A 60,948-nucleotide genomic window follows, 5' to 3' on the forward strand; every position below is an offset into this window, starting at 1 on the left:
TAGCAGTAAAACTTAGGTGACAGTTTGGATCCAACTCCTATGTTCAAAATGAAAAAAAAAAAAAAAAAAAAAAAAAAAAAAAGTAATAATTATATTTTTTTTGGGGTAAAATGCACTTTACCTATAAAATCTGAAGTGCTACAAAATAACACTAAAAACATTAACAAACAAGAAAATAATAAAAGCTAGAGTTAAAATATCAATCAAAAAACTTAACCTGCAAATAAACTTAAAAGACTTGGCAGTCTGTGGCACCCTCAAATAATTGGGAAGCTAATTCCACAAACCAGGGACAAATGAGGAGAACACCCTGTCTCCCATGGAGGTCAGTGTTCTAAGAGTGTGGAGAGGAAAAGACCTAGTGAACCGAATGGAGCGTCCTGTGGTGTGCATGGACAACATGAAAGCACTTGGATACCAGTTAGGTTGCTCTATATCAAGTTGCTGGAGCATCCTCATTAACATTATCTTTCTAAATATAATATACATTATTTTAAAAAAACAAAAACAAAAACCTACCCTGTTTTATACACATCACCTCTGCCATTGAAAAGATAAAAAATACATTGAAAGTGATTAACAGATGATGAGATCTTTTATGTCGACTGATTGGTGAGACTGTAGGATCAGTCCCTAAAAGAAACTCAACTTCCAGTCAGGGCCTTTGAGGAAGGAGACATGCTCCCTGATAGTTTTTAAAACTTAGGACAATCTCCACATTTGCTCTCATTAAGCCAAAAATAACAACAACTGCTTAATAGCAACATTAATTAAATTATGTTAATTGATTATTTGCTATATTTGAAGTTTCTGCTTTTTTATTAAATATTAACTTACCAAATGAATGTAAAAATGAGAATGCAGTCATATTTTATATATTTGTTTTGTATTCACACAGCTTTGGTTTTTAGCACCGTTTAGAACCATAGATGCAAATTAGCCAATGGCTGTGCATCTCCTCTCTTCTGAGACGAATGTTCCAGCACATAGTCCTCAATAAAGACACTGAAACTCAACAAGCGTAAAGGAAAGTGCTTCCCGAGTCGTTGTCTCGTACTGATGGGAACACCACATGTTATTGCTGTCCAGCTGCTGTTTAACAGCCCGGGTGACACAGTAACACACTGTTATTTCCTTTGTCGTGTTGAATCAGACAGAAAGCCTCTTCATGTGGAAATGTAATGTCCCTAAATGGCAGTGCACCCCAATCCAACCGTGTTATGACAGCGTCATCCGTGTGTCCACTAGAGACGTTTACAGCTCTGCAAGGTGGCAACCGGACAGGATGGTGTGATGTGCAGGAAATGTGGAACAGGAGCCTAAATGTGTTTGCTTGTTTTATTGGCTTAGTGGCAGGGAAACAGCCCGGATCATGTGGATTGTGGTACCAGTGACAGATATGCTCTGTTCCTAATTTGATTTTATTAAATTAGCGACAGCATGACAGACCATACGAGGTTCAGCCAGCAGATTGGAGAGGCCACAGCAGGATAAAACAGTAACGAACAAAAATTAAGAGACAAACAGAAAGGAATCAAAGAGCAAGGGGAAACCAGTGAGACACAATAACAGTGGCAAACTGAACAGAAAACTAATAAAAGTAATAAAACTAATATTGGAAATATCACCCCTATTCCTAGTAACTGTAACTGTAAGGATCCACAGGGGTGTGATTACTAATGTCAGCTCCCTGGGGATCCTGCAGTCTGTTTATGCTTTTGAACTTTTGTATTGTTCACCCCTAGATGCTGTTTTTGTCACCTGTTAAGTTTTCTGTTCAGCATGTTCAAAATATTCTGGTATATGTCAGATTCACTTCCTGTCTAGTAAGCTTATGCCCTTTATTATTTTGGTAGTTCTGTTAGATGTTCACTGCGATAGACTGGCGACCTGTCCAGGTTGTACCCCGCCTCTCTCCCATTGACAGCTGGAGATAGGCACCAGCACCCCTCACGACACCAACAGGGACAGACGTGTTAGAAAATGGATGGATGGATGGATGGATGTTAGATGTTCATTTTGTGCTTGCCTTTCTTTAGTTTAGTTTCTGTTCTGTATCAATGCTATTAGTGTATTTGTGTACTGTTAGATCTAGTTCATGTTTTAGTTGGCTTCTGTTCTTTATTATTGCTGTAGTTCTGTCAGATCTGATCCTTCCTAGTTTAGTTAGACTCATGTCTGGTCGTTCTTCTGTTCCCTGGTAGATGTTGTTATTACCATGCACCTGCTTATTCATTGTTCCCGCTTCTCCCACAGCCTAATTGTCTCACTCCATTCTCCTGTGTCTCGTTGCTTCACCTATTGTCTCCTACCCTTTAAGTTCAGCCAGCTCTGTCACACACATTGTCAGGTGCTCCGTCTTCATCCGGGTTGCAACTCCGCTCGGGTCTCATTGTTGCCGTGTTCCTGATTCCTGTTTTCCTGTCACTTTGTAAGCCGTGTTCCTTTGTTTAATAAATCACTATCATTCAACATGCGACTCCCGAGTTCTTGTCTGCACTTTGATTCGATACCATGAAACAGTAATAGCCGCAATAATATGTCAGGATCCCCAGGTGTTTAAATTAGATTTGGGTTCCTGTGGATCATGCAGTCTGTTCAGTTTTTCTCCTTTTTAGATTAGATTAGATTAGATTAGATTAGATTCAACTTTGTCATTACACAGGTACAGGTACAAGGCAACGAAATGCAGTTTAAGTCTAACCAGAAGTGCAATAGCAGCAAGTGCAGGATAAACAATGGTTCCATAAGTACAGGACATGGGTTATTACTGAATAAATATAGAGATGGATACTTTAGTACTGTTTAGATTCTGTTCCTTCCTTCTCCTTTCCGACTTTCAGGTAGTCGTTGGTCCTGTTTGCCATGGAGTCTGTTTATTCATTGTGGTATTGTATTCTTACTCTGTGGGTAAGCTGCTGTTTACCCACAGGATTTAAAGCTCAACACTCCAAACACAGTGACAGAGTGATCCCATATGGTCAAATATTTCTTACTGAAAGGATAAAAAAGTAGGTCAGGCCACCACCAGTTGCAGCCACTAAACTTCTCACTGCAAACAGAGCATCTGCATAGTGTGACATGAGATCATAGCTGTTTTTTTTTTTTTTTTTTGATTAGCTTGATTGTGAATTCTGTTTAAAACAGACGTCACATCCCTGACTCACAACACACAGACCCAAACAGACAGTGGAATCAGGGGAAACAGCAGTGGAACAAACTTATTTTTTTAAAGACAACGTAATTTATATATAATATAGAAACGTATATTCAGAATTGTTAGATCAGAGTCTCTATGGTTATGATCATAATGCTGCATCATACCACATAAATGTGACACTTTTGAAAATTGTAATACTAAGCCTTATGGGGCTGTAACCGGATCAGAAAAGCTATAAACATAGAAAGAAACTTTTTAAGAGCTTATTTTTGAAAACAAATGTCTCTGCCTGTTTCAACACACGTAACTTTAGCAAAAGGAAGTATTTTGAGGCATAATCCAATAATGACTGTGGCCCGTTACAACATTAAGCACAGATTTGATTGGAGTATATCTGATTGGGTAAGAACAGACTTTTTGTTTTTTTTAAAAATGTGGTCACAATGGTTTACGAGCAGACTTTTATCATCTAAATCCACCTTGCTTTTATAGCTGACAATATTTATCTGCTTGGCTTTTATGAGCCTCCGGTGACCTTTGGCCCTTTCACCATGAAAGGTTTCCTCTGCTTCTTCATAAAAATAACCTGAAGAGAAAATGGGGCATTGTGGTAGAAACCAGACGAATAAGTGGCTCGCATATCTACTGTTTTCTGCCATGCTTACTGGAGTGCTGTTTTTATGAAGTGAATACCCTGCAGCAGATTGCCATATTATCTTATACACAGGTGAGCAACATCCTATTTATTAAGATCACTTACAAATAATGTGATGCGGTTCAAAGGCTGATAATCTTCTCGGCTTGTGGTTTTTGTATATGGGATGTTTGTCCAGATGGAGTGTGGGAGATTTTTTTCATGTGCTCCCCTCCCTCTCGGCTGTGCACTGACTGTCACCTTGCAGTTGTTCATTAACCCATATAAGACAAGCAGACCAGTCTGAATCAAGGCGGAGGGAGACTGGTCTTAGACTCCAGCTAAAGAAACCCAAGACATACAGGTGTCAGCATTTTATTTCTGCAATCCCGTTCTCATTTTGCTGTTGGGGTCTTGAAGAAAAGCCTGTTTTACCATATTGCTTTGATGCTAGATAGTAAATCAAGAGACGGCGTAACTTCTGCTTAGTCACTCAGGTGGTTTCTCACTTCTGTTTTCGGATATATGCCACAAGTGGAGAGGTCAGACCTGACACGTGTGAAGACCTGCTTCTTTCGCCTTCAATTCATCTGAACCGACTTTTATCCATCAGACATGTAGAAGCTGGAGGTGAGGCTGGTTCATGAGGAATTAAGAAAAATCTCCAGGATCGATAATGCACTGCTTGGACTGTTTACTCTACCTGGGAGTGCTGGTAATGGTGGTGGCTGGCAAGAGCATGCTGGACGACTGCTTGGAAACCGACCGTAAATACAAAATGAACGTCGTGCTGCTGGAGGACAACACCTACGAATGGAGTCTGCCGTTTGTGCAGAGGGCTGTGGAGCAAGCTATAGAGAAGGACAGGCAGGAGAACATCAACATGGGTATGGACAGAGGTCGACGCATAAAAAAATTGGCTTCATGATAGGAGCCTAAAACCAAGAGTACTGAAATGTATTTATTAAGTATTTGATAAATACAAGTTAGTCCTGTGAGATGAGCCAGAACTGATATACAAACTGCCTTGTTGCACACTGTTAAACATGAAACTGTAAAATCAAGATGGCTGATAATGGGTTTGATCAGAATCAGCTTTAATCATGAAGTTTGTGTACACAAACAGATAATTTTAGTTCCCCCCTCCACACACATTTTCTATCATTGAAGACATTTAAATACAAATATATAAAGTCATTCGTTGTAAATGTTTTTTGTACATACTGGGTTTTTACAAAAGAGGAAGATTGAGATTTTTGGCTGTAATGTCACAAAAATGTTTAAAAATACAAGGTGCAAACACCTTTACAAGGCAGTGGAGGTTTGAAAACATAATTGCTAGCACAATCTGTCTTTTTCCCTGAAATGTCCTTGTATGTTTCGGAAATCAGATGAATAATGCTTTCACTGTGTTAATGATTAAAACTTTGCAAAATTAGGCCAAGGACCCTGGAAACTGAAGTTATATACAGTCATATGCAATATATTTTAATATTATTAAATGCTTATTTATTTCAGTAACTCAATACATTAAGTCAAATAAATATAGATTCATCACACTGTTGTTTCTAAGGTTTAATTTCTATTAATAATGATGAATTAGTAATTATGACTAATGAAATCAGAAAATTTAAGATAAGTATATTACATTAAATCAATAAAAAAAACATTTTAATCGAAAAATGGCCTTAATGAAAAGTATGTTCAATACCTCCTTAAAGGTTCTCAATTTTCAAGAAGGTACTTTTAATCTGCCAAAATAGCCCCATCGGCGCACATATTCTAATTTACTGAATATGACAGTATAAACAAATAGCCAATCTATACTAAGTGCAATTAATCCAGCCTACTGCTTGTCTATCATTTACCACGTGAATCTTCTATAAAGTTAAGCTTTTCTTTTACTTTTACTTAAGACTAATCAGTGGCACACATTTAGGGAGAAACCAAACGCAAATGTTTCATCACTGGGTGGTAAAAGGTAGTCTAATCTAATCTTAATAACCCATGGCGATCAATAAATAAAATTTAATATTAATGTGTCTTATCTTTTTTCCATGACTCAAGGCGTAAACATCAGTTTGACGGCTAACTACAACGGGTTCAACACCAGCGTGTACAACAGGCAGGGCTGCGGGAGCAGCACCTGTGGAGGAGTGTCAATACTCAAGAGGCTGGATGTAAGTTAGATGAATTTGTACAGAGGACATTTGTTGGAGCAATGCACTTTTTGGGGTCGAGTTATTCATGACTGGTGATGTAGATATGGGAGACCACTGCGCAGTGAGTGTATTAGTTTATCAAAACATCAATAGTGGCAGAATCTGAAGGGGCACATTGCACTGCAACAACAAGTTCCCCTTTTTGAGTTTTAATTTTATTATACCAAGATTTCCTTTTGGCTGGCACAGCTGTATATCTGCTGTTGCCAGAGCTGATGGTTTTTTGGCACACATGGTGTATAGTCAAAGATCAGCTTTCTACTCCTAATGCAGGCAGGTGGTGCATGCTCAACTTCTAGAAGCCTGATAAAATAACCCCGCCTCCTTTATAAATGACCGCTGGGACTGGAAGAATATAAGAAATATGGAGTACCTGGTTCAGACTTCCATGAGTGTCAGGTTTTGAGTTGGAATCGGGTCGAAGCGCAGACAAGAACTCAGCACCTGCATATTGTAGATGAAGAGTATTTATTCAGACACTGGCTTCAGGGTACAGGTACCAGAAACACGGCAGGGACTAGTTTAGAACAGAGAAACACCACGGATGAAGATGGAGGACATCCCAATGTGTTACTCAGAGTGGGCTGAACTTAAAGGGATAGGAAACAGTAAAACACAGGTGAACTGAGTGATACAATCAGACTGCAGGAAAGGAGGGCAAAGAACTGGCAGGTGCAGGGAATAAACAGAACCTAACAGGAAACAAGATAATGGAGCAGACATGGGGAAGAACGTAACTAAACTAAAAAGGAACAGATATAACAAAACCACTGAAATATAGCTTCATAAGCTAACTAAATCTAACAGGACACTAGAATAAACACAGCACATAAACTGAACTTAAGAAAGGCAAGCATAAATAAGGACCGAATACAACACTAAAATAATAACATAAGCTAACAGAAACTGGATCTAACAGATATCAGAATATAATTAATCTACACCCCGAACAGAAAACTAAACAGGTAACACAAAAGAGGATCTAGGGATGGGCAACACAAAAGTACAGAAGAACAGACTTCGGGGATCCTGACAGTGAGGGCTCATAGGGGCAGGACCATAGGACATTGATCTTTTGGGGACCCACAGTCTTCTATATGTGACCCTGAACTGAACAGAAAGTGTAACACGAAAAAGACCACAACCCTTGTGGATCTTGTTAGATTCTAATCACATGTTGTGTTGTATTTTGTTGGGATTTTGTGTGAAAGACCAATGTAAAATACTACAGAAATGTAGAAGTAAAGGAAATATGCTACGCAGTGTTCTACATTTTTATAAATACTCTTGATCCTTTTACAGGATTCTATTTAGGATGGATGGATCTGAATAATAATGTTCATTATAAGCCTGTTCAATGATAGTAATAGTAAGTGATGGATATGCTGAATGACACTCTTTCAAACCCATTTGTGACCAATATTTAATTGTTTGTGCTGTAATGTTGTGTTGCAGCGCAGCGGTGAAGTAGGATGTGTTATGCTGGGACCTTCATGTACATATGCCACTTTCCAATTAGTGGAGTAAGTATGAATATAAGTTCTCTCTACCCAACAACACCTAATTAGCCCGTTTAATTTTTTACCCTCTTTACCTATCCCAGTGAAGAGATCGGCTTGACCCTGAGCATTCCCATCATCTCTGCTGGGAGCTTCGGCCTCTCATGTGACAACAAGCCCAAACTGACTCGTCTTTTGCCTCCAGCTCGAAAAATCATTGATTTGTTACTGAAATTTAAGGCTGAGGACCTGGGATTTAAGCCTGTATGGAATAAATTCTATGTGTACAAGGAGGGGAGCGCTGCACCTGAAGACTGTTTCTGGTGAGCTTTAGCGAGCACATGAGAAAAAAAACCCAACATCTCTGCTTTAATTTTGCACTCTGTCACCTTCAGCTTTTTGCTTTTCCAAAAAAGGTACATCAATGCACTGGAAGCGCCGTCTGCAAGTTTTGCCTCTCAAGCAAAAAGGGAGATGCTGCGCAGTGAGACCGAGCTGAAGCAGGTCTTGGTGACTTCAGAACGGCACAGCAACAGTGAGTGTTTTCCAACTGGATATAGGTTTTAAATGCAAAACTGTTGTGGTGTCCCTAGGAAAAGCGGTGAAAAAGCTAAAACAAACAAAAATTAAAAAATTAAAATGGAAGGTTTAGAAAGGTTTTTAAAGACTTTACTTACCTTCACAACATGATCTGAACCATTTTCTTTAAAATTCCTTTTGAAATGTGGAAGTATCTGTTATGGCATAAAGGGTCCACATGTAACAATTGACTGCTGAATACCTTACTAATAGCCTAGCTGTCATTTCAGGATAACTTGGGTTTTTATTTTGGAGTGTGTATTTTTATAAATAGGAAAGTCAGACAGATGAATGAGGAACAGATCAATGAAAATGTGACATAACAAAAAAATCTCAAACACTGCTGGTGCAAAGCTTTCAGACACTGCTCATGGACATCATGAGAACCATCCTGTTCCAGCTCTACATAGCCTCAAACAGGGTTCATGCTACCATTGTTTGGTATTCAGCTCCATCCGTTTTTCCACCAATACATTTATTTTGGTCTCATCCAACCAGAGCTGCTTTTCCCAAATTTGATTTGCTGCTTACAGGAATGTGTACCTGAGTATTTAGATTTAGCTTTTTTTTTTTTTTTTTTACCACACTGGCACTCTTCAATGAAAGTCAGATTTGTCTCCCAGCAGAGCTTTGTAGGTCCTCCAGAGTTACCATGGCTAGTGACATCTTGGCTTCTCAAATGAGGTTGTAGGTTTGATCCTAGCACTACCCACTACATATTTCAATGTGCAATTTGGCAACTTGCTTAACTTAGCAACTGATCAGCGCACCAGTGCATGAACGCCTGCATGTTTGTGAGTCCAGCTGAGTGACTGTGGTGCTAACTTCAAGCACTTTGAGTAGGCAGTAAAACCACTCCCTTTACCTAGACAGGGTTCTTAGGTTAACATGTCATGTCTTGGTAGTTAAACGTTTTATAACCAAACCCTGCTTTAAACTTCTCCATAATCTTCTCCCTGACTGGTCTGCTGCGTTCTTTGGTCCTCATGATGCTGTTTGTTCACTAATGCTCTCTAAGAAACCAAGAAGATTTGAAAAGCATTATAAAGTTTTCTTCTGCTTCACAGTTGTGCTCTAGTGATGGCTGATCCAATAAAATCCCAATAAAAGGAATTGAAAATTGCTGTCGTTGCATGACAAAACTTGAAAAAGTTCAACCTTTCCACATGCCAGTGGTTGAAACTAAAACAAAATTGGTTGCGGTAATTCATTTACCCTAAAAAAGGAGACAGTTCTAATGCTGTGTTAAAGAGGAGACATCATGCTTTTTAATGGATTATTTTTCCCTTTGAAATTATTCAGTTGTGATCTATATAAAGTAGAACTGCAATGCTTTCTCGTTATTGTTGCCCCACAGGCCCCTTCCCCCCCCCTGTTCTGATGTTTGTCTGAGAGCAACAGGTTTCTTGCTGTCTCTTTAAATACAAATGAGACACTTGACACCTTTTCCCCCAGCAAATCACAGAGAGTTGCATGCTGTAGCACTTATCCACTTGTAGCTTTGGCATCTTTGAGCTTGGACTGCAAAAATGCTGCAAGAAACAAAAATGGCGGATTCATAAAACTGGTTAGCAGGAAGTCGATTGTCTTATTTTGCAGCTCTGCAGCAAATACATACATAATACTGTGACTGAACAGCTTGAAAAATATGACCCAGAAACAATATAAATATATCCACGCAGCACTTGAAGAGGCTACATTCATTTTTTCTGCATGGCTAGAAACTCCAAGTACAGAATAAAATGTATTTAATGGCTAAAAAATAAGATTTCATATGATATATCATTTTTAAAGGTTGAAAATTAAAATGTCTGTCATGGTCACGGTGAGTGTGTGTAGATTTAACTGTGCCTTCTTTTTCTTCTGAAACCTTTTATTTTTCAGTATTTATTTTATGTGGGGGCCCCGGTGACATTCGTTCAATAAAACACAATATAAAGATTCATCCAGACACCTTGTTCCTTCTTCTTGATGTTTACAAGTAAGTTCAGACTAACTTTTGCTTTTTTCCCCCCTCACACACCGTCATCACATGTCAATAAGAAACATTGAAATTACCAAAAAACAATATGCAGTGCCGGACATTTAATCCAGGGTGTCGTCTTTTTCTCTTACCTAGCCCTGATTATTATGTCAATGAAACGGCCCCTGACTGGATGCAAGACGTAGTCATAGTCACTCTGCCACAAAGGAACTACACATACGGATCAAACTCGTCATACAATGACACGGTAAGCCGCCCCGAATATTCAAATAAGACCAGAAAGTACAACCTGTTTTGAAATAGTGTTGAAGTGATTCTTTCTTTCATTAAATGCAATGGGCAGATAAATGACTACGTGGCTGGATATCATGATGGAGCTCTGCTCTTTGGGCGAGCGCTCAGAGAAAGGAAGCTCGGCAATCGACTCAGCGAGGACCATAACCCACTTGGAAATGTCACCTTTGATGGTAAGCATGATCTGTACAATCACCATTGTAGGAGATCCAATTGAAATCAAAAATATTTTTAATAAACAACAAGAAACATCAAGATACGATGGCAAGAAAACACTAAATCTTAACCTGTACGCTATGGATTAAAGAAATACTTAATAACAAACAGTCAAAACAGCCATAATTAGAGCTCATAAAAATCTAAGAATAATCAGGAACTTATCAGTTTTTAGTTTTTAATGACCTACTTATGAATGCTACACTTTGATCTAAGAGGCCAGAGTGGAAGGAATGTGGAGTCAAAAGTGGGATAACCATTATGATCAGAGTTCTTCACCAGACAACAGGTACAGTAGAACTTGGAGAACGCCCATTCCTGTTTCAGCTCTCTCAGAACCGACCTGGTTCTCTTCAGACGACTGGGCTGTGACACCCGTCTCTCCCGTTTCCTGAATGACGGTTGAGTTTTGGCCCAGCTTTGAGTGACCGTGCACATTACCCCACATGCCCAATCAAACATAGATTACACTATCTATTTATATGTCAGTAAACTTTGTGGAATGAAGGACCTGAATGCAAGCTGGCTAGTAGGAAAAAGGGCAGACTCTGAAAGAAGGTGGCAGAAACTGAGAACGACACAGAGACAGGAAGTGGAATGTGATTAGATGACAACTGAAGGACCTTACAAAGAGACAAAAGAGAAGGGAATGTAGACTAAAGAGAGCGATCGCCTGAGCTGCACAGACACACAGGAGAACATAACCCAATATTAGAATGACACAAAATATTAAGACAAAGACAGAAATAGAAGTGGCAGCGAAATAAGGAAGCAAATATAACACAGAGGAAAACATGCTACCAAAACGAAACAGCAACCAAGAATTCAGTAAAGACTCCAACTAAAAATAAAACCCTGACTGATCCATTACACTTAAAGTATGGAAGGTAAATAAAAAATTACAATTTCAAATCAACCATTACATTATTATATTATTTTAGCCATGATAACAGCCATGATAACTAGATAATGACTGATGTGTTTTCAAGGTTGAGGTGGTAGGACTGAAACGCAGACAAGAGCTAAAGAGTTGCATGTTGCAGATGATGGTTGGATGAAAACACAGGCTAACGGAGTCACAGTAACCAGGAACACGATAAGGATAATACCAGAACAGTATCACTACGGGTGAAGACGGAAGACCTAACAAGGAATCTGACAGAGTGAGCTGAAATTAAAGGGGAAGCGACGGAGGGAAACGATAGGTGGATAATGAGGCACAGGTGAACAGAGGGAAACAATCAGCTGCAGGACAGAAAAGGCATGAGCTGGCAGGAGCAGAGGAAGAACAGAATCTAAATGGAGAATGAGGTAATGGGCCACGCAGGGTAAAAACCTTAACTTAACTACAGAAATAATAGAGGACATAAGCTAACTAAATCTATCATGCCCAGAACACATTAGTAATATAAACAACAGAATGGAAACCAAGCTAAAGAAAGGCAAGCTTAAAATAAGGGTCTAACAGAACTACTAATGTACCATAACAAAACATAACTACACAGAGAACAATCTAACAAATACCAGAAAATATAATTAACATGTTTGTGGAACAGAAAACTAAGCAAATCATAACAAGAGGATGAAGGGATGAACAGAATCGGGGTGAGACAGACAGACTGCAGGATCCCCCAGGGAGCTTTAAATAATCACACTCCTGAGGATCCTGACATGTTTCCACATTCACTCTACATCTTTTAACCGCAACCGTGTAATCGGTTTATTTAATAAAACAGCATTAGCATTTAAAGGTGACACTCTTTGGAGAAGTCCATTTCAACAGAATTGCAAGCAATTTGTACATAAATGCAGTTATTGAGCTATTCAGATCGATGAAAAGTTAAAGTGGGCTTAGCTAATGAATGAATTAAAACTGGAACAGCCTTATTTTCATTCTGTGACAAATACTGAAATCACCAATGCAACTCCCATTAATATACAATCAACAATTAAAGTAAAACAAGCTAAAAGAGGAACAAAATCACTGATCTTATAAGATCAGCAGCATTGTGGAATCCTGGCAGAGGCAGCAAGGAATGATAGTAGCAGGAGACAAATATTACACTGATCTGAAGACAGATTCCCAATACTAGATAATAGTAGATAGTATTATCATATTTGTGCTTACAACAGCAGTCAGCAGGATTTTACATGGCACAGTTGACAGCTCTGAGAGCCTATGAGAAGAAACTATTTTTTTGTAACGCTGGCCTGAAGGCATCAGTGTGAACAGATGATGAGCTGGGTGGGAGGAGCCTTCGTGGATTTTCTTGGCTCCTCTAATACATCCTGGAATGGCCAATCTCCTCCAGGGAGGGCAGAGGCCATCTGGAGACCTTCTGTACTGTGTTAATAACTCTCTGCGAGGCCATTTTATTTGCTACTGTGCACGCAGCATGTCCCGCTGAAATGCAGTAAGTAATAACACTCTTGATGCTGGAACGATAGAAGGACGCAAGCAGCCTCTGGATCAGTCTGTTTCTACTGTGAACCCAGACGCTGCCGGGCCCTCGCTATCGTCGCTAGACTATGAAAGGCCACTAGAGACGATACCCCCAAGTAATTGGAAGGACCTCCTTGGTGTTTGTGGTGTTCAGAAGCAGGTTGATGGCTGAGAACAACTCTATCAGCAGCAGCATCTCCACTCTGTAGTCAGCCTCATGCCCTTCTGTGATAAGGCCCACCAGGGTGGTGTTGTCTCTGTGAAAACGTAATCGTCCTCTAAACCTATTACCAGGTGGCAACAGCTGTAATAGGTACAATATAACTTCCAGTGGGTTTTTTGTATTGCTGTGGACATCAACGGCCCATGAATGTTTATTTTCATTCAGCCACACTGGAGGGTTTCCAAGTATAAATAGGCTGTTTGAGGTCATTTCATAACATCTTAATGTGCAGACTTTGACTAGGCCGCTACAAAACCTTGATTTTGTCATTTGTTTAGTTGTGTTTGTTTTTATATATAAGTTGTTGAAGTCTGACAATGTATTTGAATGTGAATGTGCATGTATTGTTGGATGCAGGCATGGGAGGACACTATGTGCTTGATGAGCACGGGGACCGGGATGTGAACTTCACTTTCATTTACACATCAGTCAAAACTGGGAAGGTGAGGATACTGTTCATGTAACAGTCAGCACAGCCAGAACCAAAGGGAACAGATGTTCTAATCGTTTTTTCTTCTTCTCACCCACAGTATGAAACTCTGCTAGTGTTTGATACGTCACAGAAGAGAATCATCGAAACGCACCCAGACCCTGCCCTGGGCTGGAAAGGTCAACTTCCTAGTGACGAACCTGACAATTCAGACGGTAATAAATGTTAAATTAAAAAAAAATCTAACATAGTGTTTTAGTCATGAGTCTGAGAAATTTAAAGCGATAGTTCTCCTCTGTTGGATTTGGGAATGTGTAGGAACATTATGAGCACTCAGTGTCTTAGGTACAGACAGCTTTTATTTTTATTTATTTTTTAACCAGGGATCCAAGCTAGACAGAACAGAGTCTATTTAAACGTTTTGTCCGTCATGTTCCAAGACAACAATTCACCCTCAATTGATGAAATGATGACAAAAGTGAAGACAGCATTCTTTCGGTGTTGTAGGTTATGAGGGTATCTGCATGAGGCAGTCTTTACAGAGGAAGAACTGATGCTTAGACTGAAAAAATGTCAGTGTGCAGCAGGATTGTTTTTAACCTGACTCTCGCCAGCTGTATGTCGCTCCGCCTAGCTTCACTCACATCCATCTGGGACCTCTCCCATAGAGAGTGATTTCTCTCCAACCAATTTTATTGTCTGGCCAATCAGGACGCAGGACTGGAGTTTCATAGATGTGACGTAGTGGAGAAGCGACCGTGACGTGAGACTGTTTTGATTCAGACAGCAATGGCGGCTTGCATCGAGGAAGCAAGCATTAACATTGATGCTGCTATTTCTTCCGTGTTCTCCAATCTACCTAATATTGTTTCATTAAAAGAACATCAGAGAACGGCTCTGAAGGCTTTTGTTGGTGGAAACCATGTTTTCGCCCTTCTCCCGACCGGATTTGGTAAGTTTTGTTTTCCGCAGCGCATCCTTGGCGGAGCGGTTAGCGCGAACCATGTTAGGAGGCCTTTAGTCCTCAACGCGGTCGGCCCGGGATCGACTCCGACCCGCGGCGCTTTGCCGCCTGTTTTCCCCCCTCTTCCTGTCAGCTCACTGTCAATAAAATGCGTTTTATTTTTTATTTTTTTCTGCGTCGCTCTCATCAGCGTCACAGGTTAGCTTCAGTGTGAGTGGTTGAAATAGCACGTCAATAAAGATGACAGACAAGTGGCTTATCCAATCATATGCAAGGAGTTTTGATAAGGCCCAGCCTTCAATAAAGGCAATTCCTATGGAGATGTCCCAGATAGATGTGAGTGGAGCTAGGCGGAGCGACATACAGCTGGCGAGAGTCAGGTTAGGATTGTTTAGCATCCACAGGTGGAAATAAAAATTTCGGCATTTCTGCTTGTCAAAATGCCGAATTTAGCTACAGGTAACAAAAGGGCAAAATTGACAACTGTAGTTAATTTGGTGTTCCTTTGCACTACTAACGAACTTTGAGTTTGAGGTGGTAGAAATGTGTGAAATTGTCCCTGCTAGCTTGACAACTCCATGACAATGACTGATTCTCTGAAATTATGTAACGTTTACTGCTCTTCAATGCAGATATTGACTGCTTATAGTTAGTCCTCACAGCCCCAATACAAAACGTAGCAACAAGTCAATATGGTTTTTATTATTGTACCATCTTCATGTAATTCTTTTTGAAAAACAAAACAGTTCATCTGACAAGCGATTTGAAACAAATGTAAGCTTTTTAACAGATAGATTGCAAACTGTTAGAAAGAGTAAATCACAAGTAAGTCTGACAGAAAGTGTCTTGACTCACGTGAAGAGGGCTGTGGGCAAGAAATGCCCTCATAATCTGATGGATTTTGGGAACTTTTAAAATTTAGAGCAGACAAATATCACAACGTCCCCATATGGGTTACTGAGAGACTTATAAAAGAAGACTGGACAATAAAAGCAATTAAAAGATGCTTCAACAATTCATTAGTAAAAGCGAAGGGCTCATTTATGCAACCAGGTTAGTGCTGTTTTTTATTTATTGTCCCTATATATTTGTCCTTCTAAAACATGCATTCCCTCTTATATTCTACAGGATAAATGTGAGGTTATATAAGGAAAGCTTGGCAATGATTATCTAATTTTTTACACCATAAAACCTTGCATTTCAACAGGGATGTGGAAACCTTTGAAGATCAGTGTACAGCATTAGTTCAGCAGCTGCATGTTTTGTAACCAATGGGTTGTGTTTTCAGCGTTGAATCCACAGGACGTGGTTGTGATCGTTTTGGGTGTCAGTGTTGTGGTGGTGACGGCCATCGCTCTCATCTTCTACAGGTAAACACAGGAAAGTTTCCCGGAAAAAATGCAGTGCTCTTCCGCTCAAAGTCCATGAAATAGTCTCCCTATTCTCGGAAGCGTGCAGCAGCGCACACTCCCTATTGACAGCACACGCATAAAAGCAATAGAAAACTTGTTCCAGGGCCAAGTGACAATTAAGTTATATTTAGAATTAAATATAACTTAATTGCGCTCTCCTTTTTTGATGCCTGTATGGCATAGGTTGTTCAGGCAACCGTCTATAAGGCTGACCGAAGAGGCGGAAACTTCACAGCTACTGTTTTGGATTTTGTGTTTCAAAATGAAAAAAACTTGAAAAATAATTAAAAAAGACACTTTGTGATTGTGTGTCACCTGAATTACTCCTTTTCAAGTCCACTGTTTGTGTTTAATGTCTGTGACTATTGCCAGGCAGAACAGGAAGGAGCGTCTAATGCAGAAGAAGTGGTCCCACATCAGTCCACACATGATTGGTCCCCTTGATGAGAAGGAGGTCTCTCTGAAGGTCAGAATTGTCATTAAATAACACGCAGTGTCCCTTAGCTGCCATTAATAGTTTTTAATAAGATTAAAAGAGACAACATCAAATCTGCAGAATGTATAGCAGGAGAAAGCGAGTGAAGGTTTTAGTAGTGGTAAACATTATTTATAAAGCACCCTTCATGGGATAAAAACCCGAAAGTGCTTTGCATTAAAACAAGCATAGAACTCAAGAAAAGAAAAAGTTTGTCACAACTGCAAACCTACAAAAACTGAGAGGCCAGGCAAGGAAGGCGTTCAGTATAGAAGCAGCCAAGAGGGCCGTGGTAACTCTAGATGAGCTCCACGCATCCACTGCTCGGGTGGGAGGATCCGTCGACGCGACAACTATGAGCTGCATCGCACGAACCTGGACGCAGCAAACGAGTGGAAGAAGGTTCCCTGCAATATGAGACCACTACCTAGATTTATGGCCTGCATCGGTAGCAGAAAACCTCCACCATGAACACACCATGGGGTGTTCATGGTGGTGGCAGTCTCATGCTGTGGGATAGCTTTGCCTCAGTCTAAACATATTTGATAAGAAGTTGGATGGAGAGATACACTGTAATCCAAGAGTTTTTCCTGCTAGAGACAGAAAAAGCAATGTGACCGGTTCTAAGGTTGGAATGACTCTGATCTAAGCATATTCATGTGTTATAATGGTCTCGTCAGTCCAGAGAGTAATCCAGTTGGTCATTTGTGGCAAGACTTGAATGGATAAATATGAATTGACCCAATCCTTATAGTTTTTTCTTTCTTTCTTGATGTCTATATTTTATTAGTGAAAGCGGGTGTCTTATGCAATGATGTGTCTGGGCGTCTGTATGTTTATGGAACAGATCGATGAAGATAAGAGGAAGGATAGCACCTACTTCAGACAGCGAGGATGCTATGACAAGAAGGTATTTCTGCTTCTGAACCGCAATGACTAGATATTGACACAACCAAGTTCAACTGTTTTACCCCCCCCCCCCTCCCCAGCCTGTAATCCTGAAGGAGCTGAAACATGTAGATGGGGATTTTACTGAAGAACAGAAAATTGAGCTCAACACTGTGAGATGCTTTGTGTTTTATTCTGAACTTTCTAATAAATTCGCATATAGTATACATATAAATGAATGAGCTATAATTTGCTCTTTAATTCTGCAGCTGTTACGGATCGATTACTACAACCTAACCAAGTTTTACGGCACTGTGAAGTTCGAGTATGGTGTCTTTGGGGTGTTTGAGCTGTGTCAGAGGGGCTCCCTCAGGGTAAGATTAAAACCCAGAGTGTCTTTGTTTCGGCTTTTTCTAGCATGTTGAGTCCAGCTGCTGTCTGTTGTCCATTTGCTGTGTTTTGTTGCTCTGCAGATTTTCTATTTGTGTTTCAAAAATGCAATCAAAGTCTTTAATTCTGAATTTTAGGTCTACAAGATGATGTAAAAGATAGATGTCAAATGCTTTCAACTAAATTAATCTTTTATTGTAGATACATGGTCTCACACCGAATGTTATAGAAGTCCAACCTTAATATGAGCACGTTTATTAAGTGGAAAAAAATCACATTAAGAAATCATTGTTATAAACTATATCAGAAACCATCCTTTTTTGTGACTAAGCCGTTTTTGATATGTATTTTATGATCAGTTTCATATACTTCTATTCAGTAATCTATTAATTTATGTTTCTTAGCGGTATAAATATGACTTGACATAGAAACCTATTTATTCCAGGCACCAGGCAGGACCCATGTTTATCTTGCCAACCACACAAGATAAAGGATTGTATAGGGTTAAAACCGTTGGAGAGCTTCAGCAAAGAGATATATCTTGGGGTCTCCATAACCACTATCATACACTAGCTACATGGCAAGCAGCTGTTTGGGAGTGACGCTAGAAAAAAAAATTCTGTACTACCATCCTGTATAGGGCTCATTAAACCCTACTTGGATTTTTGCTCAGATGAGCCTAAGGCCAATCTTTTTAGCAACAAACCCTATTGGTTTGGTTTGGTTTGATGCCAAGGAAAATATGTGGAAAAGATGCTCATGCCCTCTGATTAAGTATGGTATGGTTTATTGGGCATCTTTTACCCGGGGTGCCAATAAATGGGGCCTGTATTGTGCATGTTTGTATCACAGCCACCCAGGAACCAAACTATGCCCTCCTGTTAATGTTGGGATGGTTTAGTAAGCATTCTTTGCAATTTATGCAGAATTTATGCAGTTCAGATCCTTATTTTTATCCAAATGTTGCTCTGAAACCTGGAACATATGCCATTTATGACAAAACCCCGTGACCTTCGTTCCACACTTCCCTTAATTACTCTTCTGTCTTCTTGGTGATTTATGAAACACTGTTTACAGAGCCCTAACAGGGTGTGCGTGAATGCACATAATCTCATGTTTGCACACACGAACACACACATAAAGAGTGCCTGTTAAGTGTTCCACTTTTCCATTCACCTAATACAGGTGTGAACCGAGTGATAAAAGGCATGACACATAAACACTACGTGCATTAGTTTTTCTTTTTTCTTTTTCAGTACATTCTCAGTGACCGGATATCCTATCCAGATGAAACCTTCATGGACATGGAGTTTAAGATATCAGTCATGTATGACATAGCAAAGGTACCATTCTTATTCTTTTGTGTAACTTTCTGATACATAGAATTTAGCAGTCTTATCATGCACTTGATGCATGTTTGTAGCTTTCTATTTAAGATGATTTCTGAATGTTGGAAACCGATTTCCTGATAAAGAGTTAATGTGCAAAAATAAAATAAAATAAAATCCACCCTGCAGGAACTGTGTTCTAGTATCACTAATTTAAAACTAGTATTTTCCGAATATTAATGAGAAGTGCCCCTTGGAGGCAAAGCAATACTTTGCACTTTGAACTTTTTCACATTTTGTCCCGCTTCAAGCAATGTAACTTATTGGGATTTTGTGTGATACACAAAGACAAAACCATGTTTCCCTGTGGGGATGTTGCGTTAAGGCAAGGCAAGTTTATTTATGAAGCATTTTTCAGTAATAAGACAAATCAAAGTGCTGTAAAGGTGATTTGCAGTTCCTGTTTTAGTATCTGCTTCATACCCTGGTCTTCATGATGCTGTTTGTTCTCTAATGTTCTCTACTAAATAGTCGAGGGCTTTAGAGAAAAGCTCCATTTGTACTGAGATTTAATTACACACAGCTGGACTCTGATTACTAATTTGGTGATTTCTAAAAGGAATTGGTTGGGTTTTATTTAGGGGTATCAAAGTAGAAGGGACCGAATAAAACATGCCACACTTTCTTTTAAATTTTTATTGGTAAACTTTATATACTGCAAAGCTCTTTCATTTAACTTCATAATTATACATCACCTTGTGGTGGTCTATCCTGTAAAAAGCCAAATAAAACACAATGATTTTTGTGGTTCTGAGGGGTCAAATATGAAAAGAGTTTATTAATGTTTGCTGCAAAGTTCTGTAATATGACAAATGGCATCTTTTCCTTTTTTAACCACCCTTGCTTGGCACTATCTCTTCAGGGCATGTCATACCTCCACTCGAGCAACATTGCAGTCCACGGTCGCCTCAAGTCCACCAACTGTGTGGTCGATAACCGTATGGTCGTCAAGATCACCGACTTTGGCTGCCACACCATCCTGATGCCGGGCAGAGGTGATCATTGCTGACGCTGATCATGGATCCTAAAAGTGAGAAAGCTGGACACTCACCTTCTTTTTATCTCTGCTTTCCAGATCTGTGGACAGCTCCAGAGCATCTGCGTAAAGAGGGCGTGTCACAGAAAGGCGACGTTTACAGCTACGGCATCATCGCACATGAGATTGTTCTGAGGCAAACCCCGTTCTACACCCAGTGCTGCTCTAATAATGCAGGTATAGCATCATAAAAGTGTCACTAATTGTTTGTTTTTGTGAAAAGATTTAATTTGACTCTTTAGGTAATCTAGCTTCTGTTATCATTGATTTTCCTGTTCTGTAATCTGTCAGAGAAAATGCACAGAGTGCAGTATCCCAGGGGTAACTTCTTCTTCAGACCTGACCTCTACTTCGAGGGAGTATCAGAGAGAGAAATTGAGGTAAACACAATAAACACCTCACAATAACAATCTGTTATTTCAAAACAGAGGAATTATCCATGACTTTTTAAGAATATAAGTACCCCTTTAACCTTCTTTATATTTATTTCCACATTTTATGTGATAGACCAACCAAAATTAGTGCATAACCATCAAGTGAAGTTTAAAAAAAAAAAAAAAAAAAAATTGATATTTGTATTCAGCCCCCCAGAGTACAGACTCTGGGGGGCTGAATGTAGAACCACCCTTCTGCATTCACAGCTCTAGGTGTGTTATCATTGATACAAATCTAGAAGCTGAAGGTTTTGCCCAAATCTTCTTTGTTACTAAAAAACTGATTCTCATCAGATAAAAAGAGAATATTTATCAAGAGTAAATTTTGGGTAATGTTTAAGAAAACTCCACATCACTGGAGGGTAATTGTTACCATCTTAATAAGGATTGGCAAATATCTGATCAAGTTATTCAGCCAAAGTCAAAATTAGTTTAGATATTTTGTTTGCTTTTGCTGCTTTTTGATCTCTTTCTTTCTCTTTCTGCTCTTACTTGCTTTGTTCTCTCCTTCCTCTCCTCTCAGTCTCAATGCTGCCCAGCCACTCAAAATGCTCAAACCTGTTTCAAATGCTTGTTAAAAACTTCAGAGATTTTAAAAACGCATTGCGTTGAGGGTTATCTATTAAAGACATATTTGTTACTATCAACAAAAAAAGGTTAAAAATGTAGCTAGTGTTCCAAAAAAAGGTAAAAAACAAAGCAACTGGACTTGTTTTCCGTAGTTGAAGACGTTTCGCTTCCTCTCCCGGAAGCTTTCTCAATTCAAAAAGTCTGGAGTAATGATGAGTAACAAGCTTTATACCATTACCAAACAAAGGCCTGTAATGGCTTAGATAACATGCAAATTCAATCGAAACAGGTCCACCCCTTAGTAATGGGCGGTCGTTAAAAGCCATTAAGCCAGCAGAATGGACCGAAACTGGTCCACTCCTCTGTAACGAGGAGTCGTTAGAGTTGTTATTGGCTTGGCTTAGTAGCTAGTGTTGATTTCCATGGCATTACACGGCAGGAAGATTCAACCAAAGTAATGAGGTAAACAAATGTGGTTCAGTTCCAAATGTTAATATGTGTCATTTGATTAAGACGCGGTACGAAATAAAATATGTGACAAGTCTAAATCTTTTCGAATTGGTGTAGACTGTCTCTGTGGGGAACATTTGTTAAGGGTGATTAGCACCGAGGTATTTCAACACACATAAGAACTTTGTTGTAAATGTTTGATGACATGGTTTGTGTCAAATTTCAAATGTTCAAATTCTTGGCTTTTTCCTTATAATGACTTTGTTCTAAAATTAATGTTATTCTGATGAATGCTCTTCAGAGAGGAGCCTTTCTAGAACAGCTATATTTATACTGTATTTAGATTGAGACAGTTTTTCCTAATTCAGTTCAATTAAATTTTATGTATATAGCACCAATTCACAACATATGTCATCTGCAGGCACTTTACAAAGTCAAATTCAATCAAATCATACAGACAGATTGGTCGAAAGGTTTTCTAACCAAGGAAACCCAGCATATTGCATCAAGTCTCGACAAGCAGCATTCACTCCTGTAAGACCGTAGAGCCACAGGGAGAGTCGTCTGCATTGTCCATGGCTTTGCAGTAATCCCTCATACTGAGAATGCATGAAGCGACAGTGGAGAGGAAAACTCCCCTTTAACAGGAACGAAAAACTTCCAGCAGAACCAGGCTTAGTATGAACGGTCATCTGCCTTGACCAACTGGGGGTTAGAGAAGACAGAGCAGAGACACAACAAGCACAGAAGCACGCATTGATCCAGCAATCTTTCTATGTTGTATGGTAATAACGCATGATCTGTCTACCCTGGATGATGTCACAGCTACCAGAACACCAGACCAGGTGTACCTACTATGAAGAAAAAAATGACAGAGAAAAAAAAGTTAAGAGTTGAAATAACAACAAACAATGGAAATTGGAGAACAGTAGGAGAAGTCAGCAGAGTGAAAAAAAATAGGCCCTGATGTCCTCCCGCTGCCTAAGCCTATCAGCATAACTATAGAGGTAGCTCAGGGTAACATGAGCCACTCTAACTATAAGCTTTGTCAAAAAGGAAAGTTTTAAGTCTAGTCTTAAAAGTAGACAGGGTGTCTGCCTCACAGACCAAAACTAGGAGTTGATAGCTAAAGGATCTGCCTCCCATTCTACTTTTAGAGACTCTAGGAACTGTCAGTGTTTGTTTATCGATGAACTCAGGACGCACACACGGGACTAAAAGTTTAAGTTTTTATTGAAGGAAGTATGCTGGGTGGTGAGCGATGAAGACCGGCGGTTCAGGACGGCAGAAGGTCAGGGATGTAGGTGATGGCAGGAGCTGACGGCCCGGAGAGAGAGAGTCCACACTCAAAGTGCTGCTCGGCTAGCAGGCCTCATAGCAACACCAGGACCCTGAGTAGAACTTCTTCTGGGTGGCTAGTCAGGTTAGCAGTTCTCAGGAGACACCAGGGCACAGAGCAGAGCCTTTCCGGAGCAGCTAGTCAGGTTAGCAATTCGACAAAGAGCAGAGCTTCTCCAGGAACGAACAGCAGAATAAAAAGACTTACAAAGGGACTGGCATTAGGACCATACGGGGTAATCAGAGCTCTGATATATGATGGAGCTTGATTATTAAGGGCTTTATAGGTGAGAAGGAGCATTTTAAATTCTATTCTTGATTTAACATGAAGCCAATGAAGGAAAGCTAAAATTGGAGAAATATGATCTCTTGCAGCAGGATTTTGGGTTAGTTGAAGGCTCTGAACTGCATTTTGTGGACTTCCTAATAGTAAATAATTACAATAGTCTAGCCTTGAAGTAACAAATGAATGTACTAGTTTTTCAGCATCACTCCTGGACAGAATATTTAAAATTTTGGCAATATTGTAGAGGTGAAAAAAAGAAACTCTGGAAACCTGTTTAATATGGGATTTAAATGACATGCCCTGGTTCAAAAACAACACCAAGGTTTTACTTTATTCCAAGAGGCCAGTTTAATACTATTTACATTAATTGACTGATTAAGAAGTTTATCTTTTAAGGACTTTGGTCCAAAAACAGAATTGTCAGAATTTAAAAGCAAAAAAATCTAATGTCATCCAGGTTTTGATGTCATCAAGGCATGCCTATAGTTGAAGTAACTGATTTAATTCCTCAGGATTTTTATTGGAGTGTCATCTATATATATATATATATATATATATATATATATATATATATATATATATATATATATATATATATATATATATACACATATACATCCAGGATATATATTTCCAGGAGAATATTGTGATCAAGTGTGCCAATCTAATAGGATAAGTACTGACACAGGTCCATTATCTGAGGCCATGAGAATATCATTAGTGACTTTCACCAGAGCTGTTTCAGTACTATGATGAGCTCTGAAGCCTGACTGAAACTCTTCAAATACGTCATTACTTTGTAAATGTTCACATAGTTGATTAGCAACTACTTTCTCAAGAATTTGAGATAAGAAAAGAAGATTAGATATAAGTCTGTAATTTATTAAGTATTGATCAAGAGAGGGTTTCTTAAGTAAAGGTTTAATGACAGCTACAGACTAGTTAAAGCGATGTACAAGTACAAACCATTTACCATAAATAACTTGGTTTAAATCGGGTCTAACATACAAGTTGAAAATTCAGATGAGGCTAAAATTTTAGATAACTCAGAAAGCGTTACTGCCTCTAAATAGTCCAAGCACCCATCAGGTACTAAAGATGCCTCCAATGTTGCTTCACTTACTGAGGATGAGGTAATCATGTTTGGGAGGATACCAATGATTTTATTTTTTAATAGAATCAATTTTATTTATGAAGAATCCCATAAAGTCCTTACTGCTGAGAGCTGAGGGAATGGATGGATCAACAGAGCTATGACTCTGAATAAATTAAGTAATCTCTGAAGACATTTAGTTCCACTGGAGTTTATTTAGGGGTATCTAAGTCAAATAAATCCCATTAATCTTCCTTTCACTTCATAGCTGTGCTACTCTGTACTGGTCTATCAAATAAAATACCAGTGAAGTACATAGAGGTCTGTGGTTGTAACATGACGAATTGTAAAAAGTTCATGCGGTATTTATGATCTTGCCAGGCACTGTAAATGTGATAAAAGTGGACTTCCTCGATCAGTCACAGCTAAATGAATAACCCAACCCTTACTTTTGGCTCTTTTTTTGGCTCCTATGTGTGTGTGAGTGCAGCTTTACATGCTGATAAAGAACTGCTGGGATGAAGACCCTGAACGAAGGCCAGATTTCAAGAAGATAGAGTTAACGCTGGGAAAGATTTTCAGGTACATCGACTCGTCTTTCCAGGGCAACTTGACATAGTAAACAGATGTTTATTTTAACTTCAATAAACGTATAATTTTGCGTTTTTCTCAACAGTAACTTGCACAACCAAGCCACCGAGACATACATGGACAACCTGATCCGTCGTCTGCAAATGTACTCCAGGACGCTGGAGTGTTTGGTTGAGGAAAGGACGGCTTTGTACAAAGCTGAGAGGGATAGAGCGGATCGCCTGAACTTCATGCTGCTACCTGGGTACGTTCATTTATTGAAAAACACCTTGGAATAGACAAGCAAAAGATGCAAAAAACTGTTTTTGTAACTTTTTCCTTTTTTTTCTTGTCTCAGAAGAAAAAAGTTTTACTCCTAAGACACAAATATATTCATATAATATTATTTTTTGAGATTATTAAGAATAATTAAAAATTAACAGCTGGTCCTTGACCAGACCTTTCAACTTCTGGTCCCAGGCCAAATAACTAAGTCAATTCTTACAGCCCTAGATTTGATACCTTCAAGTGGCTCTTGAAGGTATCCGGTTTTGACGGTTCTGCAGACTACACGCCAAAGTATATGCATTAAAAAAAGAAAGAAATACAGTGTGCATAACAAGACATGGTCACAAAATGCCCCTCCCTCACCCAGGGGCAGTCCCTAGGATCGGGTACAATTCTAGTCACATAGCAACAAGCTTATCTGCCCGGCAACGAAGTGAAAAACGGTGTGTTGTAAACCTTGTAAATGTTAGGGTCACTGTGAAATAAAAATGCAACGAGAATAATGGATTTCAACAAATCAGTTTTCCCTCTCAATTACCAATCCCGACTACTGACTCTGTCTTTGTTCACTGATGACAAGTCTGCAAAAGAACCAAGCAAGTTTGCATTTGAATCTGTGTCATATAAATGTCACAAATCTTCACATAAATTAAAGTCATACTTTCCGCTCTCTGTGCTTCTGCAGTCCTGTGGTGCGCTCTCTAAAGGAGACAGGAAGAGTGGAGCCCGAGTTGTTTGAGGAGGTTACCATCTATTTCAGCGACATAGTGGGCTTCACCACCCTCTGCCACTACAGCACCCCCATGGAGGTGGTAGACATGCTGAATGAGATCTATAAGAACTTTGATAGCATTCTGGATCACCATGATGTCTACAAGGTACTTTGGTGTAATTTAAGGAGCATTGTAAGAAATTACAACACAGGGATGGGAGCTAAAGGATTCTTGGGTATATGTTTCTGCTCTATTGTTGGTTATGTTTTTTCTTTATTAATAAATCCAAATTTGTAGGATAAAGGGGTCAAGATGAAATTAGTATTGGATCCTAATTTATTATGTCACATGTCGTGTTAGATGAGTGAATTTTTATTTCTCCCTCAGGTTGAGACCATTGGAGATGCCTACATGGTTGCATCAGGGTTACCCAAGCGAAATGGCAACAGGCATGCGGTGTACATCGCCCACATGGCCCTCGATATTTTATCATTTGTGGGGACTTTCGAGCTACAGCACCTGCCAGAGATTCCTCTGTGGATCCGTATTGGAGTGCATTCAGGTACCAAATATCCCTTTTTCTACAAGCTAGCTAGCGGCCTACCCACCTAGCTAAGTACCAGAGTTTCTTCTGACCTTTTAAAGAGATCTTGGTCAATAGTTTTGTAGGGCTTCAAAAATACTTTGAAGTTGTTATTTGGACTAAGGCCACTTTTCTACTGATTTACAGAAAGTGGCTATTTTCAAAGGAGCATAATTACATATTTTGACCATAAAAAGAAAACACACACCTCTGCTGGACGTTGCTGACTCGCTCGGCTCCATTGCTTCTCCTTGTTTACTCATTGTGCACGAGCGCAATGTACTTCTGGTCATGTGGTCTTGGTACCGTACATATATACTGTATGTGTGTGTATATATATTATATATTTATATATATATATATATATATATATATATATATATATATATATATATATATATATATATATATATATATATATACTTTTTTTAACTAACAAATACAGGAAGACAAAGTGTAAAACAGAAATGAAATACAGTGTGCAATAATTTAATCAGAAAAACATTTTGTTCAACCACAGTGAACTACTAGTGTCAAAATTCGTAAGGTCATAGGATGTGACCCCTTCAAATGTTTTTTGATATTGTTTATTTCCACATATTTTACTGGGAGCTAGAAATCATTTGGTCTTTAAATCATTCCTAAATTCAAGCGAGGATCCAGTACTGTGTTGACACATCAAGGACACCTCAGCAAAGAGCCGTTTTCACATAGGATCTTTTCTGAGTTGTCGTTTTTACTATGGTGGGTAATGGGCTACATCTGACTTGAGTAATATATGTATGTCTTCATAATCTTCATAATGTACTGGATTTTTAACTGTTGGATGAATTCTTCACCCAAGAGTACAATCAATTTTACAAATTTAAAGAGACAGAGAGATTATGTATATTTCTCAGAATTAAAATGTATTTACCTTCAATCAAATTGATTTTATGTAACAAAAAATATACATATATATATATTATTAACTTTGATGTCCAGCTCAAGAAGACTTGAGTTAAATGAGACAAAAAACAAATGAGATAAAACAATGAAATTAACACTAATTATTTAATCTACTCTTACTGGAAAAAAGGAGAGTCATGAGTTAATTAAAGGTTTTACTTTTATCAGACATTTACTGCTCTCTCTGGAGTTACAAGAAATGCTTTCATGGCTTATTCTGACTTCTTATGCCCAAAAATGTGAGTTTGGGATAGAAAAACAGAAGTGAGGAAGTCAAAGGTGTCAAACCACTAGGATCCTATTAGTTTCTGTCACAAAAACTGCAGAAAAAAGAGTTCCCACATTGTGGGTCCAGCATCAGATTTTTGTTTCACTAACAGAACTATCTGTATCATTTCAGTGTGTGGCTCTCATAGTCCTCGCTCTCAGCAGAGCTGATGGGGAAACCGCAACACAACCACTGTTGTTCTGGCAGAAATGGTTACTTGTGAGAACTCCGTTGCCTCAGCAGCTTCTGCAGAAGGACTAATCACGAGGACGTGATCAGCCAATCTCCGATTGGCCGATTAGTTAAACTGTAATGTAAATGAATGATCCGTGTAGATAAAACTACTATATCTCCTGAAGCTGTTTCCAATTCACAGTTTAAAACATTTAATAATTCTATCAAATAAAAAGACTATTCCGACTCAGGGTTTAACACAAACATGAAAAACATGAAATAATTGTGGGAATTTCAAAATGAACAAAAATTTCTATATAAACAAAATATGATCATTCATAAATTAAATACTTGAGAAGATATGGACAGACATCTTTAAGGCTTTAGGGTCACAACAACATTCATTTGCTGAGGTTTCAGGACGGCCATAATGATTGTGGCTAAATCTAATAGTCCAGCAATGGTATTTTAAAGTACAAAAGATAATGCAGTTTGACAGGCATAAAATGATAGTTTAGCAAAAATGATAGGGTTCCTAATTACCTATTACCTAATAATTCCTATCAGCTGAGCACTTGGCATACAGAAGATGATGATGATGATGATGATGATGATGATGATGATGATGATGATGATGATGATGATGATGATGATGATGATGATGATGATGATGATGATTTTGTTGGATTGTTCCATGTCTCTCAAAAACTTTCAGATACCGTTGATCTGTTGAAGATAGTTGTTTTCCTTATGGCACTTATTTTGTCCTTCACATGGTCAACACGCACGCACGCACGCATGCATGCAAAAAGGTTCAGAAACTAGTGCCCTATTCAGAAATAATAATCCTTTCACGCAGTATTATATTAGTCTTATTAATATTATTGTGCTTTGGTTTTCCATTATCTTTGTTTGCCTGAGAATTTGCTGACATCTGGTTGCTGAATCAAACTGGCTGCAAAATCACAACTGATATGAATAGAAAAAGAAAGCAGAAGTAAAGGTTTCATGAATCCAACACAGAAAAAAAAGTTGTTTTGTACTTCGGGAGAGCTGTAGCATTAAAACCACACTGAAACCTGACACTGAGTACAAATATTCACACGAGGCTATTCTGCTGTAAGGCCTTCCTCAGGTGATATTAGAAAACAATCTGTGTGCACCCCATATTGTTTAGATAGAATATTTATGTCTATTAAGCAGTTTTCTTAAGCTGTCAGTTTACCTTTATACATGTCAAAGTATTTCTCTTGAACATTTCTCTTGAACAACTTTTGAACATGGATGAATTACTTGGTTAGTAGACCTTACATAAACTGGCTCCAGTCAGGGATTTCCTTATTTCGGCTTTTTAAGAAACTTCCCATGCAAAAACGTGTGTGGGGGTGGGGTGTGTGGTGGGGAGGTGGAGGGGGTTGGGGGGTTTGAAAGAATAATAGATTGGGTCTGGCCTTGGAATGATGATATGCCCTTAACACACATCCGAAAACACTTGAAGAAGAGAGATAAGGTGAGACAATGATAGACTGACCAACCAACCAAGAAGCCGTGTACCACCAAGTCTACCTTCGAGCTTGAATCATCTTTAAATGCAGACAGCAGCTGTGAGCTAGGCTGACGATCCTTCTGGCTGAGAGAGACGGAGGCGAGAGAGCTGACTGGACACGGGGCAGGGAACCAAGATGGAATGCTCTTTTTCCTCTCCTTTGATTAAAGTTGTTTTCTGGCATCGGAAACAGGCCAGCCCTCGAATCCTTCTTCTGTTGAATTCCTCACTGTGACCACTGCCTCGCTGTCTACTTGACAGAGAGAGACAGAGGCAGAGAGAGAGAGGGAGAGAGAGAAAGAACCATCAAACCTCAGTGATAAATCAGATCTCATTTAATTAATTTGCTTCCCTGCGTCCAGGTCCATGTGCAGCCGGAGTGGTTGGAAACAAAATGCCTCGCTACTGTCTTTTTGGAGACACGGTGAACACGGCCTCTCGCATGGAGTCTACAGGCCTGCGTAAGACCGACACACGTGATAACGTTCAGCGGAGCGGCATTCCGGATGAAGTTGTTCTGGTCGTAGAAAGGAACAGAGCTGCCCACCTGAAGAGCGCTTTCTGCTTTCTCTTCCAGCTCTTAGGATTCATGTGAGCCAGTCCACAATCAACATCCTGCAGAGGACAGACTGCAAGTTTGAGTTTGAAAAAAGAGGAGAGACATACCTGAAGGTGAGATGGACTTTTTTTGTCTTTTATAGTACATCCATGCAGGCACCAAAACATTGCACGCGAGCTGGGTGCTTGTCTGTGTTTTCCTGACTCACAGGGTAAAGGCAAGGAGATGACCTACTGGTTAACGGGTATAACAGGAAGACAATACAACCTGCCCACACCACCAACAGCGTGAGTCAAGTCTCAGCTAAAAGCAGTCCAAATGTTTACGTATGTTACATATGAGGATCATGATCCACAAGGATGTCCAATGTTTCTGTCTCAGGGAGAACTTCCAGCGGCTCCAGCAGGACCTTGCAGAGATGATCGTGTCCAGCCTGGAGAAGCACCGAGCCGGGAAGGAGGGCTTCGAAAAGAGGAAGACCTTGTCCACGAGGATCCGTTGGAGAGATGCCAACGACGGCCTGCAGAAGGAAAGCCCGCCCGAGTACTTCCACCTGGCCGTCACCGACAATCCCAGCACGTTCCTGTGACAGCAACATGGAGGAGCTTTCTGTGAAAGACTTTTAAGGACAGTGTTTGTTAGGACCGCTCTGTTGAGTCAGCATGATGGTGCAGCAGAAGCAGCAGGCTGGTTAAAGGTGAGATAATCTCTTTATGATGTGAGTGCGCTCTCCCCAGGTCACAGTCCTCCATAGTTTGATTCGGCTAAAAGAGCAGCAGGTTCCTTATGTAACATCTTCCAAGCTAGAAGATGAGTTTGTCAAATTGATTTGTAACATGTTGCGATCTTTACTATTTTCTGCTGTTGTGCCAGCACTTTGCACGTGATTACTATTAGAAACATGTAGACTTTGGTTTGAGCCTGTTGTAATCGGAAACGAAAGTCATTTTTCTGCTAAAAAAGTTGTGAGAAGAGAAAAGTGAAGGTACTCAATGTAGCTTTTTTGTTTACTTTTATGACGCGTCTCCTTGTTGCCTGCAGGAAGCTCGTACATTGCAAAATCTGACAAGTTATTTACTGTGTAAATAAGCTTTATTTGCAACAAATGGCAATGGAACTACATTGCCATGCTAATTTAGTAGCTACACTTCCAGCAGGCCTAGTTTCAGTTAGATGTTTACGTACTCGTCATTGGCATTGATGTCGTATCCTTTTTGTAGAAATCAAAAAGCTACTGGCATAATTCTCAGACTCGATCATTGAACACACCTTTTAGCAGAACTGACAGGTTACATTTAAACTGCTTGGTTTTTGGCACTGAGCCGGCTTTCAAGCAAACCTCACAAATTTCCAAAAAGGTTCAAGTCGGGGCCATACCAGGGGCTTAAAGAAGCAATATGTAAGAAATTGAATGTAAAATGAACCAAAATCATTGTCATTTATCAATGATGGAAGTATCATTCCCTTTGAACAATCGGTCCTCTCTATTAGGGGTGGGTATTGCCAAAGAAGTCACGATTCGATTCGTATCACGATTCACATGCCACGATCCGATTCTATCACGATGCATCACGATACTTGAATTATCGTGATGCATTGCGATATTTTCACTGAACACTGTTATAATAAAAAAAAAAAAAAATGCAGCCATTACCAGTGGCTGACTGGCTGTGTATGATCTGGATAGTATCTTCAATTGATACATAACTGAAAGCAACTGAATTCACACATAGCTGCATTTATTGAAACGACTTTTGGAGGTATTGCCATGAAAACAAATATTACTATTACTGGACTGGACACACTGACAAAAAGTGCTCAGGATTTATAAAACTTAAAATAACAAAATAAGGCTAATCAGTGCCGTTTAGATGGCCTCAGCGGTCCTTTAAACCAATGAAGTTGTATTCCACTTGTTTTTTCCAGATGTGCGCCAACCATTCATGCAATAGCGTACTGCGAGCGAGCTATTTTTAGAAACGTAACGTCACATTACGTGGTACGCAGTAGGGCAAACTTGCATAGTCCGCCGCTGTTTCGCTGTAAAAGAGACGTGCGTTAGCCTTGGTTTTAATCAGTAAAACGACTGCTTTTTCCAAATCTAAGACCATGGTTTTTAAACATTGTTGCTATGGAACGTGCAACAGCGACTCGAGGTACGCTGATTGTCCGCATATGAAAGATGTTTTCTTCAAGACTGCCAAGGAGAAATGTGTGCGCTGGGACCGGGGCGGTCGGCCTACACAACAGTTCAACCCGGAAAAAGTTACCAAATTCACGTACATATGTAGCAAGCATTTTGTCGGAGGAAAGGGCCCAACCGAAGAACATCCTGACCCAATTCCAGCGACATCAAGTAGTGAACAGGTAAGAGTATTTTGGTGGCCGACATGTTAATATTGAAGCGCCTGCTACCATGATAGCATATAGGCTATCATGGTAGCAGGCGCTAACATGATAGCCTGCTACCAGGATAGCTTACTCAAAAACATTTCAAATAAGACAAAAATTAAACACCGATTCCTGGACGGTGATTACAAACAAAAAAAAAAAACGGCTGACGATGCCATGACCGCCGCGCAGGAAAAAAAACAAACAAAGCTTACCGTTCGATCAACTCGGCCCGTTTTCCAGTCTTTTTAGCCCTCGACACTCAAGCCATCGTTTGAGCTGAAGGTTGGTGTGTTCTTCGACAGTGCGACCAGTAATCCGTGCGCCTGGGACATCGTCTTGGGAAAGTTTAATGGCTGCAAAGTCGGTCATATCGCTGTTTCTGTTGCGCGTGTAATAGCTGGTTGCTACGGGCGCTCTCTACCTGTATGCTCTACCAAAGCGGCAAAAGGGGCGTTGCTCTTGAGACGGTGACGTCACGTGCGCGGTACGCTATTGTATTTATTCATTTTTTTAAATTAATAATCGATACTTGCCGTCAAGAATCGATGCAGTAGATCGCGAAAATTAGAATCGCGATGCATCGTCATGACGATTATTTTGCACACCCCTACTCTCTATCAACAATGTCTTAGTCAAGTTTTTCTCCTTTCAAAATACGAGTTATGGTGTGGAACCACTTCGGTGCAGTGTGTGGCCCGTGTTCACTTCCTGGTTCCTGAGCCAATCACACGAGAGTTCCCAGGGTTCCCCAAACAGAGTGCAGCATTTCATATTCAATTTTGGCGAAAGAGCAGCAGTAAGTAAAACTTCAGGGGAGTTTCACAGCCGCAACGGACCATTGAGTAAACAGCAGGCTGTTGTCAGTGGCAGGCTGTTGTGAATGTGTTGCTCCGATTTGAAACACTAGGTGTCATTATTGCTTGTTGCTCCTTTAATGTCAGTCTGCTTTACACATGCTAAAACCATTTTTTTTGTGTGTTTGGGATCATTGTCTCGACTGTGATTAACAATTCAACGGTCTAGCGGTCGACTTCACATGAAAGTTGAGAATCTCGAGGCAGACTTACATATTTATTATTGCATGGACTATGTGCAATCAAACAGTCCCAAAACATAGTGCTGACACCACCATGCTTGAGTACAGTGCTTAAAAGCCTCACTTTGATTCCTCCGCATGTATTTCTTGTCACTGAGACCAAATTTCTGTCTCGTCTGACCATAAAGCTTTTCCTCGTCAAGGTATTTGGCTTGTCAGCGTTGGCGAACCTTGAAGGTTGAAAGTGTCTTTCTCGGAGCACATTTTGGTGGTCATCCTCTCAGCCCACGTGGTTGTTAACCTTGCTTCTCCATGGAACAGGCACACTTGGGTTCTGGCTCATAGAAAGTACACACACAAAGAAATTTCTTCTTTGTAAAAATCATTGAAGATGGATGCATCCACTGGATCTTTGAAGGCATCACTGAAGGCCCAAGATAAAAATGACATCATATGGAGGGTATGTAAATGTCTGGTTGGAACTATAAATAATGTAATAATAAAAACACAGCCCAACAAAACCGCTCACTCTCCTCAAAATAATATGAAATTAAAGGAATCGGGAGCAAATATTGACACCAGGTGTTATCATTGCGTTGTAACAATAGCCATGTGTGTCTTATTAAATACCAAATGAGTGCATGTCCATTTTCTGTCATGGCACAACAATGCTACCTTGTTTTTAAAACATCGACATTCATTTTGTGGTTTAATAAAATTGTTTCAATGTGGCTCAAAATCTGAAGTAGTTTGTGTTTTATGTTCCGTGAATATTTTAATAAGCAGGTTTTACACAGGCTGCAGCGGTTTTGACACACTGAAATACAAGCATTACAGAAATATAGAAAGTGATAAACGATTCAGATTATTAAAACAAAAAGCATGAAATTATGACGAATAACATAAAATCTCAAGAGACTTTAAAACATGACTAACACATATTCAGAGTTTGATCGTTTGGGGAAACCCAAGGGCATCCTTACCTCTACAATTACACCCCCTAAAGCTTCAGATGCTACACAAATTCTTGCTTTTCGTCGAGGAATTGAGTCTAAATTATGTGACACTAAATACATGTCTCCCACAACATTTGAAAAACAAGGCACAGATGCGGCTTACACAAATCTACACAGTTTTAGTTGTAACTAACGCAGTGCCTCCCAGCTCTGTGGCAGGAAGTGGGACTCTGTGGTCTGCCACGGTGCTGCACGCAGGCAGCCCTCCGTTTTCCTCTTCAGCGCCATGCTTTGCGGGGTCGCTGCAAACGCTGAAGCCGTCCTCCCACTTTGGATCCATTTGGGCTCCCTGGTGCATCTGATGGCAGGATGTGGGGCCATTTTCTGCTCTCTGAGGGACCTTTCTGTCTGGCAGGTAAAACGTGGCTTTTGCTTCTGCTTTCTGAAGAACCTCTTGTTCAGGGCCTGGACACAAATATGAATAAAGTTGGAGTATTTATACACGCCTTGCAACCAAAAACCATGCGAGGTTTTCTTATTTTGTCAAGCTGCAGCCACAAAGATCGGTGCATTTTATTGGAAAAACATAACAGGTTTTCAACTCCTGACCTCAAATACGTTGCCCACTCCTTCACCTCCGCCAGCCATTCAAACAATGTTGCATTTATAGCAGCGGAATGAGGTAACGCAGTTTTCTGCATTCCTGCTTGTCTCGTGCGCAGAGGTGTACACAGACAACTTATTCAGTGATGACAAAAGTGATCTTTGTTGTCACAGGAATCTCCTCCACCTACTCTCCTGATGTCTCTGGGTTATTAAATAAGGACCAGAATTATATTGTCATATTCATGACATGAAGAACAAAACCTTCATGCCGGATTTAGACCTTAGAAAGTTGCTGCATCTGCTGAGCTTTGGTCACATGAGAGATGCTTTTGGTCCTGGACTCTGACATCTTGCAGGCAAGATGGTCTTTCTTTGCTGTCTTCTTCACGTCATGGAAAACCAACTTATCGTATGCATAGTGAGGGGAGCTAATTTAGCCTACCCCGCCAACTGATGCATGTTGAAACCAGAATAGAGGTTTATGACAGCACAGCTGACCCATGGGAGGCCTGAGACGGAGAGAATAGAAACTGAGGAGTTTCAGGAGTTTCTACAGTGATGAGCGTCACACTTCATCACCTGCCTGCTTGCCATCTTACTTCCTCCAGAAGGCTCTCTCTCGGATGTCTGCTCAGCGTGTCAGCCCCGCCCCCCCTCGAATAATATCTCAAAAATAAAGATATAAAGATATTCTACTCTGACAGCTTTCTTTGTTGCCATACCCGGTCTCTGAGCACAATTTAAACAATGTTTTTGAATAGTTTATATCTGTGTGATTTAAAAACAACTATTCAAGCAATTTTGCCTCTGCCGCTCTTTAACAAATTAGGCGAACTATTAACATTAGAGCTTACCAAGGTCTTTGTGGGCTTTGGTCTGCCGTCTGAATATGACAAACCAAAGGGTCAGAGCCAAGACGGACCCCAGAGTGACCAGGATCACGGAGATCCACAGAGTCTGACTCAGCACCAGCCCATCTGGTGGACCGGTTGACCTGGCGGGGCTGAGTCTCGCTGTGATCGGGTCCACGACGGTCAGAATGGGCTCTGAGGAGATAACGGACACTGAATTTAACTCGCCTCACCTTGAAGAGGGAGATAGGTACAGACAAAGCAGCAAAAGGTTCAATGTGACTCACCTGTCGGTGGGTGAAGCTTACGGTTGGCTATCGACTTCATTTTGAAACAGTCCCTGAGGAGGATGTCCCACGTTTTCCCCTCAGGACACTTCTGCTCGGCCATGGCTGCAGCAGGGTAAACGGAGACGGGCTGTGCTGTCCTCCTGTGAACTCGTTTGTGACAGTAAAATGAAAAAGCATCAGAAGAAAAGCATTTAGATCCAGTGGGGGGATGTGATGAGAGAATTTGTGAAATGAGCCTAGCTGTCCTAAAAGGTTTCAGTTCCTCTATTCGAAAGGAAAGACTGAATCATTTCATGTATCCCTCGGGGGCACAGACACACACACACACAGACAGCATGTTGTTAAATATCTATATAAACTGTGTTCTCCCTGTGAATTATTTGACTGAACTTTGTCACCTTGGTTTTCACTTTTGGGTTATGTTTTTACAGTTTGGTAGCTTCGGTATTAAGTCATGTTCTGTTCAGTCATTGATGTCGTGTCCTTGAGTTTTACATTTAGTGTGTTTTTCTTCAGCCTTGCATAGTTATTGAATTTATGTTTGCTTTGTGTGTTGGCCATTCTTTTTACGCTCTCTGTGATCTTTGGATGACCTTTACACTTTATTATTTCTATAACTGTGGTGACTCAAAGTGGATTTTTTGCAGCACACAGCAGAGTTTGGTGTTATTAAGAGGCCAGGTTAAACTTTGGTGACCTTTTGGCCAACATTTACTGATATCTTAAAAAATGTTGGGTTGCAAGTTGGTAGTAACTCGGGTACTGTTGATCCCAGAATGGCTGAACTAGTTGGTGGACAGTTGGGTGGTGGTGAGTGAATGAATAACGTCTCCTCCAGTTAGTTATCTGACCTCTGGGTAATTCTGTTGAGGGCAGTGAGGCAGGTGAGTTAAGTCAGGTGGAGGTAGGCTGCTTGATGAGTAATGTCCTCCTCTGCAGAGAGCCGAGTGCCTGAGATATGCATTGAGATGGTGGTCTGAACCAGGAAGTAGCTTGAAGGTATGACTGTGGTGGAAGAATGATTCACATATGCGTGAACAATACAAAGAAACCAAAGCAGCAGATGGACAATATATATCCCACAGTCTTCAAATCTAATATATATATATTAGTGCTGTCAAACGATGAAAAAGTTTAATGCAGATTATTCGCATAATGTCAATAGTTAACTCAAGATTAATCGCAACTTAATTGCATATTTTATCTTTTTATTTTTGAAAGTGTAAAAGCCTATTTGGGCATTAATTTGCAATTTTGCAGTAAATGACAAGTTAAAAAAAACATGCTTGTACAATTTTTGTTTTTATTGTTTATTTTTCAAGGACTTTTCAGAATTGGAGTGATAACATCTCGGTGCCATAAAATGTTAAACTCTGGCCAATAATGGCTAAATCACTAAATCATAACACCCTGATGTTTACACAATGTTAAATGTGTAAATAAATACCTGCTTTCATGCCGAAATTTTTTTCCGCCTCTTAAACAAAGATAGACATGGCATTACGCATATAGTACATATAAATGAATACATTAGAACAAAGTCGCAAGTTTTATTGTTAATTTTTTCACTATCACACACATATGTAATTCTGAGCTTTAACACCACCAACAATAATTTCTTCGTATATTTTTGCTTGCTGTTTATATCCATGTTCATACAGTTTAAAGCCTTTAAAATTTCCAGGTCATTCCAGAGTCTTAAACTTTTCTTGCAACTGGGGCAGGAGCTTAATACCCTTGAAATAGTAATAGTAATAATGTATAATAGAGAAATGTTTTGCGCAGCTTCGTGTGCTGACACTGTAACTCCAAGCATACTTTATTTGGCAACGTAATTCAGTCTTAGTTTGTCAAATGCAGAGACAACAAATTAATAAGCATTAAAATACAGTTTATGGGTTGGGATACTGCAATATTATCAGCATGTAAAAACTCATCTTCAGAACCAATCTCTGCTTAAAATGGTGATCTGCACCAAGTAATCTACTTTCAGCTGTTATCATTGGTTATTGCACCGTAAACTGCAGAAAATATGTGCAGAGTTGCTCTCTCTGCCTTTACTCCCTCGGCTCCCATGTCAGCCAAGAGCAGAAAACATGGATGCGCTCCAGCGCCCAATGAGGCGGAGGGATATTTCAGCTGGTTATACGGTGTGTGTGTGGTGCAGGCGGGTCTCTTTATAACTCCTGTTTATCGTCACTTATTTTAGAGCCCAAATAAGCGACTTCACTTTCAGAAACAAGCCCAAAAAACACAACCCGCGGGTCTGTTATGATATAGTCTCTACCAAACACTTCGCATTCTTGGATCTACGGAAAGCACAGAGGGTAAAACACAGTCCGGGCAAAAATACTAAAGGTAAGTTCTTACAACAGAAGGGGAGAGGAGGCCATCGGGTGTTTAAACCTAAGGAAGACACATTTATTGTAGGTAATGTGAGCATACTGTCAGATAAACCCAACCAAGTCTGTAGTCTGACAAAGCAGCATTTGGTTTGGAAGAATCTGAAAATGAGATCCCAAAGCAGACCTTCCGCATAGATTTTATTTCTAAATAATACGGTGGAAAACCTAAGAGTCCTTTCTTTAACCGGTGGGTTGCCGGTTCAAACCCCCGCTCCAACTGTCTCAGTTGTTATTTCCTTGGGCAAGACACTTTGGTGACCAGAGGGCCCAATGGCACGGAATGGCAGCCTCACTTCTGTCACTCTGCCCCATAGACATGTATCACAACTAATATGATCAAAATTGCAAGATTTAATCCATATTAAACTCAGTACTAACCTCCATCACAAGATTTTCTAATTTCATGCATCCCCAGAACACATCCTAATCAAGATGGAGGCCCTGCAGAGATTTACTGAGCTGACAAACAATAAACATCAAAACAAACCGATGCTGGTAAAAGTGTAAACATTTAATAAAAAAGACACATGAAAAGATAATGATACACAGTTTACAGCGAAACACAGACTAAGAGGAAAACACAAATCTGAGATTTGGCTTTTTCTGCAAAGTAAAAGATTTAAAGTGAACAAATCACATCAGCAGTAAGAATCAGCACCTATTTGCACGGTCCAATTAATGACTGTAGATAGTGTTTGCATGCATGCATTAAGACATTCAAGAGTTTAAAAAGTGAGAGTGCATTGATTTGGCACTTTTTTTTGGGATAAATCATTAGGGTTGCTGTCAGTGTTCAAGGCACCAAAAGAAACACGACCCTGCGATCATAAATAAATCATTCCTTACAGCCTGAGAGAAGAAACGAGAGAGCGTTCTTGATACGTGAGCTTTGCTCATCAGCAACAAGTTGTACCTGTAGCCCCGGGGATTCATCACACAGAAAGCCTCAGGGAGGAAGACTTTCTTTGTCTCTCTAAAAACACTCATACAGCTCATGGCTTAAAGTAACGAGGCTGCATCCTGACAAATGTGAAGTTGTAGTACTGCGGCAGGCCCTGGTGGCTGATGCTGCCGAACTTGTCCCAGGCGAACGGAGGGAGCCCGTCCTGCGTCGTGGGCCCATTCACCGCCTCTGCCACGAAGTCACCCGCCATGTTGAAGTCTGTTACCTGGATGGAAGGCAAGACGAGTTAAAGTCTCAGCGTCGCTAAAGAGCACTTAAAGCTATTCCTGTGCATGTTTATCTTGGTGATGAGGTCGTACTTTAGTGTCATAGCAGCCTCCTGGTGAGGGCTTCTCTGATCTCAGGTCATTACGGCAGCAGATGGTTTTGCAGGGGTTGCCCGCAGAGTATGGGTCTTCCTTGTAGTCTGAAAAAACAACAGAACATTACTTTACACGTACGGCTGCTGATTAATAACATGTTGAGCCTTCTGGATGAACAACTGGACCGTTACAGCAATATTTCACAGTTAAATGCAAAGATATTCACACCCCTTAAACTTTTTTAACATTTCCTCACTTCACAACAACAAACTTCTACGTGTTCTTTGGGATTTTACAAAACTACGACATTCATTAGAAGCAGCCTTGGTTATGACTATGACCCGGTTCTCCGATTAGCACCAATGGCTGCCGCTGATGCGACAAAGTGACATCACGTTCCTCACCATTGAACCTCATGATGTGTTTCAAAGAGTCCAGGTCTTTCACGGCAGCCTGGTCGCGTCTGAAGATCTTTGCCCTTGGACAGAGGTCGTAGGAGAAGTCCTCACCATACTCCTGCCACATTTCCCCGTACCCACTCAGGATGTAGATGTTGCGGTGGAAGGGAATGTTGTAGGACGGCCAGTGCCCTGCGTCAAGCAAAGCGCGGAGACAACCATAAGCTGGACGGTTCCCAACGAGACGAATGGCGTCAAAGACAGGAACGGGGGGGGGTGAGTTACCTCTGCGCAGCGCTTGTGTCTGGTCAGAGTGCTCCACCAGGCCGGGGATCTGCTCCACCACGGTCAGAGCACCATCATCGATGCTGTGACCCAGCTTAACTTTGCTCCTGTCCAGCACCATGTACTGGTTGTTGTAGGTGCCTGAAATGTTGGTTGACAGAAGACAGGCAGTGGAAGGTAAAATTAGCTTTGCAAGCTTAGAAGCTTTTAATCTCTATTGTACTCCTGAGGGGGGGAAAAATAAAAGGAGAGTATTTTCACTGTGATCCACTGACCAGAGTTGTACTTGGAGAAGGTTTTGGCCCATTCCTCTCCTGTGTGAGCCAAGCTGTGAGCCAGCCTGACTCTCTGCCATGACAGGAGGCTGTTTGGAGTGATTTTGTCAAATAGGGAGGAATTGAAGACGTTGTTGGTGGTCTGGGTCATCATCAAACCACTGCCCAAGAGGTAGAAATCATCCAGCGAGACAAGGAAACCTGGAGAGACAAGGTAAGAACCAATTTGTCAGACAGCAGATCATGAGAGACGAACAGAGAGCGACCTGGGGCGTTATTTACCCGGGTAGCTGCTGAAGGAAAGCTTCCCAGTGGCTGTGTGGGGCTCAGAGATGTGGAAATCCCAGTGTTTGTAGATGCGCATGGTGGCAGCGTATGTGTACCAGCTGGAATGGGCAAACAGGAGGTTCTCATAGCCTGGAAGCATCTATGGAGGAGGATGTCAAATGGTTAAGCTTTTTCATTCAAAAACACATTTCTGTACCAGATTTATTTGTTTCTGTAACTCATACTATTATATTATATTATATTATATTATATTATATTATATTATATTATATTATATTATATTATTATGTGAGGACATCAGGGTTAGGGAGAAGTCCTTGCACTTAAGCCAGTTTATTGGCATTAAAGCATAAATACAGGGCACGTAAACTATAATTGCATCCATGCAGTCCTTTGCAGCTGTAATATTGTACATACTGATATTACCAATATTGTTATGCTGATTTTGATTAGGTATGTCGTGCAGCTCTCTGCAAAATATGATACAGTTGGAAAGAAACAACTGAAGATATAACTGATCTGAATGTTCAGAATTTTAGCTTTGTTGCATTTAATTGGTTTAAACGTGTTTTTAATTTGTCTTATTAAGTAACAGTACTTAAAAAACAACTAGAAGATCCTTAACTTATAATTTGCAACAAAATTCAAACTGCACTGGATTGCTAAAAGCTTTCAAATGCGACAATTGTTTCAGACACAACAACTTTCATTTAAATCCAACAATGCAGCAACACATTAGCTTATACAAAAATCTTTTATTTATTTATTTTATTTTGCATGTAAGAGCCATCTTGAAGTCCCAGAGGAAAGAAAGTACACCCTCTGTCAGTTCAAGGGTTCTTTACATTTACATAACCTGGTCTTTACCAGGTTTTAAATCTAACCTCAAGCATAGAAACCAACACTCCACAGATTCAACCATTTTGTCAAGACATAGTGCAAAAATCTGTGAGAAATTAGGTATGCAGAATTCTTTAAATATAAGTTTTTAGACTCAGACATACTATCTTAGGGGGAAATTGTTGAATATATTAGTCAATGGAATATAACAAATTGAACTGGTACATTTTATCCAACTCCAAATAATAAATACAAAATAGATTGTCTTAATTTAAGACAGAAAATATAATAATAATAATAATAATAATAATAATAATAATAATAATAAAAAAAATATATATATATATATATATATATATATATATATATATATATATATATATATATATATATATATATATATATATATATATATATATATATATATATATATATATTTTTTTTTTTTTTTTTTGTAATGGCCAGCAGATCACTGATCACAGCTGATCGGACAAATTTGTCCGATTCCAATGTCTGGTTGATTGGTGCAGCTAAGACAAAAATAAATACAAGTCTAGAACTTTATGTAGTTGCACTTCCTTTTTAGTATGACACATAGCTGGTGTGTTCTGCAGAAATTCTGAGTGTGTGTGACCTTTTATGACATTTAACTGACAATGTCCTTTTGAAGGATGCATCAAAGAGGCAGTGGAGCCTGAATCAGGTTAGTTATCCCACCTTAATGAGTGCCGAGCAGTGCCCCATCCCTGGAAGTTTGAAGTCTCTGAGCGGGGAGTTGGAGCTCGGAACCAAGGCTGGGATCAGATCCAGCAGGTCTCCCACTCCGTTTAGGAACTGGACATCAAACATCGACAGTGGCTGTGGGAAGGACAGCAGATTAACAGCTGGTCAGGAAACGAAAACTAACAGCGCTGCTGCCTTCACTGAGAAAAAACAACTGCACCTACATGTGTTGTGGTAAAACAATATGCTGATGTTCCTTTTCATTTCAAACTTTACAGGGAGAAGTTTGGTCGGCTTTGAGCTTCCTCATTCTAAATCTGAGTGTCTTTTATCAATAGGGTGGCAAACAGAAAACATGTCATTTTACAAGCTAGGTTACTAATGCACTTCAACATGAGACACGTCTCACGCTTGGAGACTTTACATTGTGTTTGATGCATTCTATGATTATAGATTTTCTTTCAGGGGTAAATCTGGCCAAACCTTGATTTGTTAGATAACCGTTTAAAGTATGGATTATTGACCTTCTTTCCTTGCTTCTTGGCCCAGTCTGCCACTCCGGCTTGCAGGCCGTCCATCTGGGCCAGGATGAAGCCCGCGTGCTTCCACAGAGGATCAGAGCTCTTGTTGAGCTTCACCTGCTCTCTGACCCACGAGTCCTGCTTCCTACGAGGGGCGACACTTCCTGTTTATTTACTATTCACAGTCACCTGCAACAAAGACTGAACGCGTAGTAAGACGTTCCACAGACGGACCAGAGCTGTCACATGCTAAAAATAAACACCCGTTGAGCCCCACCCAGACATCTGTAAACACGCGTCTACAACGCTCGCGGGTTAAAGTCAAGCAGATGCATTGATCTTCTGTGTGTACAGTGCAGCCGAGGACTGCGGCTGGAGAGTAAATACCAGACCCCTCACATGACTGAACCAGGAGCTGAACTGAGAAGAGGATATGAAAGACGACGGCTATGTGTATCTCGGACCGGGTACTGTAGGCTGGGGCAGTTCTGTTACGGCTGCGGCTTTAGTTTCTCACAGGGAAAACAGAACGTACTCACGCCATGAAAGTCTTGACTGGACCCAGGATCTTGGGGTCGGTGATCAGCTGTGGATACATGTTGGTGTAGTGGTCCATCATCTGCCTCAGGAAGGAGAGGAACAGTTAATACTAGACAACGGTGTTAGGAAACATGGAACATGGTGTGTTCAGGGTGATGTGCAGTGTTAGTTTTCTGAAGCAGACTGTAAGACGTTCGAAGCTTTCGATACGTTTCATAACCTAGCCCTACTTTAAACTTCTCCATAGCTTCTCTCTTTGACCTGTCTGCTTCGTTTTTTTTTGACTTTGGGATGCCTTTTGCTCCCTAATTTTCTCTAAACAACCTCTAAAGGCTTCGCAGGTTGTTCTTAAAAGCAGCATGATGCTGCCATCGCCACGTTTGACGGTGGGAATGGTGTACAAAGAACAGCTGCACATTTATATTGATTTTACGTTACACACAAGTGGCCTCTATTTCCTAAACACGTGACTTTTAAAGGCAATTAGTTGCACTGAATTTTATTTAGAGGTATCAAGAGTAAAGGAGGGTGACCATAGATGGATGCCACCCTTTTTTTGATTTTCAACAACCGTGTGTTATTTTCCTTGCTTCAAATTAATGCAAACTATTATGTGTTGTCTATTATGTAAAATTTGAATAAAATACATTAAAGATTTTGGTTGCAAAGTGACAATATGTGCAAAAGGTGAAGAATTATGAACACTTCTGTAAGGCGTGGGTCTCATCTCATAGGAGGCTTTTAGCTTACATACATGCTTAATATCATTAAAAAAAAAGATGCAGAAAGATAATGTGTGCTTCTTACTGGGCAGTGAGGAATCCCTCAAGGTAGCCAGCCAGAAAAAAGGTGACCTCGTCTGTTTCAGGGGTCTTCCCATATCCTGCACGGATCTCCAGGATGCTCCAGCCTGTACTGGACAGGGTGTCATTCAGATACCCGTATGCATCGCCATCAGTCTCCGTCACCCCCTCCTTCAGCACCACAAGCTTTTGTTCAGGGTCCCAGTACACAGTGGCAGTGGTCACCTCTGGGCAGAGATCATCATTGTCAAACATTAATGAACATTAATCAAAAAAATAAAATAAAAAACACACACCAAACTTTCAATAGTAAAACTGCACTTTTCATAAAACATCAGTCCTTTATTTGTAACTTGTAGTTAAGAGTTAAGTTGCATCCAAAAATGTTAATGTCAGTTTAGCTGAATATAAATAGATGTTCTAGCAAGCGTAACTAATAATAACCACTCATGTCACAAGATGCCTTAATAACTAAATGAAGTATCACAGTCGTCACCAAGAGTCCAGATAAACTTATTTAAACTTGGTTTAGAGTAGCTTTTAGCCAGCCGCCGTCTGCAGGTAAAATCCCTAAAAAAATAAAGCCAGGTGGTTCTCACACTTGAACAACCACTCGAAGTCGTCCTCACTTACTGTCAGCAGCGAAGGTCGTCACCATATAGACGGAAAGGAAGACATACAGCTTCGTTATTAGCAGCATGTTTGCACAAATGCAGTGAAAGGCTAAGAGCGGAGCAGCATGAAGGAGCAAATGAACTAACTAAAGTGGAAGCAACGAAGAAATCAATGGTATGAGACGGAGGGAAAGTCCAGGGTAGTCGGAGAGTCACGGGAGCGGAGCGCTTCCTGGTTGGCTGGGAGCCCATGGGAAAACAGGAAACAGTAATCGGCAATTGAAAAAAGCCGTGCAGTTTGACAAATTGGAAATATTAAAATTCTCAGCGTGAATTGTGCGACACATATGTTAAAAGTACTTTCACCCCAGATGGGACTCGAACCCACAATCCCTGGCTTAGGAGGCCAGTGCCTTATCCATTAGGCCACTGGGGCATGCACAGCAGCTGAAAGCAGAGCTTCAGATTCAAAGAGTTGTGGATCATTGGTATATATTATCATATAAAATTGCAAAATTATAATATGAAATTAAATATCCGGTTATCAAGTAAGTGCGAAACGTGCCCCTGTCTGATGGTCATTGGTACGAAATGGTCAGAGACCGTCGTGCAATGAGTCAAAAACGGCGCAGGCACGAAATGACAAACACCCGTTTTCAACCTTAAATTAAACACAGCATAGCAAAAACAAGGTATTTTAAATAATTTTAATGTATTCCATCTTCACAAATTCTCGGACATTGCTTCAGTACAATCAGAGACAAAAAAAAAAAAAGAAGCAAAAACTGAATTAGAAAGGATAGTTTAACCGTCTCAAATAATAAAATATGTTCCACTCAAAGTAGATAATTTATGTTTGTATGCGTTTAACCTTCCACTGGTGCTAGAGTGCATAAATATGTAAAAAGTTACTTCTTCGGGTTACAGAAAACAAACGAAACACAAATAAAACGATGTACTTCAACACAAACCTCACGGTTTCTATTCCAGTAGTGAGGAGAAACATGATGCATTACTGCCCCCCAGTGGCCATTTACAGTAGAACACATTGAAGCATGATATAACTATTGGATTAGATTTCCCTTCATTAAGAATAAATCTGACTTTTTACAACTTTTAAATATAATTTCAGAAAAAAAAAATCACAATAAAGTGGTTATGATACGATACATAACATTACTGGGACTGTAACATTTATTTTCTTGTAGTGGTAAGAGCGCAGTAAAGCTCTCTGGGGTTGTATGTGCACTTGAGTTTTCATGCAGCAAAATTACCTGCATGTTTTTAGCATAAGGAATGTAAAAGCAGCGTTATTTGCAGTGGAATTTAATATGGAAAAAGTATAATCTTACCTTAATGCAATATTCTGAGAGTAAACCTGGCTTAATATTTGCAACAAATTCTACAGCTGGAATGTGTGGTAAATCAATGCAACTTCCCCTAAATGCATATGTATTAGCCAGATAAAACAACCCTTTTCATGTTGTAGGGGTGTGTATCTTTCGGCGAAACACTGATATCTTGCAAACTATGGGATTTTTAAATTAATAAACTTATGGTTTGGAAAAAAAAAGTAAGGTAGCTCAATAGGTTGCAGCAAATATGTGTGCAGCAAATAGAATAATATAGTAAATAAAGTTACAACATTCAATTTCATATTGACTGACAAACACCAAAAACCCATGAGACTTCAAGACAGAGTAAAAAAAAAAAAGGCACACCCCCAGCTTAAAGATCCCACTCTGAAGTAGTAAACACGCAAAGAATTAAAATAAAATCACCCATTGTTGTGAAGTTGCATCAGTGAGGAAAGAAATATGCAAAACGCAAGAAAATGGGTTTAAATAAATGGTTGGGTCAAATTTTGACATAATAAAACACAGTAAAAGTAGCACAACGTCATTTCCATCTTCGTTTCAACGGCATCAACCGTTCCAGCTGCTATATTCCACTGGATAAAACCGAGTGCTCGTGATAAATGCACGGGCTGTTAAATGACACACACACACATTCATTCATCATCGACCAGCTTCTCCGTGCCGTTCTCTGCCTGCGTGCTCCCTCCCTCCTCTCCTCCGCCTCCTCCTCCCTCCTCCTCCTCCTCGTCCTCATCGGTGTACGAGAGCGACTGGCTGCTGTAGTTGATGGTGGTGCGGGACAGGTCCACTTCAATGGGGAACACGTCCGCCTCCTTCAGGACGGCGTAGCAGTCGTCGTAGTAATGGGACATGCCTGAGACAAAGCGCTGCAGCTGGAACACGATGTCCTGAACTGTAGGGGGGGGGGGGGGATAAATCAGTGTTACTCTGTTGTGACTGGAGGACGCTCCTTAGGCACAGATTTAAATCCAACTACTTCAATTTACACATTTTGATTCAAATATTGTAAAAAAAAAAAAGTACTCCTCCTGACACGGAGACATTACAACATTCCAGAAATGACCTTTAGAAAACAGCTGAGGAAGAACAAACCGTGTTTCTGATCCAACAACTCGATCTTCTCCAAAACGTCCTTCCTCATCTTAGCAAAGCGGGCCCGAGCTTCCTGTCTGCACCTCAGTACCAAGCGGTACTCGTAGTTCCCGGTGCTCACACGATACAACGGTTCTCCCATGGCCTGTGGGAGACGACGGTCAACAGCTTTGTTTTAAAACCCTTAAAAATAAATCAATCAGATGCAGGGCTGTGAAGAAGTATTTACCCCTTACACGTTCCTTTCTGCTGTATTCACAAATAAATCCTTCTGATTAATCAAGTTCCAATCTCAGACAAAAGCAGAGTAAATAAAAAAATTCTGTTTTTAATAATTTTGAGTCTGTAGAGGAATATTGGGCCCATGTTTTTTTCTGAACTGTTTTTAAGCATATGTGTTCTGTTTAAGGTCATGCCACTGCATCTCGATTGGATTGGAGTCCAGACTTTGACTAGTCTGCTTAAAAAAAGTCGCTGTTAGTAAATTTAGAGGTGGACATGCTGGTGTGCTTCAGCTAATTTTTCTGCAGCATAACTGTAATGGACATAGTCCATCAGCAAAACCATCACACTGTAGGTATGAAGTCCTTCCTCTGAAATCCTACACCAGATGTGAGAGCCTTTCAAAACGTTCCACTTTCGTCAGTCCACAGAAATATTTCCCAAGAGTTTTGGGGATTATCAAAATGTTTTTTGGCAAATGTCAGACAGGTCTGTTCTTTTTGTTCTGCAGTGGTTTTGGCCTTGCGTCTCCCTCTAACGGGCTTTTTTAGCCTCGTCTCTTTCTCATTGTGAATCAAGAACATTGACCTTAGTTGAACTAAGTGTGGCCTGCAGTGCACTAGATACTGTCCTCTGGTTTTCAGTGACCTCCTAGATCAGGAGTGTCAAACATATGGCCCGCGGGCCGCATCCGGCCCGCCGAACAATTTAGTCCGGCCCTGTGGCTAAATGCATTATCATTATAAAAAAAAAAAAAAAAAAAAGAAAAAAAAATTTGATGAATGATGAAACAATTATTGAAAAAAACATGTACTTTGTTTAAGTGAAAATATGCAGTTCCTATATTGTCCACAAGGGGCGCTGTGTTTTAATTAGCAGATTAAGCTTCAGGTGTGGAAAAATTTAAATCATTTCTTAATTTTTATCTGTTTGATGTATTTTGTCATGCAGGACAGTGTTTTTAAGTTCCAAAAAATGTGAATAAATGTTTTTTAACATTGTATTATCACTGTGATCAGTTCTTATGCATAATGCACAAGTAAATGTTTAACTGAGTAAAAGTATTGTTGAAATTGCACATACTTTTCTTAAAAACGCTGAGGTTATTCATAATATATTGTGTAAAAGTGAAATTAATTTAATATAAAAATCAACAACAAGTCCACATTTATATGTAATCTTGCAATGAGTTTACTCGTGTGGCCCTCTTGAGATCAGATTAAGCTGTATGCGGCCCCTAGACCAAAATGAGTTTGACGCCCCTGTCCTAGATGCTCATGTGCTTTTGGAGTAATTTTGGTAAGCCAGCCGCTTCTTGGAGGTTTCACCAAAGCTATATGCCTCCATTTAGTTTGGGTTTGGCTATTTGCTCTCACTGTGGTTCTCTGCAGTGTCAAAGGCATATAAATTCCCTTGTAACCCTTTCTAGAGATAGATAAATAACTTTTTTCATGTCTGTTCTAGGGTTTCTTTAGATTAGGTCATCGTGTGTTGCAGGTCTACATAGGCCAGGTCTTATTGAAATGGTGTCTTGATTCTGCAGGTCTTTTGGGTTTGTGAATTCAAACGTTACAAAAAGGTGCAGAAATCCTATTTATTTCCCTACAATTAATTTGCACACTATAAAAGGTATCAACCAACATGACTGTCAAAGCTACGAAAGAGGAAACAGAACTCACAATGCTGCTGTATTCTTCATCATCCATTTCCTTCACCTTGAGGCAGTAGGACTGTAAAACATGAGACGTTCATAAGGCAAATTCATCCAGCAGACCAAAAACTGATGATGTGTTGTGTCGTACATGAAAGCAGAGAAACACTGTGCTTTTTTCTCACCAGATATTCAAACTTAACATCCAGGTACTTGCGGATGGTGAGCTTGGTGTCTGGTATGGCCTTGTGGAGGTATGTGTTCAGATCATGGAGCATCTGAAAGCCAGGTCAACAACAGCAAGTTTAAATCTACAAAGGTTCGTAGAACAGGGACGAAGAAATGCTAGGAGGAAGATGGTTTACAATTATCCTTTGAATGCACTTTAATTAATCAGATAAACAAACAATGATTAACTTTCTGTGCAACCAAACTATTCAAAATGAGAACTGCTTTGTGCACTTACAGGCTTGATGGTCTTTAGCAGCTGAATTCCATATTTCTCGATGTTTCGGTGAGCGTCGGCAAACTTTACGAAAGCCTCGCTGGCTGCAGCCTGCGGCTCCCTCACACCGATGATAGAAAATACATCGCCAAACCCTGAAAAGGTCGTCAGCGACAACGTGTACAAGAAACAAATCTAACGCTTTAAATATTTAGAAATTCATATACAAAAATAATCACATTCATATGAAAAAAAAAAAACATTTGCTCACTTTTTTCATTTTGATTAAAACAAAACAAAAGTATGTGCATAAATATAATTTCTCTTCAACTGATAAACTACATTAATTTGTATTAATCCTGGACTAACGTGGGTGTATTTATGCAAAAGATTGGCTGAGGAGCCAATTTTAAGCTTTTATAGCAAAAAGGACACTTTATATTAGACACAAAAATGACATGATCACAGACTTTTCACATTGTTTTGCTTCACAAAGTGAAGGAAAAAGTTATAATTAATGTTACAGCTTTTCTAAAAACAGACCTCTGTGAGTTTGAGAAAGTTCGAAGAAAGCTCTGAGCAGCCGCTTTGTGTGCTCCATCAGTCCTGCAAGCACAAAAACACAACAATGAGACCCTGATCTGAACAAACTTGTAAACCACCATAACACGCTTAATTCGATTTAAAACGGCCCTGGATATACGGCGTGTAACATCCAGGAGAGGAAGTGTACGCGTGCCGTTACTGCATCATGTACCAGGCCACGACTAAATGAGGATACTTTCTAACAGTCATGCAGCAGCTTGAAGACGCTCCTGCCACCCGTGACGGCAGTAAGAACAGCATGGTGGACATATGGCAAGCTATGACATTATATATTCTCAGGATTTACCGACACGTCTACATTTAATGATTTTTGTGAAGATATTTAGTTTTACTCTCACCATTGAGAGACATTGCTCACATTTTGGTCCATATGAATGACGGCATCACATAGTGGCTGCAGACCGGGTAGCTGCATTTTCATTATCTAAATGTCCAGTTCCAGCACATCCTAAAGATGTTCCACTGAGATGTGGTCCGTGTGGAGGCCCCTAGATTACAGTAACCTCACTGTCATGCTCAAGGTGTCTGTTTGAGATGAAGATGGGTCCACTCTGATCATAAAGGGATGGACAGTCAGCAACATCTCTCATCTCTCGCCCCCATTATAGATGGCAGCTGACATAAACACAGACCAGGGGCTCTTTTTCAATCTTTTATCGTTCAGTTTTGGTCAGCCTCTGTGAATTAAAGCCTCGGTCTTCTGGTTTTAGATGACAGGAGTAGCATCCTGTGTGGTCGCCTGCTGCTGTAGCCGGTCTGATTCAAGGTTGATGTACCAGAAATGATATTCTACATACCTTGTGTGTAACAATAGGTTATTAAGCTGTTGTTGCTTTTGTCCTCTGCTCCCTGCTTGCTAACTTGGATTTTTCGTTACGTTTAACTTTTATCTCCTAGTCAAACCTACAGAAAAGTTGGACAGTGCTATTTTAGATCAGTGACTCAAGGATTTATGCATTTTATTTTTATTATTATTGTCCTGTCTGGACTTTGAAAAAGACCATCCGATATCAGCTAATCAGCACAAGATGCCCCCCTTCACCTCAGAGGACTTTGACAAGCTTATACAAAAATAGCAGTAATGGAAATGAAAATTCCTCAACCTGAAGTATATTTACAGGTAAACGAATTTGGGAATGACACGACTCTCCACATGATTGCAAACAGCGACAACCAGTCCAGCAACTCGCCGATGGGAATGGGATTAAACCCACCTGCAGCCCACCTTATAACACCCTGGGGGCAAGGCCAAAAGAATCAAGGAAGAACCCCACAACTAGACAAATAGAACTGCCCGATATTACAGAGAAATGCTCCTGTTGTCCCAGGGAAGGGGAAACAATGTGCCGTTATCAGAATTGAACCAGCATCCAGGAAAATAACCAAACAATCAAAGGTATGACAACAAACTTCGTTCTAAACGGTCTTCTCCTAAGCCTCCAGAGAAAAAGTGAGCCACGGGTCAGCAAACGTTAATATTATGCAGCGCAGCTGTAAAGGGGACTGAACCCTTCTGTAACAAGAAGAACACAGAAGTGATGATTTATGACTGTAACCTAGAGTCTGACATTTCAAAGGACCTAGAGATCATGAAAGCGCACAAGACTGTGAAAAAACTGATAATACACACTGAAGCCTTGGGTGACGTTTGCAGAAGGAAATATGAAGTAACGAAGGAGGATTACTCTTGTCTGCTAAATATAGTTGAAGATCTTGATATTAAAGTGTTTCTCAGCGGACCTCTCGTGCTCATTTATTGTGGAGATGAGACTTTTTTGAGACTTCTGAAGCTTAACAAATTTCTGGAAAAATCATGCACTACAAGATCTGTGGAATTCATTAACAATTATATTTTCTGGGAAAAAAGACATGTATTCAACAAAGACGGCGTCTCTCAACAGGCCAAAAAGATCATCAACCAATCCCAGCAACAAACTCAAAACCTACCACCCCCAGACTGCACCCACCTCCCCTCCATCCCCATTAAGCCCAGAATGGGGATATTGTTGGATGGACTTTATCAACAATATGAAAAAGTTTTTAAGACTGGTTTATATGTGACATTTTATCAAGACACCCTGATAAGCGACCTTCTAACCTACCTTCCACACATATCAAGGATGGTCAACATGCCTGTGCTCAGGACCTTCAGATCAATTTGATTTGATGTACAATGTGTCTAAGTGGTACATTTATCAGAGAGAATGACCTCTAGCACAAGCTTGGGCCCCCGATGGGAGATAACTGCAATATATCTGTGACGATAATTGGCAGAAAGAACAAAGCTAAAAGGATAAAAAAGTAGAAATAAACAATCCTTAGAAATCATAAATTGCCAGATACAGTCAGAAAGATAATATCAACCACTAAGTCATATAAACTGGCTTTATTAAACATTGGATCTCTGTTAGGAAAACCATTTTTAATCAAGGACTTCATTACTGACCAAAATCTTGATGTTATGTTTTTAACAGAAACATGGTTAACACCTCCAAACCAAGGAAAGGTGGAGGAGTGATTCATTAAACTTGGTCTCTTTACCTTTGTAAAGCTCAGCTGTTTTCTCCAACTCTTCCAGTCTTTTGACCAGGCCATCTACAAAGACAGATTTTTTTTATACGAAGATCCTTCAACATTAACTAAGCAGCAATCAAAATTAATGTGAATAAGAACAAATATTACCGTTGCATAGAATAGCTCTGCTGAGTCCAAGAGCATCGGCGGTACCCGAGCTCATGTTCTCCACTAGGCGATGCTTTACTTTTTTCAACACTGAAACGTTTTAAATTAGGATTAAATGATGCATTCAAACCAACAACAGTTTTGTATTAAAAGCGACTAAACGTGTGCATGTGATGAGTGACGCACAGACCGATATCTAAAGATTTCCCTTGTTTTGGATCAGCCTGCAGTTTGTTGTAGTGGATAACAGCCTCTCCCTGTAAACATGTGAAAAAGAGATATCAGCAAGCAAAATATGCAGTTGATGCAAAACAAGAACAAAAAACTCACTTTATTCAACGTTCATTTGTGCTGCTTTATAGAAAATAGTAGGCAACTGATTATTTTAGGAATAGAGGCAAAATTAATAATGTGGGGAAAAATGGTGACATTAAAGTGCATTATGGGCCCTGAAAAAGCAACGTCAGCACAATCTAATCCTTTAATTCCCACACTGCACCCCGTCTTTATCCCAGCACACAGGAAGTCACGGGATCTTTCTGTGTGAACAAAGGATGTCAAAAGCAACACGGCCACTCTGCGTCGGCGACTATCTGCTGCGTGCTTTCTTTTATCCCAAACTTTTCCAAACAGCTTAGCAAGCGAGTTAAACTCCTCTGCTCTTCTATCCAAAGCTCTGGACCACGGCTGGAATATTCTCTCTTTAAATCACACCGGACAAAACGGTGAGTTATCGTCCACCACTTTGTTTGCTATGTGTGCATCCGTTTTTGAAACTATATCATACTTTACAGATGCTTAAAAAAAGATTGATCCTGAGTCATATTTATTTAATTTAGCTGTAATAAATTTAAATAGTTGGACATTTTATAAATGAGGATTGGTGTGGACACAATATAACACACATCCTGATTCGGTTCCAGGTCTGTCCCGGAAATAGACCTTTTAAAAGTTCAACAAACTCTCAGATACGTCTCAGCTAACAAGAAATACCATGCAGGTATTAATCAAAGATACATTTATGTTAACTAGGCCCTAAAAGAACAGAAATATCAAATTGATTTCAAGCGATTGATTAAATAGGACATTTTCACTTGATTTCCTGTTATTCATTTTATTTTTCCAAGGCAAAGTACTAAATCAGTTTTCTATGTTGCATTTTTTTTTTTTTTTTTTACAATAACTAAACTTACTGTAACTTATATGAAAACAAAAACTTTTTCTTCTGCTCAGTCAAACATCAGCTTTGCAGGATGCATCGATTTTTCCGACAGAGAAAAGTTGGTTGCCATATTTAACACTTTACCTAAAGCAACACTCAATCTTAAGATCTATCATTATCCAAAAAGTATCTCCAAGCACCGTTTTGTTTTAGGCAGTAAAAAAAAAGGTCAAAACTTTTTTGTTTAGTTGCAAATTTACAAGCATGCTGATTATTGGCATTTTTCTCAAGCCCTGTCTTATTTGTGGCTTTAGAAAATTACCGCTTTTAATCATTTTTATGTGTTTTTATAGCATCTCAAACCAAAGTTGCAGCATAATTTTATTCCTCAAGATATATTTTGAATAATGATATACAGGCATGTGTTACCATTTTCCTCAGTTGCCCAACAATTACAATATGTAACTAACACATTTAGCCAAAAACAGATTCATGAAAAGCCTACTTGTAGAAGTTGTATATTGATGTAAATTATTTAATTAATCAACAGCTCCCAGGTCAATCATTTAACTGCATAATTTTTTTAAGATCTGGAAATGCTGGTTCTTCTCTAATCAATCACTAGCCTAGAAACCTTTTAATGTATTTGTTTTTAAAGGCTAATTTTTTAGATGATTCCACATCTTTTTTATTTAGAGAAACCATTACAATTTCCTCTATTTCAACATTAACATTACAGATTCTGACGTGATTTGAGACCGTTAGGATGTCCTATTTAATCTTTGAATAAGTTCAAACAGTCAGACTAAGATTTGAATATGCTGCTTTATGGCTGAAATTCCATCTATTTTTCCTAGATCTATCTGCTAGTTACATTTACTTAGATGGAGATAAACTAGCAGCACATGATGAAGTGTAATGTCATCCCTTTTTTGCAATTATAGCATGCATCTGGTACATTGACAATGTGGCTGATGTCTCTGTTGTCTTCCTGGTTACCTGGACAGATTGAATCATCTTGGCCACTTCCACCTTTGTTTTTCCTTTCACTGTTTTCCCGTTGACACCCGTGATTTCATCGCCTGCTGCCAGCGTCCCATCCAGAGCTGCTGGCGTGTTATCAAAGACCTGGAAGACACAGGCAAGTACTTTAAAAGGTAACGCTCACATCAACTTTTACTGGTTTGATTTCAACTGCATGAAGTAGGAATGAAAATTTGTTACAATATTTCAGATCAAACACATTTTAATAGCAGACAAATAACTAGGGGTCTGCCAACACTTTTTTGGCTTTGGCCACTGATCTGGACTTGAATAAGTCCATAATGTCATTTAGCTGTGCTCCAATGATTTTTCTGCATTCTTTAACGATGCTCTGCAAGCGGTTACATTTTTTTAAGATTCAGCAAACAAAACCAGCAAAGAAAGGAAAAGGTGAGACCAGATTCAATAAATCAACTATAAAACATGATATTGCTGCCCAGGGTGACACAACCGGTAAGTATGTTTAGGGGTAATTCCTGTTTTCCACCTGGAGCCAGGCTGATTTGGAGAGCTTTTAAATTGTTATTTAAAAACACTTTTTAATATGTACTCAGAGTTTCTTTGTCTGATATCACAAACTATTAGATCATCAACGTTTAAGTGAGAAGGACAAAAAGAGATGCAAGAAGTTTTTTTGACAGAGTTTGCTTGTCTAATGGCAGGAAAATGGGTTTCTATAAAGTACTGACTTCAAAAGAACAACAACAGACACAACCCCCACTCCTGCTATTCAACAGCATCCCATGTTTATTCAATGAAATATGAACCATGAGGGAAACATCACGTGAGATTTACCATACAGGTAGGCACTATAGTGAGCAGCTTTCATGTACCTACCTGGACAATATAGAGACAAGGACAGTACTGAGCTCCACCACCAATGCTGATGCCGATAAGATTGTTAGCATCTTTCTTCAGAGTCACAGTGCCGGGTACGGTCGGTATACCTCTGTAAAGAAAAGAAAATGCAGCATTTGGTCCAGCTGTTTTTAAGACGTTCGTTATCAAATATAATGGATGCTTACTTCAGTAAATACATTGACAATATTAACTAGGATTTTTAGAGATTAACGCATTTTTAAATGGCCAACATGGCTCTCATGTTTTCTTTTGGCTCTGACCTGCCCATTCCAATTTAAGCTGACATCCTTTTTTGATGTCATAAAACTCACCGCATGAACTGTTTTAAGAGAAGGAAAAAGAGCTGCAGGCTTCTTAATAAACGCAAAGCTCCTGAATCCAACAAAACACGAAGTAACAACTAAAATAAACCAATATACGTATTTAAGCAGATGTCACAAACTTTTATTGGATTTTCCCTGGACTCAAAACAAATTGCATCAAAGTCCTGTGTTGATACATTCATTGTGATGCTAATAATGAACAGAAAAAACCCAGAACTTTCATGAAAGGGTGATTCATTGTAACTTTCCTAAAAATTAAATACTTTTTAAGGATAATGGTTTGCTTTTTAACAAATTAGGCATCAGCTTTGCTAATGTTTTTGTTGATGATCTCAGAAGAAAGATTCCCTTTCAGTTGTAAGTTATATCTGTAAAGTCTTTCTTTATAGATGCCATTGTGAACCTGAAGTCTGTTCTTTCTCCACCTGCATTCAGCTTTTTGACATTCCCTTTTTTCACTTCTAACAGGAGCACTTCTCCACAGAGATTCCTTCCCAGAAAAAAACACACTTTAATTGGAGCAATGCAGTCAATGATGTCTGAGACTTTAGACTGAAATTTATCCTCTAGCTCATCTACTGAGTTGCAGCATAAGGTTGAAGTAGCAGAGTAAGCTTGGATAAAAGTTTCCAGTGAATTGTCCTTAAAGGTGCGTTTTCTTATGATGTCCTTTGGCTAAATGAGTCACTGGAAGTGATGCTTTCAAATGTAACAGAAAAGTACGAGGCTCCAGCAGAACTTGGTCTATTTGAATTAAGTGTTGGAAGAGGGACACATTTAAAAGAGGAAGGAACACCGACTCAAGACGGACATTTCTAGGCTTCATTATAATTTAGAAACATCATTTTGGAAAAGTCAGTGCCTTGCAAATGTATTCATACCCCTTTGACATTTTACACCCACAATCTGTGATTTTTTGTGATAGACTAACACAAAGTAGTGGATAATGGCAGGTGCTATTCAAAGCATATTTGTCATTTTTGAAGAAATAGCAATCTGAAAAGTGTGACATGCATTTGTATTCAGCCTTCCTGAGCCAATATTTCCCAGCATCCATCGCTGTGGAATAGCGGCAAGGCTTTTGGGCGTATGTCTCTGTCAGCTTTACACTTCCTGATATTGAAATGTTTAATCCATTCGTTGTAGAACAATTTACGATCAATCACATCAACTTGAGAAATTCTCTCTTGAGAAAATCTTTGATGGGGCCATCCAAACACATTAATATGCTTTGATCAAAACCAATCCACTGTAGTTCTGGCAGTATGTTATTCTGCTGGAAGGTGAACCTCTGCCACACTCTCAAGTCTGTAACATGTTTTCTTACATTTCCATATTTAGCTTCATCCATCTCTCCATGAACTCTGAGTAGCCTCGCTATCGCCGTTGAGAGGATACACACCATGATGCTGCCACCACCATGTTTCAAACTGGAGTTGATATTATGTTCATAGCGATGAGCTAAACAGATGTCCTGTCATATATAGCCTTTTGCATATAGACCAAGAAGTTTTATTTTGGTTGCATCTGACCATAGCACATTGTTCTACATTATGTGCTCCCTAAATGGCTGTAAATGGGAAAGTGAATTTTTTCCTCCTGTCCCGCTTCCACAAAAGCCAGATTTGGGGATGCCACAGCTAACATTTGTCACGCTGACACATTCCCCCTGCTAAGCTGTGGATCTCTGTAGCTCCTCCAGAATTACAGACTCCTTGGTGTCTTCCCCGATTAACTTTGTTTTTGACCGGCCTTGTCAGTTTATGTCTCATGTAGGTTTGCATTTGCGCCCCGTTCTTTAAATTTTCAGATGACAGATACAGCGCTTCCAGAAAGGTTCAACGCTTGGGGTTTTGTTTTTAAACGCAAGCCTGCGATAAACTTCTCTACAGCTTTATGTATGACGTCTGCTAAGTTACTTGGTCTTCAGTGATGTTCTCTAACAAACCTGTAAGGCCTTCACAGATCAGTTGTATAGTGAGATCACATTAAAAGCTGGACTCTATTAACCCATCTACTAGGGCTGTGCATATAAATCGATACAAAGATTAATATTGATGTTTTTAAAAATGATTTAATATCGATATTCTGATTTTCAATATCGATATACCTCCCAACCCATAGGGGGGCGTAATTACAGTGCGCCATTACTGTTCACAGCAAGAAAGTGCAAGTGAGATGAATTTTTGGAATGGCCGACCCTAAAATCCCTAAAATCAGACGTTTGGGCACATTTGTGGTTTCTGTGATGTGTTAAATGCATTGAACCAAGTGTACTTATTTTCTTGTTAATATATCAGTGTTCAATAAATTGAACATAAATATAATATTTGGGTGGTTTTGTTGATTGAACGACTTTGAGCATTAATTTGAAAGTACTAAATATCGATATTGGAGTCAAATCAAATCAAGCCGAGCTATACAGAGAATCGTATCGAATCAGCTCATCCTAGAAGATAACCGGCCCTACCATCCACCTCATTTGGGAAGCATACTGAGGGAACACTTAACAAATTTCGACAACTATCATCATCGTTATCACCATTTAGGTTACTGTAGTATATAGCGCCCTCTTCACAACCAAGCATTACTTTGTGTGCTGCTATCTCAATGAAATACACAGAAGTTTGTGGTTCCAATGTGATAAGATACGGAAACGGAAATGTGTTTCCAAGCCTTAGACGAGAAAACATTCAAACAAATGGGACTCACAGTTTGTCCTCCTCCAGCTCGTATTCCATGTCTGTGAACATCTCAGGACAGTCACAGCCGTCCCATGAAAAACAAATGCCCCTGTAAAAACAAGCACATCCTCATCTGTAATCCACGCCTCAGCAACAGATTCATGATGAAAACACGCTTCAGCAACAAAAATCTTTCCAGCGCCGTTTCACTATACTAGCTCCCAGGAACTACTCTAAAGTAAAGGAAAGGCTGCTTGAGCAAAGTCATCCCTGGGCTGTAATAGCGGCGACAGAAACAGCTGGTAAGTCACAGCGCCCGCTACATTAGGACATTTTATCCTAACAGGTTCAATTGTTAAATCCAAAGACTTAGACTAATGTTCAAGAAAATAAACAGGGGCGACATTTAACTGTAATAAGGGCAGAAAAGACAGACTATTCAATGCTAGCACTGCTCCATCAGCTGCTAGCTGGGTTAGCTTCAGGCAGGTGCACTGGAGATGCTAGCTGCTTACACACATCGCATTAAAAGTACCTTCAGCGGCTCCCTGATGCAGGCGTCACACAATACGCATCAAGTCTGAATATTTTACCGAAACGTGCCTTTTGTTGGTAATTATATTAACAATAACACTAACAGAAATGTTGTGGCAGCTCCTGTTTACATAATTATGTCACTTCCAGCGACGAAGCGGAAGCTGTTCTCTGGAAAAGATCGCCCCCTAGTGGCCGGAAATAAAAATCTAAATTCTGAGGGACAAACGATGCGCTTTAATAAAATGACAAAACAGTGCAATAAATTATAAAGAGAGATTGTGTCCAATAATAATAATAAAAAAAATCACAGTGATGTAAAAAGAAAGGCATACTAAAAAGAAAAACACAAAAAGTTCCGACATAATTCATCTAGAAATGGATGAATAAAGTTAATAAGTATTGGCTTTAAAATGTAGTTAAAATGTTTAGAAAAAAAAATAATATTAAGATATCTTTTGTTTATCAGTACTTAAGTGTGTGAAATCCAGGTGTAGCCTCAAGAATAGCTCTATAACTGTATGCACATAAACACAAGCTAAACATGAAGTCTCTGGTTGTTGTTGTTTAAAGATGGAAATGCTCATGTTGATGTTTTTCTAGTTTTAACAGATTCTGGAGATAGATTGAAGGAGTAAAAAAAATAAATCTGGAGTCAATACAAGACATTTATTTTGTTATTTTACTGACTTGTAACTGGGGGATTGTTACATTTGAAAATGTGACCTCTGTACCACATTACTTTGTGTTTATCTTCTATCCTGAAAGATTGTTAAAGAATTTATTGTGTACCCGTTATTGTATTTTATTGTGATTTTTATTTATTTTATTTTATTTTTTCCAAAAGGTGGACAAAAATCTATTTGTAAAATAAATAAATACAAAACATGTGCATAAGAGAAAACTTACTAAACTGTTTACGGAATGATTCAATCCTTGCAACTCTACGTCATCATCTTGAAGAATTTTATCAACCTCAAACAAAACACATTTAGAGATATCGAAACAGACCCTACTATTCAAGGCTTGTTTAGTGACAACATAGGCTCCTGATCTTATCTACAGATTAAATTAATCAGTAGTTTACACAGAGCAGTTGAGCATTTAAACAGATC

At 39.6% G+C, this 60,948-nt stretch overlaps 4 protein-coding genes and 1 non-coding gene across 6 annotated transcripts; 1 reads left to right on the top strand and 4 right to left on the bottom strand.

The window, feature by feature from the left end:
- Positions 1-4,095: 4,095 nt before the first annotated feature.
- On the top strand, positions 4,096-31,537 carry gucy2c (guanylate cyclase 2C). 2 transcript variants are annotated; one of them, XM_036148685.1, is made up of 28 exons: positions 4,109-4,158; positions 4,330-4,681; positions 5,862-5,974; positions 7,472-7,539; positions 7,620-7,838; positions 7,932-8,050; positions 9,979-10,075; positions 10,214-10,325; positions 10,422-10,545; positions 13,612-13,697; positions 13,785-13,899; positions 15,937-16,018; positions 16,433-16,526; positions 17,383-17,445; positions 17,525-17,596; positions 17,693-17,797; positions 19,070-19,156; positions 20,064-20,196; positions 20,277-20,414; positions 20,529-20,617; positions 24,899-24,990; positions 25,085-25,243; positions 25,952-26,144; positions 26,367-26,541; positions 29,861-29,959; positions 30,076-30,170; positions 30,268-30,344; positions 30,439-31,537. In XM_036148685.1, exons 2-28 carry the CDS (start codon positions 4,471-4,473, stop codon positions 30,644-30,646), a joined length of 3,225 nt encoding a protein of 1,074 aa, XP_036004578.1. In that variant the 5' UTR covers positions 4,109-4,158; positions 4,330-4,470; the 3' UTR covers positions 30,647-31,537. The 2 variants fall into 2 exon arrangements, with proteins under 2 accessions (XP_036004577.1, XP_036004578.1); XM_036148684.1 differs by having other exon boundaries at positions 4,096-4,681.
- Positions 31,538-34,242: 2,705 nt separating this feature from the next.
- Positions 34,243-37,176, bottom strand: LOC105918008. Its single transcript, XM_036148062.1, has 3 exons — positions 36,188-37,176; positions 35,904-36,095; positions 34,243-34,908 (listed from the first exon to the last, which is right to left on the bottom strand). The coding sequence occupies exons 1-3, from the start codon at positions 36,288-36,290 to the stop codon at positions 34,613-34,615; spliced, it is 591 nt and encodes a 196-aa protein (XP_036003955.1). The 5' UTR covers positions 36,291-37,176; the 3' UTR covers positions 34,243-34,612.
- Positions 37,177-39,085: 1,909 nt separating this feature from the next.
- Positions 39,086-45,380, bottom strand: plbd1 (phospholipase B domain containing 1). The gene is made up of 11 exons (XM_012852979.3): positions 45,168-45,380; positions 44,539-44,761; positions 43,731-43,814; positions 43,195-43,336; positions 42,665-42,805; positions 41,102-41,246; positions 40,820-41,020; positions 40,545-40,685; positions 40,266-40,451; positions 39,859-39,965; positions 39,086-39,764 (listed from the first exon to the last, which is right to left on the bottom strand). The coding sequence occupies exons 1-11, from the start codon at positions 45,232-45,234 to the stop codon at positions 39,588-39,590; spliced, it is 1,614 nt and encodes a 537-aa protein (XP_012708433.2). The 5' UTR covers positions 45,235-45,380; the 3' UTR covers positions 39,086-39,587.
- A 131-nt stretch (positions 45,381-45,511) lies between these two features.
- trnar-ccu lies at positions 45,512-45,584 on the bottom strand. Its single transcript has one exon. It is a non-coding gene; the product is annotated as a tRNA-Arg (tRNA).
- A 257-nt stretch (positions 45,585-45,841) lies between these two features.
- pick1 (protein interacting with prkca 1) lies at positions 45,842-60,004 on the bottom strand. The gene is made up of 13 exons (XM_036148352.1): positions 59,835-60,004; positions 59,328-59,408; positions 56,269-56,380; positions 55,387-55,515; positions 53,416-53,482; positions 53,226-53,315; positions 53,085-53,138; positions 50,481-50,543; positions 49,959-50,092; positions 49,678-49,770; positions 49,521-49,571; positions 47,620-47,764; positions 45,842-47,419 (listed from the first exon to the last, which is right to left on the bottom strand). Exons 2-13 carry the CDS (start codon positions 59,366-59,368, stop codon positions 47,160-47,162), a joined length of 1,239 nt encoding a protein of 412 aa, XP_036004245.1. The 5' UTR covers positions 59,369-59,408; positions 59,835-60,004; the 3' UTR covers positions 45,842-47,159.
- Positions 60,005-60,948: the final 944 nt, after the last annotated feature.

Source organism: Fundulus heteroclitus, chromosome 16 (assembly GCF_011125445.2).
Source record: "Fundulus heteroclitus isolate FHET01 chromosome 16, MU-UCD_Fhet_4.1, whole genome shotgun sequence".
NCBI classification, from domain to species: domain Eukaryota; kingdom Metazoa; phylum Chordata; class Actinopteri; order Cyprinodontiformes; family Fundulidae; genus Fundulus; species Fundulus heteroclitus.

Bases quoted from the DNA above. Each gene is read 5' to 3' on its own strand.
- gucy2c (XM_036148684.1), top strand. From the start codon at position 4,471: ATGCACTGCTTGGACTGTTTACTCTACCTGGGAGTGCTGGTAATGGTG. The intron at 17,597-17,692 runs GTGAGATGCTTT...TTAATTCTGCAG, and splicing joins AGAAAATTGAGCTCAACACT to CTGTTACGGATCGATTACTA. The intron at 17,798-19,069 runs GTAAGATTAAAA...TTTCTTTTTCAG, and splicing joins GTCAGAGGGGCTCCCTCAGG to TACATTCTCAGTGACCGGAT.
- LOC105918008 (XM_036148062.1), bottom strand. From the start codon at position 36,290: ATGGCCGAGCAGAAGTGTCCTGAGGGGAAAACGTGGGACATCCTCCTC. The intron at 36,096-36,187 runs GTGAGTCACATT...TTATCTCCTCAG, and splicing joins TAAGCTTCACCCACCGACAG to AGCCCATTCTGACCGTCGTG. The intron at 34,909-35,903 runs GTAAGCTCTAAT...ATTTGTGTCCAG, and splicing joins CAAAGCCCACAAAGACCTTG to GCCCTGAACAAGAGGTTCTT.
- plbd1 (XM_012852979.3), bottom strand. From the start codon at position 45,234: ATGCTGCTAATAACGAAGCTGTATGTCTTCCTTTCCGTCTATATGGTG. The intron at 39,966-40,265 runs GTGAGGAACGTG...TTGTTTTTTCAG, and splicing joins ACACATCATGAGGTTCAATG to ACTACAAGGAAGACCCATAC. The intron at 39,765-39,858 runs GTACGACCTCAT...CCTTCCATCCAG, and splicing joins GAGGCTGCTATGACACTAAA to GTAACAGACTTCAACATGGC.
- pick1 (XM_036148352.1), bottom strand. From the start codon at position 59,368: ATGTTCACAGACATGGAATACGAGCTGGAGGAGGACAAACT. The intron at 55,516-56,268 runs GTAGGTACATGA...TGTGTCTTCCAG, and splicing joins CTTGTCTCTATATTGTCCAG to GTCTTTGATAACACGCCAGC. The intron at 47,765-49,520 runs GTGAGTTCTGTT...CGTCTCCCACAG, and splicing joins ATGAAGAATACAGCAGCATT to GCCATGGGAGAACCGTTGTA.